The 60,948-nt window shown below is 43.8% G+C and overlaps 1 protein-coding gene across 1 annotated transcript; it reads left to right on the forward strand.

Moving 5' to 3' along the window:
• Nucleotides 1-36,900: 36,900 nt before the first annotated feature.
• Nucleotides 36,901-38,533, forward strand: POU3F2 (POU class 3 homeobox 2). The gene has a single exon (XM_034991263.1). It carries the CDS (start codon nt 36,901-36,903, stop codon nt 38,230-38,232), a length of 1,332 nt encoding a protein of 443 aa, XP_034847154.1. The 3' UTR covers nt 38,233-38,533.
• Nucleotides 38,534-60,948: the final 22,415 nt, after the last annotated feature.

A 60,948-nucleotide genomic window follows, 5' to 3' on the forward strand; every position in this document is an offset into this window, starting at 1 on the left:
GGCTTGCTATGATCCATTCCTCTAGAGGGACTGAGGTAGATATCCAAACACTCTCATTACTACCATATTGTCAAGACCCCTTATGGAGTTGCTTATACTAAACTCTTCTTTCATCATCTGCCTTTAGCTTTCATTCAAATTAATGGAAAGGAAAAAAGCTTTGTTTTTGGAAATGCTTCCTTGTATTGACGATAGGAACATTGTTGAGAACACTCTTCAGGACCTTCTCATATGCAGCTCTATGGGAGAAATTTCCTTTAGGACTACAGAGCACAGCCAGTTCACCTGTGTCCTGTTTTGTTTCTCATCTTGATACTTATTCTACTTCTGATTTTCCTTAATCCTATTTTTTTAATATTTTGTATTTTGCCTTTTTTGATAAATTAATTCAAATCCCTTGAGGAAATACAGTATAATGAATAATATTTTTTAAGCTGTTATTTTTATTTATTTGACAGAGAGAGACAGCGAGAGCAGGAACACAAGCAGGGGGAGTGGGAGAGGGAGAAGCAGGCTTCCCGCAGAGCAGGGAGCCTGATGCGGGGCTCAATCCCAGGACCCTGGGATCATGACCTGAGCTGAAGTCAGACGCTTAACGACTAAGCCACCCAGGCATCCTAATGAATAATATTTTAAAAGACATGTATGACAAACAGAAAAAGCATAATATTTGATCCTTTCATGCTGAATTTTTGAGATAGTCACAAAGGTCCACTGATATCTACCTGTTCCACTGAACTAAGAATTTAATTCAAAACCACTGCAGAGAAGACCTCACCAAAAAGAACTATCCTAAATTCAAGTAAATGTCATAAATAACTTTCTAGATGAAAAATGTCACAGGTATTCAACCTCTATGTACTTCCAAATACCAATTTATATTATCATAACTAGTACCTAATCCTATAAAATTTGTACGTCCACACCATTGCTAGTGACATTTTCATGAAAGACAATATTGTATAGAAATAAAAGCCAAATTAAAACTGGCCACACAGTGGCGATATAAATGGAAATATACGGATTGTATTTTTACCAATGAAAGGGGAGGGGGAAAGAATCAACATGATTAGGTGACTTTTTGTTAAAAAAAGAAAGAAAGAAAAAAGCTTCAAGTGCCTCAAAACCCTATATTCGTTGTTGACTCTATAGCACGGTAAGATAGAATGAATAAATAATTTCTGATTCTAGTAGAAGAAGGAGATATAGTGACAAATGGCTGTTACAGAATCTGCTTCTCCAGTGTCCTTAAATAATAGTGTGTCCACTAGTGCATCATGTTCTTCTATTTAACCGGAAACCTCCCTCGATCTCCACAAAGTGGGCCATAGGTAACCAAGTACCTAATGCTTCGAATGCTGGCACATTCAAAAATAGTCTTTAATTTCTACATTTGTATCTTTGGGGTAAATACCCAGTAGTGCAATTGCTGGGTCATATGGTAGCTCTATTTTCAACTTTTTGAAAAACCTCCGTACTGTTTTCCAGAGTGGCTGCACCAGCTTGCATTCCCACCAACAGTGTAGGAGAGAAAAAAACTGAGGGTTCTAGAGGGGAGGGGGATGGGGGGATGGGCTAGCCTGGTGATGGGTATTAAAGAGGGCATGTACTGAATGGAGCACTGGGTGTTATGCACAAACAATGAATCATGGAACACTACATCAAAAACTAATGATGTAATGTATGGTGATTAACATAACATAATAAAATTTTTAAAAAATAGTCTTTAATTCAAGAGAAAGGTCTCAGTCAAATATGCAAGTCTAATGACAAATCTTCCTCAATTTGAGCAAAACAATCATTTTTATGTTACCTTTTCCAAGCGTGGTCCTTTCTGTCTTACACACACACCCCCTCTTGTCTTCTTCCACCAGACAAACTAAGATAATTTGCTACATCCACAGATCCAGGTGACGTGTTGCCTCACAAAATCAAACAGGAATAATAAAAAATACACAGAGATTTTCTTTCAAGACAGACGAATTTTCTAAGTGATAAAAGAGACTCATAAGTTTCATATCTCTCTCTAATGAAGATGAAAATCATGTTAAACACCAAATACACTTGTCTAATTACATCAGGAAATACCGTTCTGTATTTGCTAATGAAATGTGATGCTACTGTATTCACTGAGAGCCAAAACAAAGTGAAGATATAACATTCTAATTACAAAAAGGCAATTGGTAAAATGGTTGTATGCTTTGAACTGTAATAAAAATTAATAAAATTATGTAAATACAAACACAGTTACTGAAAACATGACACTCTAATTTTAGAAAAGCCACAGAACATAATGACTTAAGAAACTTCAAACCATTTTTAACCTCATTCTCTTCACAGAGAGAAGACTAATGAGAAAATGTTTGTCTGAAAGGCTAATATTTGTTTTGATATATTTACTTCATTGCTCTAAGTATGGAAGCCACTCCATATCCTATGGCAGTAAGGATAAAATCCTAAATAAATAAATAAATATGCAAGCATGAATTTTCCATCCACAGGCATTTTGCAACCTCCAGCTAAGTCTCCATTGATGCATTCATAAATGTCTTAATGGCCTTACTACGTTAGAGTCCTGTTATAATGCAGGAGCCAGAGGACACACAGAACCCCCTCATTGTATGCTTTCCAAGTTATAAGAAAAGGGATGCACCACGCATCACTATGTACACAGAGAACACGATCTGACCTCCGTGATCAAATCCATGGTATAACCAGGTGCCTTGTAATAGGCTATTATCATAGCTGGTGCTTAGTGATTCTCCACAGTGGGCTTTGTTCTGTACTAATTTTTCATCCTGAAATCTCTTCATAGCGTTCATGTTGACTCAAGAAATGCAATGTCTTTAAAATTAACCTTAGGAGTATATGTTCTATTAATTTTTCTAATAATTTAAACATGAAACATTATTAAAATTCATATAGCCTATTCCTACATTTTAATTCTTTAAAATTAATATTTTCATTGACTATGACAGAGATCAGTGAAATGATAAGCTTTCTAACTTTCATCACTTAACAATATCTTAGTCAAGAAGTGAATATGGCTCTAAACCAAATAAGCAATTTAAAAACTCTTCAAATGCTGTGTCTCTGAATCATCTGAATAAATACCATATTCTTTACTAACAGTCTTCAATGATAAATGTGCTTATTTGCAATACACTTACTCAAGGAGTTATAAAGGGACCAGAGATAATGTAAAAGGTCCCTACTTGCTTTAGTATGCAGGGGAAAAAAATACTACTTCAAGCCTGAAAATATATGATGGACAGTATATCTTCCATTTGGTTCTGATTACTTTTTGTAATCTACTGGGAGTTGATACCAGAGCACAGATCTTCTGTGTTTCTACAGGAGTCTCCTCTAAGGTAGGTATAAGAATTATACCAGCTACAGAGGATGTGAATTTACTCTGATAAAATTGCTAAAAATACACCATCAAAATTATGTATATATGAAAATTGGGAATATTTTTATTTTCGGTCACTTTCAGGATGTGATTATGTCAACATGAAGGATTTACTTAATCCATAAAAATATATCATTTATTGTGCTTTTAACATGGCTCTTAAAAAAAAACAAAACACTTCAAGTGTAACAAAATCGGAGTAGTATTTAAAACACCCAGATTAAACATCTAAATGATAAATACTGCATGGTACTGCACATCTGTTCTTTGTAGTGTTTTTCCAGTAATGCAGCATAGTGCAGCATTTCAGCAAACCAATTCAAACATGAGAATCGCTACAGAGCAAAAGCTCTTGTCACTGTTTGTGATTGTCTAATGGTATATGGTTCAATCATAAAGGGCAGCTGACAGGCTGGTATAAGAAATGAATTTTCTTCTTCCTCCTGACACATCAGGGTAGGGCCCCCTGCTGTAATGCAGAAAATCTTTTATGCAAAAAGAATATACCATCTTTCAGCACATGATTGCTATTCAGAAGATTCTGATTAGGTTTTTTGGTGCATTTTTAAAAATATTGATACAAAATTACAAAAAGAGCAAACTAAGTCTAGGCTTATACCTTATCTCCCCACTTAGTTATTCTGTGACCTCAGGCATATTACCTTTTTTCTCAATGCCTTCATTGCCCCATCTTTGAAATGGGGATGGTAATAATAAAATACAGTTCCTGTCCTAGAATTTCTTCAATAAGATGAGTAAAATGGATGAATATTTGTTCATTAAGAGTTTCAGCCTATGTAGAAAAATACTACCCATGCAGCCTTGGCGCAAATGATGTTCTATTTTCAAACACTTAAAGAAGAGATAGTCATACTAAAATCCCTAATGAAAAATAAATCAAACATGTTGCATAAAGTATAACATTTCAGATTTGAAACTTTTTGGATATGTTGTACAAAGTATAAACATTTCACTCTTCTTGGCACAGAGAGATCAAATAGCAATCCTATTGGATAAGTCTGTAATGAAAACTAAGTCTGTGGACTGTGTGTCAAGCACTTCGATAAATACTTTACCATTTATTTTTTCCTTGAAGTGCTATTATTAAATCCATTTTATAAATGAGAAAACCGAAGCCTACAGAATTTTTTTTAATTGTCCCCTAGTTAAAATATTTAAGGACAGGATGCTTCTTAAGAACACTGGCAATCAAGCCGGAGTCAACCCCAGCTTATACTTCTAACTACTATGCTATGCTGTTTTGATTCATTTGATGAGGTGGCCAATATTATACGAAGGATGCGAGAGTGATAGGAAGGGCAGGAGACAGAGGGCCTTAGTCCTCTGGACAAAACCCAGAAGAGAGTGACTCCGACTGGAGGAGACACAGGTAAGTGGAGCAGCCGGTATGGAGGGCTCATCAGAACAGGCAGGGGGAGTCAGGGGCCTCAGCTAAATTGGTGAGAGAGTCACGGAAGAGTAAGAAAAGGACTGGGCAGGTGGGCCTCCCCTGGGAAAGTCAAGTACGATTATACCAATAATAGAGGCGAGGCAGAGCTTGGGAGGCAGGCTGGAGACGCGCTAGTCACCTGGGAAAGGGACCTCTGAAGGGAAGAGGCACTAATGAATGTGATTTATGTGAGTTCATGTTCATAAGGCTGTATAAATGCAAGTTATTATTGCTCGAGGAGTCTTACATTCACTAGAAGGAAAGTGTTACCTAAGAGAGACATCGGAATAAGATATTCCGTGCAAATTAACTAGGGCTGCTATTCTGTGGCTAAAAACATCCTACCTCTGGCTGAGTATCCCATTATCTAGTCTGAGATAGTCAGGGGATGGATTAGTGCTACTTTCAGAGGTGCGGGGAGAGATCAAAGCACACCCTGTTGGAGACTGAGGTGCTGCTGGGGTTTTTAAGAAATGCAAAGGCAAATCCTGCTCTGGGAAGAAGTCGAGTAGAGCAGATCTACTTGAAGGGAGGCTAGGCCTGGACAGGAAGTCCTCAGGGGAGGGGAGAAAGATAGGTCTGGATGGAAGGAGCACCCAAAGGAGATGTTCATGGCAGAGGCTTAAATGGGAAAAGGCCTCACCTGATGAGTCTGAGGATATCCAAGTTGACTAAAATGTCAGATTTTCTATACCAGTTTTTGGGGGGTTGGGTTTTTTTTTTTAAGATTTTATTTATTTATTTGAGAGAGAGAGAGAGCATGAAAAGTGGAGGAGAGGGAGAAGCAGGCTCCCCACCGAGAAGGACCCCAGTGTGGGGCTCACTCTCAGGACCCTGGAATCACGACCTGAGCCGAAAGCAGATGCTTAATGGACTGAGCCACCCAGCGCCCCTGTACCAGCTTTTTTAATGGAGATCTGTGGGTATATTCTAAGGAACCTAAGAGTTTTTAAATTCAAGAAACATTATCTTACACTAAAACCACTTCCGAGATTACCTAATTCTTTAAAAAGAAATGTGTGCATCTGGGAGCCCTTTTACGAAAAAGAATAAAACACTATGAACATAAATTATTTACAAAAGTATTTTTTTAATTTCTTTCTTTTAGTCATCTCTGCACCCAGCGTGGGGCTCTCACTTACAACCCCAAGATCAAGAGTCACATGTTCTTCTGACTGAACCAGCCAAGTGCCCCAAAAGTAAGTAGTTTTTAATCAAGGTAGATAGGGCCCAGGCATGTAAGGGGCTTTGAAGGTTAAGCATAGCATTTGGTCAAATTGGAACAGAAAGGGCAAAACACTCAGTAGAGGTCTGGCCTGATTCACTCCCCCTGTGGGGAACAAAATAAGAGAAATGGTTGAAGAGTTGGAAGCTTTGGTGCCCTCAGTGAATAACAATAGAGGATTCTGGTTATCAGTGTGGAAAGAGTGCCATAAAATAAAAGCCCAGGAGAAGGTTCTGGCATTAGTTAGAAACCAAAGATTTTTCTAGTTGTCCCCATGGATCTGGAACAAAAATCAGAGGACTCTGACACACAGTTACATTCACAAGAAATAATCTGCTTAGAAACTCAGTGATGATATTCCAACTCAACTTTGCTGTTTTCTTAATGAGTGCTTTTTTGTAGTCATGTGTCTTGATGTCAATGGTCAGAAGTCAATAAAGATATCTTTAAATTAGTGACCAAATGTACTAATAACCACCAGTTGATTGTTAGCTATTCATAGGCACACTACTTTCTCATTAATAGTTCATTGATTTATTATACCTTATATCATCCATTATTTTAATTCAGAGAAATCAAACAGAGATTATAGGGAAACTCCGGGACAAGTCAATGAAACACTAATACCATACATTGACCCTTAAATCTGATTTGGCGCATAGAGCTACAGCATAACCAAACAAAACTGAATGACTTAAATCGATTAAATTAATCCATTGTGTTGAAAACTATTAGAATTCTGACTCATTTCCAAGCAACTTCACTAAAACTGGGATGATGTCCCCCAGGAAGAGCCCATTACTGAGTTAAATGACTAGTTTGTTGGTTGAGGTAATTTTTTAAATATGCAGGGGAAACTTGCTTTGAATCTTTTTAAAAAGTCTCTTAAAAGCTATTGCAGAGGACCGGGAAAACAAAGGTTATAAAATATAAATTAAATCCCAAAGTAAAAAGATTGTAACATAAAAGAAACTAGGGACAAAGTCAGGTTTTGTGGGACCTTAAGCTTATATGAGTTGGAATCCTTTTTTAGAAAAATAATTTTAAATTATGAATTAAAAATGTATACAAAACTGAATGTTCTCCAATGATGTGAGTAGGGACCTGGGCAAATAAGGGTCTTGAAGATTAAGCATCATTAGCTTCCCAGTACATCCACCTCCTAGGAGGAGCTCAGAATTATGATGTTCCTTCATCTTCTGAGTTACTCAACACAGGACCTGAGATCTTTTCACTGGAATAAATTAAAGATGATCTTCCTCATAATTAGAGACAGCAATAAAGAGAGGTTAGTTGGTGTTAAAATTAATGCATCAAAATGATTCTTATAAGCAGCCAAGAACCAGGAATACAGTGATCAGGCAGGAGTTAGGGATAAATCATGGGTAATTCTGTAGTTTAAAAAAAATTATTTTAAAGAGCACCACTTGTTAGAAAATAATGTAACATAACCTTGTAAAGTTAAAAATCCACAAACTCTAAACCTGACAATTCTGCTTCTAAGTGTGTGTGTGTGTATGTGTGTGTGATATATGATATATCATATATATATGATTTGTTAGAATAAAATTGAAACTACAATAGAAAACTGACAAATTTTGTTTTGACTCTTAGAAAGGAAGAGATATGCAAAAAACACAGACAAACTATTAAAGCGTTCAAAAGTATTTTCAGTTTATTAAAGTTCTGATTCAGAGCTGATTATCAAAAGTTAGTTGATAAGGCTTGGCTCTATCCCTCCATCTTTCTTTTTTTTTTTACTCTGGCCAACGAGTTCCCCCATGAATTTCCATCGCAGGACTCTTGGTTTATTGCTCTCACTGTTATTTGGGCCACAGATTTAATCTGTCTGCTTGTGGATTAGCTGGTAGTGACTCTACACATTCCATATCCCTACCGCCATCATCATATTCCTGTTCCAGTCCTTTCTCTAATGACACTGATTAATATGGCAGATAAAAATAAATACATCTCCTCCAGAGATTGTCATGGGGCCTAAGAAAACCACAGAAAATGAAAGACAGCATAATAACAATATACACTTACAAACTTGTAAAATATCTAATGTATTTCCTGCCATATAGCAGATGATCAATAAATGGAAGGTGATTAAGTTGTTCCTGATGTTATGGCTGCCACGGTCATAGCCTAGGTCATTTATAAGTAACACCATTGCAGTGGAAGACTGGGAAAGAAATAGAACACGTGTCCTCAATCAGCTCAAAGGATGCTATAACGACCATGTCAAAGAGGGGACTGCAATTTCAGCAACCAGCAAGGTATGGCAAATATAACTTTTGGCTACTTTAAACATAACACCCTGTACAGACTACTAGCCAAATGCATAGCAAATTCAAGCTGCAAATGTCAACCAGACATTTAAACAAACTCAAACCCTGAAAGGATTTACCTTGAAAAGAGTTAGTCACCTCCTTCCTTGGCTGACTTGATCCTCAACCGCACTGGGACCTGCTCTACAACTGTCCTGAATAGGGAGTAGGGAGTAGGGGTGGGGATGGGAAGGGTGTGTGTGTGTGTGTGTGTGTCCAGTAGCCCCATAGTCAGGTACATCAAAGCTTTGGCTCCCTATTTTCTTGCTTCAAATATCTCTCCATGTGAAGGGTACTATCTTTAGACTCACCATATAGATCCTAAAGAAATATTGAGATCTTCCACTAAAGCCTAAGAGTGATTCTCAAGAATCCACAAACCCAGAGAAATTTTTCATTCTGAAAGGTACGTCTCCCTCCTCCATGACTGACAATTGACAAAAACTAAATAGGTAAAATTCTATCCTCTCAGCCCTAACAACTAATAATGTTAATCATTTGGCTGGGTTATATAAGAATTACACCCAAATAGGAACAATCAGATCTTTATACCTCAGGAATGTAACAAAAATAAAACAATTGCAGAGATGGCCAAAATCTTTAGTCATCCTCTCATCTGTTAAAAATGTCGGCTTTAGATGTTTGCCAACCAATAATATAAATTGAGATGCATGTGGCACTGTGGTAGACATTTTGGCGGAAAAGATGAAATTATTTCCGACAAGATTCTTCAGCTTTTCTGCAAATAGCCATTTGATCATTAATAAATATTAAACTCTTATTTTGTACTACTAAGCACTGTTCTAAGGCCACTGGGATATACACCAGTGAAAAAAGCAGACAAAAGTTCCAGTTCCCATAGAGCTTCTATGCTAGTGTAGAGAGACCAAAAATAAGAATAAACATAATAAATAAGTAGATTACATAGTAGGTCAAAAAATAATAACTACAATAGGATAAGATAGAGGAGAGTAGGCAGAGAGTGGAGAGGCAGGTTGAAACCAGGATGATTATGACTTCAATAAGGCAGTCAGCGTAGACTTTCTGGAGAGGTTAACATTTGAACAAAGATCTGAATGAGCTGAAGGAGGTCTCTGTGAGGATATCTGAGGGGAAAGTGTCCCAGGGAGAGCGAACAGTCAGTACAAAGCCCTAAAGAGGGAGTGTGCACCATGTTGAAAGAACATAGAGTCTGCCAGTGGTTTGGAGCAGAGGGAGTGAGCTAAGGGAAGAGCGGAATAGACAGGCAGAGAACTAATGGGGGTCCCATCATTCTGAGCATTAAGGGCCATTGTAAGGCTCTCACATTTTTACACTGCAGGAAGAGGGAATGCTGATGAAGGTAGGGTGTGGTGGTTGTGGAAGAGAAGAGGATATGATTTGATTTTAAACAGATAAAACATATTACTGAGAGGCAGGAGTGAAAGCAGGGAATCCATATAAAAGACTATCGCAGTGACTCAGGGAAGAGAAGACGGTGGTTCAAACCAGGTAATAGCAATGAAGATGATAAGAAACCAGATTCCAGGTGTAATTCAAACGTAAAGTAAACAGACTAACCACTAAGATGTGGAGTGTGAAAGAGAAGATTCAAGATGATTCCAAGGCTCTAAGCTCAAGCAACTGAAGAGGTGAACTTACTGTCAAGTGGAATGAGAATGCCTAAACATGTTTGGGGGGAACCTCAAGGCATTGGTACAACAATTCCAAATGGGGGGAAAATGGAAGGATCCTCCTCAGAAAAGAAAGAAAACTTCCTCTGTCCCTTCTTCTGACCCCAAATCAGCTGGAGAGCTAAGAATTCATCCTGCATTTATGTGGTTGTTTTGACACAACCTTGCATGCACACACTCTCTCTCTCTCTCTCCAGCCTTGAAAAGAGCATTTTAAAAGAAAGATATGCATGGAAGAGCATGCATCTACAGTTTTTAAAACTATGGTTGAAGAATCACGTTATTGAATGAGATCAGGACAAAGTTTAGTCTTTGTAATATTTGTATTTCAGACTTACATAAAGGAATGAATAATTTGTACAACCTGTCTTGAAGGTCATTTGTCTCTCTTGTCTGATATTAACATAGCCACTCCGGCTTTTGTTTGATTAGTATGGTGTCTCTTTTCCCACCCTTCTACTTGTCACCTATTTTTGTCCTTGTACTTAAAACATATTTCTTATAGACACTACATATTTGAATCTTGCTTTTTTATCCAATCTGACAATCTCTTCTTTTAAATGGGGATACTGAGACCATTTATATTTAATGCGATTAGTAATATAATTTGGTTTTGTCTACCACATCGTATTTGCTTGTTATTTGTCCCATCTGTTCTTTGTTCCCCTTTTCCTCTTTTCTGATTTCCTTGAAATTCAATGAGCATTTTTTATGATGTTGTCTTATCTCTTTTGTTGGTTTAGTAGATAAGCCTCTTCACTGTGTTATTTTAGTGGTTGCTTTAGGACTTATACTATCTTCAAATGACATTATGCCACTCTCTATATCGTATATAAGAATCTTATAATAATATACTCTCATTTCTCTCTACTGAACTTTGTTCTATTTTTCTCATCTATTTTACTTCTACTTATATCATATACCCCAAAATACATTATTATTTTTTCTTTAGACAATTATCTTTCAAAGAGACTTAAATATCTTACATTTATTCACTTGGTTACTAATCCAGTGTCTTCTTTCCTTTCTGTAGATTCAGATTTCCACCTGGTATCACTTTCCTTCTGCCTAAAGGACTTCCATGAACATTTCTTTCAGTACACTTCTGCTAGTGATAAATATTTACAGCTTTTGTACGTCTGAAAAAGTCCTTACTTCACCATTGTTTTTAGAAAATATTTTCATGATGGAGGTATTAAGGCTGTGGTTGTAATCATTTTGTATACCAAATCAACACACTATATATCTTAAATTAACATAATATGTCAATTTTATTTCAATAAAACTGGACAAATATATATCTTTTAATTTATCTTATTTATTTTATTTTTAAGTAAACTCTATGCCCAATATGGGCCCAACTCGAACTCATAACCCCAAGATCAAGAGTCACATACTCTCTTGACTGAGCCAGATAGGTGCCCCTGAACAAATATTTTTTTTAATTTTTATTTAAAATTAAATACTTTTGGGGCACCTGGGTGGCTCAGTTGGTTGGGCATCTGACTACTCTTGATTTAGGCTCAGGTCATGATCTTGGGGTTTGTGGAATCAAGCCCTGCATTGGGCTCCCCACTTGGTGGGGAGTCTGAGATTTCTCTCCCTCTCCTTCTGTCCCTTCCCCCGCTCATGAGCTCTCTCTCTAAGAATAAATAAATAAGTCTTTAAAAATAGTTAATTAATTAATTTCACTGGATATAGAATCCAGATAGACTACCAAAATCTACTTGGGGTCCCCCTTCCCTGTGCTATAGCCTTGAAACTCTCTATGGACAGGAAACTGGTGTAATCGTAGGGCTCCCTCTTTAGTTTTCCATCTCTCAGGAGTCATTGTCTAATGTCTTGTCTTAAAAACTCTTATTTCATGTATTTTTTCCAGCTTTGTAGTTCCTTAGGGTAAGAAGGTAAACCAGGTCCTCTAAATCAGGTTTTTTAAAATACAGGGGGAAAAAATGGGCAAATTCCATCCAAAATGATCAACCAGAGTTATGTTCAATTGATGGCTAGTTAAGGAATGGCCTAGGGAAAAGTAGGGAAATGCAAAGTAGGAGTCATGTTGATTCTTCAACTAAGAAAAGCCACTGCTCATCTCCTGTTTGACTAATTACCTACAGTGATCTCCAGTGGATGCTTGCCATTTTTGTTGAAAATGGAGTCAAACCCTAAGTTAAAAGGGCAGGAGGAGGAAGAGGAAGAAGAAAAGGTAGAAGGGGAGAGGAAGAAGAAGAAGAAACTTGGAAGAGTAGGAATATATTTTTTAGAGTACAGAATACTAAGGACAAAACCAACTTTCTGTCATATAGCTCCTGTTATATATTTCTCAAAAAACCACAAAATTCTTTATTTTTAGTACTCTGGGTCAATTTGCCTCCTTTAAGCCTACAAACTAATTGGATCATTCAATTTCTAAACTTTAAAGGACATGACTTATAGTATAATCTTTCTGTATCATTTAGGGTGATGAAATTTAGGAAGAATTCTGATGCAAAATTGACAGTGACTTTCAAATACTGACTAGTTAAGAGATTTAATTAACCCAGCTAAATATACTAGCACCAGTTTGACATAATGGCTTAAAGTTTGATTAAGTGTTAATACTATTTTTCCTATGAAATAAAGATTTTTTTCTTTAGGGAGTTACAATGTTTCCCAAATATTTTACATTTATTCCCAGTAAACCAGAAAGTGATCTACACCCAGATTAAAACTAGGAATAAAAGGTGGTACTCATCATTGACATGAGAAGATACCATCACATAATCACACTTAAGAATAATAAAACAATACTTGATACATTTATGTAAAGAGGGAGAAAATAGCTATTAACTGTCTTTTAAATATGGCTCTGTCTTCCCAAAAAATGTGAGTTTTTATAACAAAACTTGAATATGTGGCATCAAATGTATGATTCTGAGTTGGAAATGCAAAACTAAATTTATTAAATAACCCTTGCAGTAAATAATAATGTTTCTAAGCAGAAATGCATCCTATATCTCTGTTGTACAGAAAGGACATCAACTTCATCTCACTTAGTCTATCAATCAGCTTTGAAATGCAAATTTTGAGAGATAACAGAGAGATCGCATCACCTATGAGAAATATCTGATCGATGCTATGAAATTTTCAATAAAGGTAGGACTTGTCAATCTATAAAAACTCTTAAAGACTATCTCTTTAATTAATTATACACACACATATATTAAATTCAAGAAGAGCAGAATTGCTAGGGGTAGTGGAGAGCACAATCCAATAGTATTAATAACCATTATATTTCAAAATCCTTCTTAGAAAATTTCAGGCTCTTTCCTTGAGATACTTTCTACACACCAAATGTGGAAGGGGGCATGAAGGATGTTCATTGATATAAAATTAAGCTAAAAGATACTTTGGCCTCAATTATCTAGATATTTTGAGCAAATGCCAGATGGTTTCCTCATTTTTCACTTCCTTTGCTCCCTTTGCAGGGAACAAACAGCCTATGTCTTCTTTACAGGAAAAACTTTGCTCCCATTATATCATTGACAAATTTCAAAAGTATAAAATGACTTTGAGATGAGTCATCTCTAAGAGACCAGAGACTTGAATAGTTTCCCCCTTAAAGATAGGACTTCTTAGTGGTTTTGTGAAAATCCTGGCACTTTAACCCCAGGATAGCAGTTCGTGATCCTCCCCGAGTGGAACTTTGGTGTCTACATGAGTTTAACCCTGTGACACTTCTCTGGGCCCCTCAGCACCCTGTCTCCCCCTTGTCATCTAGCATAGCCCCAAGACTTTGCTCCTTCCTTCCACCCTCTTCAGTATGTCCAGGCTCCTCCAGGCAGGCTGATGCTCAGTTACTACGGCTGCAGTTCCTCAGTCCATCCCCACTACCCAGTTTCTTCACTGGTGGCAGAAAAAAGGAAGGATAAAAGACATTTGAGACACACACTATGGGCTATGCTATGACTGGGTTTATTTGTCACTAACCTCACAAGCTGAAGTTTGCAAAAGGTAGTCAGTGCACATTTTTTTAAAAGATTTATTTATTTGAGGAGGAGGGGGCACAAGCAGGACGAGCAGAGGAAGCAAGAGTCTCCAGCAGACTCCGCACTGAGAGCAGAGCTGGCCGCGGGGCTTGATCTCAGGCCCCTGGGAGCACAACCCTGAGATCACAACCTGAGCCGAAACCAAGAGACAGACGCATAACCAACTGCACCACTCAGGCACCCCAAGTTAGTGCACATTTATTTAGTTTGTGCTATACAAAATACTTAGTTTGACTATATTTTAATTGTGGCATTTGCTTTATTCGACTATTTTCTTAAGTGCCAAATGATCCTTTTTAGCCTCTTACTGTCAGGGGTAAAAAAAACTAAGAAAAAGAAAATTTTAATGAAAATTACAATTCCAGGCTGATATCGCCAACCTTTAAATGATCAATAACAAATAATTCCATACATGCGTCCAATCCATTCGGTCCTCTGAGGGATGTGTTCTGTACCCCAGGGAGGCCTGTCAGGATGCCAGGCTAGTAAATGCATACTGCAGCAACCTAACATTTTTCTATGGCTATGGATGTTTGATAACACCCTCTCCCCCCAAAAAATTAAAGCTAAAATAATCTCTGCTGTGCTCGTTAGGTAGTCTTAACCAAACACTGTTTCAGCTGCTTTCTGAGGAAAACCCTCAGGTCTGTCTATGACCCTCCATGTGAATTGCAGAATTTGTGTCAGGGCCAGAACCCAAAGCAAGCTCCTTAACTTTCTCAATAAATGTACTGATACCACCAGTTGGTTCCCAAAGTGGTGCCCTGTGTCCTTATTCCACAATGGGAATAACTGATAGACACCAAGCTTGACAAAATCACCTTGAAGTATTTGACATCCAGTTCCAACCAAAAACCCAGTGGACAGAAGGGACATTTAAGAATGCTTATCCGTCTGCTCCTCTGAAAGTCGACTTCTCGACTTACATCTTATTAAACATCGAAAGGTTAAATACTCAAGCAACTTCCCTTCATATGACCTGGCCCTTCGTCAAAGGACATTACAAGAATGATCCATATTGATCACATTTCTCTACGTGTGACAAAACAATTGCTAAGAATGTTTGCCCATTCTGTTACACAGGTTACATTTACAATAGTTACAAGGGTTAATTACAGGAATATGTTGCATTTGTCCTCTTAACAGCTGACTTGATTTGCTTCTTTTTTCAAAAGATTTTATCCATTTATTTGAGAGAGAGAGAGAGTGAGAGAGAGCGTGAGCAGGGAAGAGAGGGAGAAGCAGACTGCCCGAGAGCAGGAAGCAGAGAGCCCAATGTAGGGCTTGATCCCAGGGATCGTGACCTGAGCCTAAGGCAGACGCTTAACCAACTGAGCCACCCAGGCACCCCTTGATTTGCTTCTAGTAAACTGAAAATACATCCCTGTCCTCACTCCAAGCCTAGGGCCCTCTCAGCAACACATTTACATACTCAGGTGTCCAGCTTCTCTTCCATCTATGGTATATGTTCCCTCTTCTGTATTATCAACCCCCCAATTCTGTAACATTCTTTCTGCATCAAACATGCTGTGATATTCTCCATATAAAATAAAACCCACATTTGACCCCACATGCCCTATGGCTAGTGACCATTTCTCTGCTCCTCTTTGATAGCAAAACTTAAAAGAATGGTGTAATTTCACCGTCTTCAATTCCTCTCTTCCCTTTCCCTCTTGAACCTTCCCAGTTTAATTTTATCCTACCATCAATGCTGAGCCATCTTTCATCAGAGTCACCACTGACTGTATTCCTAGCCTCTGTGTTTATTTTGCCTAGACAGTGGAACAAGGTGGGTGAGATACTCATTGCAGGTGCAAATTTTGAGGAAATGCCAACAACTCATTAATTGAGATAAGTAATGTTTTAATGTAATATTTTTAAATGAAAATAAATGCAAATCAGGGAAATACAAATCAAAACCACAATGAGATACCACGACACACTGGTCAGAATGGATAAAATTTTAACAAGTCAGGAAACAACAGATGTTGGCGAGGATGCAGAGAAAGGGGAACCCTCCTACACTGTTGGTGGGAAGGCAAGCTGGTGCAGCCACTCTGGAAACAGTATGGAGGTTCCTCAAAAAGTTGAAAATAGAGCTACCAGACAACCCAGCAATTGCACTACTGGGTATTTACCCCAAAGACACAGATATAGTGATCTGAAGGGGCACCTGCACCCCAATGTTTATAGCAGCAATGTCCACAATAGCCAAACTATGGAAAAGACCAGATGTTCATCAACAGATGAATGGATAAAGATACACAATGGAATATTACTAAACCATCAAAAAAATGAAATCTTGCCATTTGCAATGACATGGATGGAACTAGAGGGTATTATGCTAAGTGAAATAAGTCAATCAGAGAGACAATTATCATATGATTTCACCCATATGCGGAATTTAAGAAACAAAACAGAGGATCATAGGGGAAGGGAGGGAAAAAATAAAACAAGAGGAAATTAGAGGGAAACAAACTATAAGAGGTTCTTAATCATCAGAAACAAACTGAGGGTTGCTGGAGTGGAGGGGGATGGGGGATGGGAAAATGGGGTGATGGACATTGAGGAGGGCACAGGATGTAATGAGCACTGGGTGTCATATAAGACTGAGGAATCACTGAACTTTACTTCTGAAATGAATAATGCATTATATGTTAATTAGTTGAATTTAAATAAATTTTTTAAAAAGTAAAGAAATGCAAAAAATTAATGAACAAAATCTCAAAATTTTAAATAAAGGCAGCATTTGACAAGGCCCAGACCAAGGTAAGGGAAAATAGTATAAGCGTAAGGCAAGATCCTATCTCTATTTAAAAGGTGATACTTTGGGGGTATCTGGGTGGTTCAGTTGGTTGAGCACCCGACTCTTAATTTCAGCTCCAGTCATGATCTCAGGGTCCTGAGATTGAGCCCCACATCAGGCTCTGTGCTGAGTGTGGAGCCTGCTTGAGATTCTCTCTCTCTCTCTTTCCCTCTGCCCCTCCTCCAGGCTCACATTTTCTCTCTCCCAAAAACAAAAAATTTAAAAAATAAAAGATGATATTTTGTTTAAATATTAACATCCAAAGTTCTTACAATAGCCTCCAACTCTGGCTCTAAAACCTTAGCTGCAACAGAATCAGAATCACCTGGAGTCTTGTTGAAACACCAAGTGCTGGGGCCCAGCCCCCAGAGTTTCGGATTTAGCATTTCTAACAAGTTTCCAGGAGATGCTGAGGCCGTTGGTCTGGGGAACACACTGTGAAAACCACTGGCCTACGATACTCTGCATGATTTTTTACTTCTCTAAACTCACTCCTCATTATTTTCCATCTTCTTTTCTCTGGCCCAGCCACTCTGGCCTTTGTGGCCTTCAAGCCAGCTCCTACTTCAGGATCTTTGTAATTTCTATTCCTTCTGTCTGAAACATTCCTCCCCTAGATAACCTCAAGGCCACTCCTTCCTTGTGGTCTCAGATCAAATACCCTTTTAATAAGGTTTTTTCTGAACGTGCCATGTAAAACACCACATTTGCTTCACCCTATCCTGCAGTGGTTTATTTTTCTCCAAGGAACTTATCACCATCTGTTCTTTATATATTTATTGTTTTTCTCTTCCCTCTAGAATGTAAGCTTCATGACAGACACGCTATACTTATTTCAGTATTAATTCCAGAATTTAAAATGGCACTTGGCATATAGGTGCTCAATAAATATTTGTAAAGAAATGAATGAGTGAGGAAATAAATGAATGAATGAATGAATGAATGAATGAATGAATGAATGAATGAGGAGAATCAGACATTCCCTCTAGACTATTTCCACATCTGTTTCCAAGCTGCACAGGTGGAGGGAATCATCAAATTTATCATGTGAATCTGAGCAAGTCACTCAACTGCAGCCTCTTCTTGCAAGGTTTTATTGTAAAATAACCTTAATTGGCTTAAGCAACCAAAAACAAAACTGACATTAATTCAGTAATACACGAAGCTTCCAATTCCCCATTCTGTTTTACCCACAGTGCTGGCCTGGTGTACATAGAAGCCCACTTAGGATGGCTAAAATTAGAGTCCTTCTACTCTGTTGCCACCTTCTTCCAATAGCTATAAATCCCTCTGTTATGAAGAATCATCTCTAAGTTCTATTTCCTTAAACTATTTTGTCCCTCTCATTCTCCTCTATCCCTCTCTTTATTGTCCCCAGAGAGTCACCTATTTTTGCCCAGCTAAGAGTCATTCCACCTTCTTCTTTATCAGAAATGGCTCCAATTTAAGTGTCCGTTCTCCTCCTATGACTCAGGGTAAATCCTCATTAGGATCCGATTGGGATGATCCTGTCTCCTTGGCTAGCAGCTGGTTTGGGCATGTGCATACCACCCAGTTCCAGCCTATGGATATGGACTGCTGGAGACTTCAGGAAAAGTTAACTTCCTCTCACTAAAGAGACACATGGAATCAAAGATCCTTCAACTATCGAGCATCGTGGTATCTGCATCTCATGCCTAGAACTGCAGGAACCACTTTGTAACCCTGAGGGAAGCCAGCTGAGAAGACTAGAGATAGCTGAGGGGAAAAAAAAAATAGAACTGGGTTCTTACTGAATCGATGAGCCAATGAACAACATGGGAGCTATGCTTTCTCAGGATTTCTTGGTATGTAGGACAACAGAACTTTCTTATTGTTAAGACAGTTGGGTTTGGGGTTAGAAGTCATTACTTGCATCCTTCCTCATAGGATGCAACATTACAGTAGCAACATTACAACAGCCCAGTTTCACAGACAATTTGTGTAGAAGGCAAGCTGCCTATCACAGGTATAACTTTGCATCCTGGAAAAGCCCTTTCCAACCTCCATCCATTGCTTCCTGAGGATCAAATGCCTATCGTGGGGCATCTCATGCTGAGTTACCCATGTTGAATTTCTTACAGGTCCCAGTCTCTTTGAGATACCAAATAAAGACAAATACCTGCTTCCTGGGTGTGGCCCAGAAAGAAGTTGGTTTGCATATATCAACCCATGAATGGAAATAAGTAGTTTTTATTATATACAATGACCGAAAGTAGTAATCATTGCTTATTATTATTACAAAATGAGATCTAGGGGAGAAAATTTACCTTGAATTTTGTAGGACATTTTCATAAAATCAGCTCAATAGAAACTCAATACAATCTCACAGATAAAAATGAAAGGGCTATATGACATTTAACAGACCCCCGATAGATATGCATAATTTGAATCATTGTGATATTTTTAAGTTTCAGATATTCTGAAATCTCTGAATCAAAAGCATTCTAATATAACTATTAAATATCTCAATGACACTCAACTGCTTATTATCTCAGAAAGTATTTGCCTCAGTGGGTTTATTTTTCTTTTTAAAGTTTATTTTTAGAAGTTGACTCTCTATCTAGACTCCCTTGTTCTCACTGGGTCACTGCTGCAGTGTAGTTAAAATTGTAAAATTCTGCTTTATTTCACATCTTTTCTGTCAGTTCCAGCCCCAGTGCTGTTTTGGCAAGGGCTAGGGGTTTCTTCCAGAGTTTGGCTAATACACCTTACTCAGGAAACCTCCAGATGGACATCACAGAGATGCTGCTTCAGTTTTTTTCTTTTCAATTTGGACATGTCATGCACAACCTCACTGATGTATAAAACATCAGTAGAAAATGTAGAAAAGTCATTTTGCTTTTTGCCTGCGTATACCCTTTTTATGATGAGCTGAGATGTTTTTCCACAGGCAAAAGTTTTCCTAAAGAAAACCTATAAAAAATAAAAACCTAAAATTGAATAACTTAAACAGAAACTTTGCATTCAGATTTTTACAGTTCCCTGCATAAAAAATAAGAAGATGCTGTGTAGTATCTAGGAAAGCAAAAACGACTAACTAGAATGACACTTGAGAAGGCCTAGGGGATGTCCGATTTACATTGTGTTGTATATTTCAAGAGTTAATCATTATGGGTCAGGTTATCATAGAGGCCTCCACCCTGAATTCCAGAATTATATTTGCTATTATCATACTCCCATGAGAATAATAAGTAAATAAACATTGCCCAATTGTGTTAGGTGTCTATTCCAAGACACACAGGAATCATGATGTAAAAATATCATATCACCTTTACAGGATTTCCTTATGGATATCTAGTTCAGAAAATATTTTGAGAACATGGAATCACCAGAGTATTTTTTATAGCTGTTATAGTTTTTCACTTGCAAACCTTTAGAAACTCATATGAATACTATATCCATATTAGAACATACAAAAACACTATGAATTCCCTTATAAAATAATGAAAATAAATAGTCCTGGCTCTCATCTTTTCCTTCTACGGGAGGTACAGTTTCCTTCTATTGGGAGTTAGTGTCGCAGTTTAGATCAGTCAGATTTGACTGATTTGGATTTATACCCTGGCTCTATCAACCCATGATTCTGGACAAATCTATTAACATGTGAGACTCTTAGATTCTTCATCCGTAAAACTGGGAAGAAGAAGGACCTTAGCTCCTCATACTCGTCTCTGTCATAAGGCTCTTCACACTGGATTATAATTGTCTGGTTACTTGTCTGTTTCTGCCATGAAATTATGGGGAACGGGACGATGTCTTTATCTCTTTGGAACCGGGGTTCTCAACCTGGGCTGCATATAAGAATCACCTGGGCAGTGTTCACACTCCCTGTGCCCAAGCTTAACCTCTTACATGATTACTCCTAAGGGTAGACCAACACCTCTTTCTTAGTTTTCTCAGGCGCCTCACCTAATGTGAACCAAGATTGAGAACCACTGCTTTAGAGGTTTAGTACAGTACATGGCATACAGGGGCATGTGAAATAGAATGAATAAGTAAATTTAGTCAGTAAATGAGTGACAGATATCACAGCCCACATTCTAATATTTACCTATCTATCTTCCGCCACTAGTCTGTGAGAAGCACAGTGGTATTTGCTAGCCTCATCTCTTAACACAGTGGCTTATTCACTTTACATCCTTTGGCATCTAGTAAGAGCTCGCTGTTTGGTTGAGAAAGGCAGCGTGAAGGAAGGCAAAAGGAATTTCCTTGGTCAATTAAAGATTTTTTAAGTAGAAAAAGATTAAGAAAAGATTAGATTTTATTCATGTCTCTCAAATAGAAAAATAGAACAGAGTTCCACTTTCATACGTACTGTGGCAGCCCCATAAACACAGAGCCAGGTACTGAATAGGCAGTGTACCACAGACAGTCTGGCCTTGACTGAGTACCCAGGGAAAACTATGAAGCACAAGGGAAAATGCATCCTTTTTGTCCTTTATCTGGACTTCCTTGGGCTCTCCTGGAAGAGCTGAACATGTCCTCCAAGGGGGACACTCTCACAGACAGTAATGTAAACAATGCACTATTTAATGGATGGCCATTTCTTATAAACTGTTTTGAGTAGCCAGTAACGCCCACTTCCAGCTTTAGTGAATGCTTGCTCTTATACTGTCCCCACAGTGTGAATTAGATGAGGTTTGCTTGCTCCCCTGCATTAATAAGACTGGAATATTCCTGAACTCTGCAAGACAAAGCCAGAGACTCTTTTTTGAGGATGAAATGTTGACTGAATTTATCCCGCAAAATTCTTTCTTCAGCATTGAAAATACTTAAAAGTATATGTGTGTAGTGTTCCATGATTCATTGTTTGCATATAACACCCAGTGCTCCATTCAATACGTACCCTCTTTAATACCCATCACCAGGCTAACCCATCCCCCCAGTCCCTTCCCCTCTAAAATAAAAAAAAAAGAATGACAAAGCAAACAAAAAAGCAAATATAATTTCTAAAAATGTTAGATGTGAAAGTAAAATGATATATTTAACAGATTGATTTAATAGCATATTAAATACAGCTGAAGAAAGAATTAGTGTAAAGTTATGAAATGCAGTAAAGACCTGGAAAAGTTTTTCAGAATGTAGCATGGGGACATGAATGTTAGATATGAGAGAAAGCCTAAGTGATACGGAGCATGAATGTCTAAAATGTGTGTAATTGATGGACTAAATAAGAAATAAAATCATTAAGCATATAGATTTTTAAAAAGTATATGTATTTGTCTTCTTCTTATTTATTGATTGATTTTTTTATATATTAGTAAATTCATACCCATTAAATGTTTGATAGGATTATCACAACATTTTATTTTATTTTTTTAAAGATTTTATTTATTTATTTATTTATTTATTTATTTATTTATTTATTTATTTGAGAGAGCACAAGCAGGGGGAGTGGCAGAGGAAGAGGGAGAAGCAGGCTCTCCACTGAGCAGGGAGCCCAACGCAGGGCTCGATCCCAGGACCCTGGGATCATGACCTGAGCCAAAGGCAGACACTTAACCAACTGAGCCACCCAGGCTCCCCTATCATAACATTTTAAAGAAAATTTTCACAGGAAGTTGTATATGTGAGTACTAATTGGCAAAAAAGCAAATTTAAAATTAAAATAAATAAAGTGGCCAAGTATTGGACACCTGTCAGTGTCACCCAAGCAAAGACACTTCACCCTGGCAGCAGTGTAAATTTTAACCTCCAATGCTTTGTGTCACTCCTAGAAGCAGCCTGGTTAGTCCTGCCCTCAGTGCCTCCTGAAGTTCGAGTCCCAACTCTTCAAGACTATTCCTTTTACTTCAGGTGCATTCGTACCAACTGAGGAGCACTCCCTCTTCGGAGCTCTGAGTCCCAGCTCCCTGAGGCTTCTCCTCCAAACTTGAAAGCTTAAATAGCCTCAGTCTTTTATATTTTTTTCTCCCAGCCCTACTCTTTGTGCAATTATTACGTCTATATTCCATTAGTCTTTGCTTTTTTGCATTTTCAGCTCTCCAACACCTGTGTAATCAACTTCTTATATTAAATTCCCTATTGAGATACCTAGTATGGTTTGTTTTTTGCCTACTGGAGCTTGACTAATACACACATGAAGGAGAACTATGTAGCAGTTGGAAGCAACAAAATAGATGTAAACATAAGCAACACAAAAAGATATTAAATACACAGTACTGAGTAAAAGAGCAAGAAGCAGAACAAGACATTCAACACAGTGTCATTTACATGAATTAAAAATAATGCCTTCAGAAAAACAGTATGTATTTTCAAGAATACATACAACATATTAGAATGGTGGCTTATTGGGGCACCTGGGTGTCTCAGTCAGTTAAGCGAATGCCTTCAGCTCAGGTCATGATCCCAGGGTCCTGGGATCAAGCCCCATGTGGGGCTCTCTGCTCAGTGGGGAGCCTCTTCTCCCTCTCTCCCCTTCTCCCTCTCTCCCCTGCTCATGCTCTATCTCTCACTCTCTCTCTCAAATAAATAAATAAAATCTTAAAAAAAAAAAAAAAAAAAAAAAACGGTGGCTATGACAGATAGGAACCAGAATGAGATATAGGGATAAAGGAGAAGGAAGGAAAGGAGATAGCTATGAAAAGGGCTTTGCATGAAGCAATAATCATAATGTGCCATGAACTGAGATGTATGATTAACTCAACCTTAAGAGCATGAGAATCAATGAATCAAGGCTGTTTAAACTTCAAGTGATAGAAACTCAAACTAACTTCAGGGATAGCGGGGTGCTGATTTCTTGGCTTAAGTAACAAAAAAACAACAACTCAGACACAGATGAATCCAGGGGCTCAATTATATCATGTTATTTCTCTCTGTATTGGTTTCTATCTAGCATATCCTCACCACAACAAAGCTCCCAGAAGATGAAGGCTTTTATCTTAGTATATAAGGTATCTGAGCTTTATTTTTTTTTCTCCTTTCTCATCATTCTGGCCAAAATTATGAGTCCAAATATTTATTGGCTCTGATCGGTCTGCTCAGGCCATGTGCACTTCCTGAACCAATCACTATGGGGACAAATACTTCTATTGGCCAATCATGGGTCATTCTCCCTAGAGAGTGGTCAGTTCCATGGAACCTATTACTGGAAGTAAATTCTTCAATACAACATCAATCCCATTAAAATGTTTCCAACACTGCTCAATTACTGGGGCACTGTTCTTCCAGTAGAAATTTCATATCTGGGTACATCACAGAGGTAGAGCAGGTCTTTAAAGAGAGGACAAAGAACATGACTCACGGCCATGTGGCTTTATTTTAGGAATGCTGTGAATGCCTCTTGCCTAAAATATCTTCCCCATCTGCTAACCACAGTCTTAAATTCCAGTTCCACTACTGAGATTCATTGTTGTGGGCCTATGACATGGACCCTCCAACTGCTTTGGAAAAAGTAAATGTCCCTTAGCATTTATCAGCTTTTAACACCTTAGCATTGATTGCCTTATCAGATTAATGATGACAGGGAAGGCAATAGTGAGGAGTCCCTCGGAGAAAAGAGTCTAAATGGATTAAAAAGTTACAAAGGGCAGACTTGGAACTGTGTGGCCAGAGTGATAGGGAAGAGTGAGGAGAAGGGTGGCAGGTGATAGAAAACACTTGAGACACAACCTGTCTGATTCACAAAACCTCTTGGTGTAACTACCCATAACAGCACTTATTTACATCTTAGAAGGGGCCTCCTCTGAGAAGATGCCCTAACAGGACAAGTCCCTAATGGGGCAAATTCCATATTTGAGACACAGCTGTAGAATAGCATCTGTCCTGCCAGTGCAGGGAGAGGGAAGATTGTTTAAATAAAAGATGGCCACCATGAAGAACCTCAGACTCTAAAAACTCTCCTGGAGTAATTTCTTGCTTCTAATAGTTAAGCAAAGATGTCCCTAGGGCCCTTGTTGATCTTTTCTGTTGACCTGAAGGTGCCAGTGTCCAACTGGCTTTTTTCCCAGCTAATGCAGTAACACAAATTGAGCAATACCCCAAAACTAGCATCCCATGTGATTTGGGACAAGATATTGTCTTTTCCTATAGTGTCCCAATTTTTAACTCCTCGTTACTAAATTTCCTATCTCACCAGGCTCCATCTTCCTAAAAGTAACTGTAACAATGTGTAACAATCCAAATCTGCTCCAAAGTTTAGTAAGTAGATAGAAAGAAAAAAAGGAGGGAGGAAGAAAAAGGAGAAAGAAAGGGAGAAAGGAAACACTATCAGTGGTTATCTATGGGAAAGGGAATGTGATGAAAGTACAGATAGTAAAAAAAGAAATAAAACTTTTTATCCTATATATTGTATTATTGCTTGACTTTTGTTTACAGTGATCATGTATTCATGAATCCTTTTAGTAATTTAGAATTTAGTAAACTTTGTACTTAATTGATTCTACTAACTAAAAGATCTTTGTTCTCACATTTAGGAATGCACTTGAGGGGGACAGGACCATCTCTGTCACCTAAATAATGACCAGATAGAGAAAAAGTGCATCCTATAAATACTGGCGCTGCCTGAAGCTTAAGAATAATGCTTAAATGATATAAAACCAAGCTGAATAAGATGCAAAATACTCCAATTCTTTGTTACATCTACTTTTCTCTTTTTTCCAAAATGAATGAACTACTGCTGTTTTTCAGAGTGTCATAAAGATACAGGTCGGTTATGCTGCTCCCCTGGATGGGTTTCAGTTGGTAATAAATGGTTTTCTGAGAGGTTTGAGTTAAAGCTCTTATGTAAATAGAGAGAGGCTTACATAATGCTCTTTAAACTAGAACTTTGAAGACAATCTGCACTAGGCATATGAAATCTGTCTGTGCTGCAAATGACATCTGAAAACTATCAGGAAACCATCCAAGAAGTGGTTTAAGAAAACAGGAAGAATAAACACCCACAGTGCGAGCTTCTGGTCAATCATTTAACCAAACCTCAACCAGGACCAAATAGTGAATACGTATTTAAGAGGTGTGTCTTGGGCTTATAGTAATGCTACTAACCAAAGTATATTTCAGCAGCGCTCAGGAGTATCATTCATTGTAAATTTCTATGTAAAATTCTCCAGAGGCTGGAGCTGTGCCTTCGGCTGTTTCCCTCCCGGTAAGGTTAGACAGTGCATCATCTCACGGAAGAAGCTAAACTAGTATTGATTTTCCAATTTCTACAAGGAGTCACCATTTCGAGCAAAGGCACGCTGGGGTGGGGGGTGGTTTGTGTAAAGGAGAAACACGTTTCAAACCGAAAGCGCTGCGGAGAGAGGAAGAGGGAGCTGTGGTGAGTGAACAGAGGCTTCTCTCTGCCCAAGGAGCGGGGCTGCGAAGTTCTGGCCACAACAGCTGCGACGTTCTAATTCTGTAGACCTGCCAGGAGAGACGTTTCTCTGCCAAAAGAGAAATTTCTGGATTTTTCGGGAAGGCGGGAAGGACCATCTTTTATTCGTTTTCACTTCCACCTCACCCACTTTACCCCCGAGCCTTACGCCCTCCCTTCCAACACCCCCCTCGGTGAGCAGCAGGTGGGCGGGGAGCAGGAGAAACGTCGCCAGACTTTCCCGAGTCCCCGAGCCCTCCCCGGACTCGGTGCAGGCGCCGCACCCGGCTTCGGAGCCCAGCCCCGCCTCTCGGCCCGCAATCCCGGGGCCCCAGGCTTGGCGCGGATCTGAGGCAGACGCGGTCGAGCCCCGGGTAACAGGTGGGCTAACTTTCAGGTCCGTTCCACCCCTGAGGTTGGCTTTCACTGGCGACTCGGAGAGCGCCAAGTAACTGCCAAGGGTGAGCGTGCGTTGGGCAGCGCGCAGCGGCGCCGTGGGGCGGGCGGCCGGAGGGCCCGGCGGGGCGGGAGCGCGGGAGACAGCCGCCCCGCCTGGGGCCTCCGGGAGCCTCTGCCCTGCAGGGGCCGGCGGGACGCGCCCGTCTCCGCGCCCGTCTCCGCGCCGCCCCCCTGGCGGCGACCGTCCCTCCGGTGCCCGACGGCTCCGCGGGAAGGGGAGCCCGCAGGCAGAGACCCCCTCCCTCCCGCATCTGCTAACTTTCCTAACACCCCCCTTTCCCCTGGCACGTAACACACTATTTACGACCGCGTAGACTAGCGCTCACGCACGCCTGCCCTTTTCGCCAGAAGCCTGAAAGTGGCTGAATGGGAACACTGACACGTGAAAACTCTATTCTGAGTGACTTAGAATCCGCCGCCTTGAGGTTTTAATCTTGCTCGGTTTGTCCTGCCCGGTGCTCGGGGCAGCTGTCCGAAAGGTCCCGGCAGTCTTTACTGTCCCTAGAGATGAGGAGGCGAGGAGGAAGGGGGAGGAGGAAACGTGAGAGGTCTGGGGCCACACGGAGTAGCCACGAGGAAACTCGGAATTCTAATCCCAGGAATTTAAGTCCTCGTGCATTGTTTCCAAACCAAATGCACATGGCAGCTTTCTTCGGAGCCCTGGGACCCCTAAATTGCGTTTTAGGAATGGAGGGAAGGGACGCGTCACCACAGACCATCTGTCCTGGGGGGTGGGGATGGGGTGGGGGTACTGCTTACCCTAATCCTGACCTTTCCCTGCCCCCGCTTAATCGGTAACAGGTTTTCAAGTCCTGGGGACACACCCACCCACACACCTGGCTCATTCTTCACCTGGGGGCCGAGGCCAGCCGTGTGTTGGCCCCAGACACGGTCAGACAGGCCATACTAGCCTCGCCAGCATGGGTGCCTGTGGCCAGCATGGGGTGAGATTTCAAAATGTCAGGGCACTGCTGGGGAGATGGCAGACAAACCTCTTATGGACCTCTTCACGAAAGAAAGGGGTACGGTTGTCTTGGCCTTTGGTTGTCCCCCACCTAAGAAAACCTTTTTTTTCTTTTCCAAACACAACATTGAGCATCACTTGCATCCTTGCACTTCTAGCTCAGACGTTTCTACTCTAAAAGGGTCCGTGGTACATTTTGACTGGACTCTCCTTTCTTCTGCGTCCCTGCCAGGGATCTTACCACCTAGTTTTCCTGGCCTAAGACACTGACAGGTGGCCCAGGCTTCTTTGGGACAGCTGCAAGAGGTCCCTCTCCAATGCTCCAGGTCTATTTGGGGACTGCCCACCAAGTCCCCTGCTCTCCAACTACCAGTGGCAGTAAGAAGTGGAGAATGAGCTTACTTCTCTGTAATGTGACCTCCAACCTGAGAGCTTTTCATGGCAAAGTCAAGGGAAGAAGAAAAGGGAAGCAGTGGAGATGGTGGCTGGAGACCCCAACTCTGACCTCAGAGAAGGAAAACCTTTAACTACTGCCTGTCCCCACCTTGTCCTGTTTTCCTGAAACCTGGAAATGAAAATGGAAATTGTTTGATATATGAGGAGACGTTATCTAATTAGGGCGTAAGAAATTTAATCTTTCCAGCATGCAGGTCATATAATTAATGTTAATTTAACGCTCAAATTCTCAGTCATTAATTTTTATTCTCTTAAATGCAGTTTGGCAGGGACCCCTGATCCATGGCAATGGATTTTACTGGATGTGAAAGCACACTTGGTCTTAGGAGTGACTCACCGCAGACCTTCCCATCCCAATAACAAGATCACATCATGTATGCATTATTAAGCCACATAATTGAACGGTCCATAGTTTGCATATCAGACTATTAAAATAATGTGTTTTGCTTTTCTCCGAACACGTATTGTTCAAGCCTCTGCGAGTATGTGGCGATTCTGATAATTATCACCAAATTACTGCAAATGTTCTCTTCATTAACATGATTTCTTTCAAGCATTTTTTAAAATGTGAATGTTATTATGAATTAAGGAACTTCTTACAAAGTTGTGTAAACTTTTTTTTTTTTAAGGGACTTGTCACTGGGAAGGAAAGGATATATTTTAAATGGAGGAGGGAGAAAAAAGCTCTTGACTATGCCTTTCAAATGGCTTCCTCTGGTCAAATAAAAGTTTCCTCTCTAGTTTTTCAGGCAGCTTCTAGGCAAGAGACAAACAGAGAGAAGAGGGACAGAAAAAGAAATGAAAGAAAGAAGGAGAGAGAAGGGAGGGAAGAGGGAGAGAGAGAATTTAAAAGTCACAGGAGAGTAAGAGAATTAATTTTTTAAACTCCCTACTATCCTGTGCCCTTCTGGTGTAGCTAATTTGTCCCCACAAATAATAGCCTAACTTTTTACCTGACCTAGAGTAAACTAGTATCTTCCATTTTAAAAATTTCTAAAGATAACATCTCACAATTAACTAAACACAGCTGTCTTCCCCTAGCTATTTTGAGCTATACTGTTGGGAAAAATTATAAGCCGTAAAGAGCCTTTATTGTAACCTTTCCTCCACACAGTTTTCAAAGTTGAATAGCAAGACATTAAAAAAAAAAAAAAAAAAAAAAACCCCACCCCAACCTCAAAAAAAAAATTTTTTTTTAAATGTGAAATTTTTCTCATCCCCCCCCCCCCCCCTTCTAGTGAAATTTCCCTTTGAGTGATTTTTAAACTTATGACAAACAGGTCTTTCTGCCTCTGCTATGGTCGCTCCTTCCCGCTACAGCGTCGTGCCGCGCGCAGGTCGCTCTCCTCCGACGGCGCTCCCAGCGCCCAAACGCGGCCATCAGCCCCGGCCGAGAGGGGCTTTCACCCACTGGGAAAGTCCCAGGAGTTTGAGGTTGTGAGGTTTTCCTAAATAAAAGACGTCACCTCGGGTGCGAGCGAGGGGGGGGGGGGAGAAGGAGTGGGAGGGGGTGGGGAGAGAGAGAGAGAGAGTTGTGGCTGGTGCATTCCGCCCGCTCCACCTGCTTGGCCGTTCCCTGCGGGGCTGGATACCCCCTCCCCTCGCTCGGTCCCCGGATCCTTCGGGCCCCTCTCCTGGAGCCTGCGGTCAGCTTTCCCGGGAAGGGGTGCCAGGCCCCGGGCGGCACTTTTATTTTGGCTGAGAGGAGAGAACGCTGCTCCCAGGCCCTCAGAAGGCGAACTGAGCCCTTCTGTTTGGATTTCCCTCCTTGCTATAGCAACCAGCAGCATCCGGACAAAAATGCGCCCTCCCTGGACAATGGCCCGGCCTCCCGCTTCTCGCCCTCGTCTTCCTCCACCGGATCGCAGCCAGAACCTGCCAGGGAGCTCAGTGGCTCAGTGGCAGGGAACGCCCCCACCCCCATCCCGCTCTGTTCCCTAGCAGTCCCTCCGAGGTCAGACCAGGGCGCGGGGACGCCGCAGCCCCTTCTCCCTACCAGGGCTGATCTCGCACGCAGGCCGAGGCCGAGACGCAGAACCTCCTGGCAGAGATCGGGAGCCCCCACAGCGGAGTTCTCTGCGGGATTCTGTGAGTGATTGGATGGTCCTGAGGAGCACAAACTCCAGCTTTTTTTCAGGGTTAAAAAACAATTATTAATATAATGCACAAAGCAAACTACTCCCTCCCTCCTCCACCCACCCGCACTCACTCACGTTCACGTAAATATAAGCATCCTAAACCAAGATCCTAGGCGTGATCTCTGACTTTCTTTCACTCTCCCAAGGTTAATTAGGTTCCCTTCCACGAACTGAGCTCTGCGTCTATTCATTATTCTCTCCCTCTGACCTGGGGCGTTAATATGATCAGGCCTGTGACTCGGCCGTGTCCTGTGTTCCTATTTTGCATTTAATGCTGGGACCCGGCTGCCCTAGATTACCATCGAAAACTCGAAGGAAAGACAAGAGGAGTGAGCTGTTCTCATTGCTCCAACCTGCCTAAAGCTTCCTCTTTCTGCGTCGTCTTCCGGATGATGCCACCCTTTACATCACCGGGACCCACATTCTGGAAAACTGCCTTTAAAAAAAATAGTCATCCCTAACTTTGTTAAGTCCAGAGGTGCCTAAAATGACAGGTTTAAAACTCAGAAACGTACGAGAAAGTCCTGGCCCACAGCTATTACCGCTGTGGTTAACTGCCCTTAAGAAAAACTTCGCTCCGGTGCATCATCCCTCCCCTGCTGGATGAGGTCCTCCGGGCACTAACAACACAATTGTCAAGTGCATTCGTACACTTTAGAAGGGATTTGCATTCCTAATCTGTGCAGCCAGAATAAAAAAACAAAAACAAAACAAAAAAACGAAGCCCAACCTCAACCAAACGCTGCCTTGTTTCTCCCAGAGATCGAAACCCAGCTCTGGCGCTTGGACACCGCACCAGTGAAATAGCAGAGGACCCCCTTCCCCTACGCCTCTGCGCAGGTGTGTGCGGGCGCTCTCGCCCCTTGCCTTCCGCTTCTCAAATTACTCCAGAGCATAAGAAAGGGAACTGACTGCGGCAAGAGCTTCATTTTCAAATACTTAGAGCTAAGGAGGTTTGTGTTGAAATCCCTTTATCAAAGAGTTGTCATTCCGTCCTGGTAGGTGCCATCCACCTGCTTTAAGGCAGGGGGGGTGGGGGGATGGGATGCTTTAAGTGGGGGGGGCACCCTCGGGCTCCATTGCTAGGAAGTCATTAGTTAGCCCTTTAAAAACAAAATTTCAGGAAGGGAACTAGGAGCCACCAATTGCCTCCTGTTCTGTTCCTGCTATTTCAATATAAACAAGCTGTATTAACTCCAAATAGAATTTATCTTGCACACTGATGAAATGTGTCCTTTATGCTTTCTCCCCTGTAAGGCCTCATATTCACCACTCAAAATTTAGCAGGCTTCCTTTGATAAATTACTCAAAGTAATCCCTGAAACAGCTAGACTGCCTGGGTGATGTGGTTTTAGAAGTCTTCAAACCGTGCCTGTCTATAAAATATTCACTTGCGGACTACAAAGGGGGGATCATTTTTAATGACAAGATTCAGAACTGGAAGTAAAGGGGGAAAGAGATTAATATCCATGAATTCAAATAATTTCATTTCAAATACTGAACTTAGAACATTACATCTCACTGGTTTACACAGTAGTGAAGATAAAATAGAATCATCTGAATGTGAGGCATGGACAGTTGCCAAGCATATGAAGAATGGAAGTTTCAACTTTCAGAAAACTTTTCTTCTTCAAGACCATTTATGACATGGAGATAGATCCACATTCATGACATAGAGATAGATCCACAATACATGTATAGACAGTAATTTGTATAAATCTGTATGAGATTTTTTTTTTAATTTGAGGAGACAGTGTGATGCTACATAATTAAAGGTATTAATTTCTGTTGTTTTTTAAGAAGTTAAATGTTTGTGTCTTTCATAAGAACTAGCAACTTGAAAATGCATTTTCCATGCTCCTTATAAATGCATCCCCAAGACTGCCGTTCTTGAAGCTTTCAGGAGGTGTTCATTAAAGCAGCCAGCTGCCTCTTTGTGTGGATTGGCTGTTTAGAGTTACAGCTCTAAAGTGGGAGCCTCAGTTTTGACGTCCTGTAGGCCCTTAGCAAAGAAGTTCCATTCAAATGTGGGGGAGCTATCCACCAAATAAAACATCATCTGGGGGCTAGCAGGAGAGTAGAAAGGGCAGGAATGAATGACCGGGACACGGGAGGAGGAAGGGGGGAGGGGAAGAGGTAGAGAAGAAGGAGGGGGGAAGAGGAGGAGTGGGAAAAGAAGGGATTAAAACAATCCTCCTCCAAGGTGGATACACTATAAAGGAAACACCAGTAGACAATTTTACCCAAGTTTAAACCAGTTGCCACCTCCTAAGAAATTTCCCTTTGTTTCCTGATTTCTATTATCATGGGACTACATAAATAAGAAATACATTAAGATCTATCAAATGAACACCATCTCATCTCTATTTTAATAACTGTGTCCTTTCAGCACAATGTATGGGAATGATTATGGTGGGTTTTCTGCCAAGTCCTGGTACATAGAAATAAATAAATGATAATTAACATATAGTGTGAGTGTGTTTAGTAGATGAATGAGTTAATAAATTATGTTCATGTTAGATGCATGGATTGATACCATTACTGTTATTCAGGTGAAGACTTTGGAGGCCATGGGTTAAGGTGCCAAGCCCTGCTCGCTCTTTAGAGGAGTGTGACAATGTGGAGATAAAATGTGGGTCTCCTCGGTTTAGTTCGGATACGTTGAGTTGTTTCCTCTCTATGCAATGCACCCGGACAGGAGGGAGTCCGCACCACTTCTTCAAACCAATGCAGGTCAGGATGCCAAAAGGGCGCAGGCTTTCCTGGGACCTAGGGGAAGGGCATGGGCTAGCGCCGTTGCATCTCTTCTTAGGGCGCCTTAAGCCTGTTCTCGCGGAAAGGGCCCAGGGGACCCTGCAGCCGCCCCCAGGCAGCGAGGCCCGCCTGAACAGCCTGCTCAGCCATTGTCCTAGCGAGTGATCTCAGGGAGCTGTACTGGAGTGAGGGAGATATCAAGACACCTTGTCAGTTCAAAGCATTTTAGGGTTGTTTGAAATCCTTTCCACGTCAACGTAAGCAGCCTCTGTATTTGAACAGCTGCTTTGAACAGTGAAAGGGAATGAGCTGAATCAAAACCTGGAGGTGTCTCCCCGAGACACCTTCAACGTGCTTTTATGCGGGTTGGAGAAAGGCTGGCAGACCTGCAGACTCTGCCCTGGCGGGGTCAGCCTCAAAGAAAGGAACCCGAGACGGTGGGAGAGGGGGGAGGAAGATGGAGAAGCCCCCATCTGGAGCTAAAACCCCCGAGAGTCTGGCTTCCCAGAGCCCCAGGGAGGAGTCGCGCCGGGGGGCAGACAGGAAGCTGAGGCTACTCAGGACCCAGCGTTCGCGCCAACCGGGCCTCCGGCGACAAGCAGGGAGGCGGGGGAAGCGCGGGGGGAGGTGGTACACAGAGCCCTAGTGCGCGCCCAGCCCTGCCCGCCCGGCGATTGGCCCGGCTCCGGGGTTGGGGGTGGGGTGCAGAGGCTGAGGCCCGGGGGTTGGGCACGGCTTTGTGTACTCCCGGGGATTTATTGGGTGTATTAATCCGATAGAACTACCAGGGTTACCCTGTTGGGAACGTTTTGGAGCCAACGCCTGCCAGCGAAATGAGGTGGGGCGGGTGGGGTGGAATAGAGACCCGGAACCTCAACGTGGGATGGATCTCAGAGTGGTAATCGCCAGTGAAGTCCCGTTGCAGACAGGAAGTTTTGATGTACACGTGCAGCATATTCTTGCCCGCACCCCCCCCCCCGCCCCCCGCCCCAGCGCCCTTTGCCCGGGGTTGGAGGGGAGGGGACAGAAGAAGAGGAAGGTGGGATACTTTTAAACTGACTCGGAGCCCAGCCGCCTAGGTTCTCTCAGAGATGCGTCTGGAAACCCTTCTCTTCCCTCGAATGTATCACCCCAAGGGCTGCAAAGGGCCTTGTCCCTTGAGAAATGTGAAATCAAATCCAGAGAAAAGCAGACACCTGCCCTGGAAGGGGGAAAGGGGGGGGGTGAGCTGCTGAGTATCCTGACACGTCTCTTCCCGGCGGCTGCTGGATTCTTCCATCTGGGGATCTCTGAGTTCTCCGAGCAGAGGGGCGGGGGTGGGGTGGGGCAGAGGGGAGCGGCAGGCCTGGACGGGACGCGGCTGGCACGCTGCCCGAGCGCTCCCAAAGCCCCAGGAGAGCCGCGCGCCCAGAGCGGGGAACTCCGGGCCGCCGTCGCGAGGAGGCGGTCCTGCCCGCCGCCCAGCCCCTCCGCTCCCAGTCGAGGAGCCTCAGGCGCCAGCCGCCGCGTCTGCGCGCTCCGAGGCTAGGACTTTTTCATTCTTCCCTAGCCGGGCAAAGTTACGAGATTCCTAGCAGCCCCCAAGCGCGCGGCCGGAGTGGCTCCGCGCTTGCGCTGGAACCGAGCGCCACTCCGTGTGTGTCCTCGCCTCGCCGCGCGGGTGCGCGCGTGGGGGGGATGCAGGTCCGTCCGGTTGGCGGCCTGTGGGCTCGCCCCTCCCCTATCCATTTCTCTCTCTCCCACACACACACACTCATAAACACAGGGCACGTGGAAATCCTCACCCAAAGCTTCTTGCCCGGGCGGGTGCTCAACGTGGTGATTTATAAACAACTCAGCCACTCCCCGAAGAGCTCGTTCCTCGTTAGTCGTGATGAATTCTCTGGCCCGCTCCACTTTGCTGTCTAGATTAAGATGCTCGGAGGCCCCAAAGTGCTCCCCTTGAGCGCTGTTTTGGCTTCCTTCACAAACACAAGACCACCGGCAGCGCCAGCGCTACAACGCGCAGGGCCAAGGGTGAGAGGTGGGGACGCGATTCACTTTCCCTGGGGTCTTTTTTCCTCTTCCCGGCAACAACTCTTGATTCTCCTCGCAGCATCCGCGCCCTTCGCTTGGCCCTTCGTGGTGGTCCCGCTGCTCCAGCCTGGGTCCGCGCCTGGGTCTCTCCTACCCGGCTCGCAGACACCTGCTCGGGGCGGCTAGGGAACTGACCGCGCGACGCGCTCGCGCTCGGTAGAGCGGCGCCGCCAGCGTACGGTTCCGCAGTCTTGCTCTGGAGTTCATGGCTGAAGGCTAAGCGGGGAGCTTCGCTTGCAAGCGCCCAAGAGCTGAGTTAGACCAGCCCCACCCGCTGGCGCCCGTAGAAGTTACTAATTAGGATGAATCCCCTAGCATCAGCCCATTTTCCTTCACACACCCTTCCTCCCTTTCGAAGCAGCTAACGGAAAAGTTGCATTGAAAAACGCCAGCCGCTCAGGGAAGCGCGCACGCAGCCCCGCGTCTCGGCTTCCCCGAGCGGCCCTCGGTGCCTCCACCGCACCCGGAGGCTGAGCACCTCTCGCCTGCACTCCTGTAGCCTTGCACAAGGCAAAGGTCCGCCCGCCCAGGCTCCTGGTTTTCTAAACCAAAAACTGTGTGCGCGCCCCAGTGTGTGAATCCGACAGAGACTTTGTGAGTTTTGTTTTGTTTTCAGTCCAGGCCGCTGCGCTGTCAGAGCAGGCAGTTCCGCGCCTTTACAGGAGTTTCTCACTAGCGGACGAGCGTAGGCTGAGCCAGCCTCTCATGGGGTCCTCGCTCAGGGGCTGGGAGACACTGGGCCTGGAACCTAAAGGGAAGAGAGCCTGCGCTAGCGGCGGTTGGAGGGGAAGAAGAGGGCCTTTATTTGGGGCAAAAGTGTCCGCACGCCTTGGAGCACGTGGACACTGAAATTCTAACCGTGGGGGGAAAGGAGACTTCAACAGGGGGACAAGTCTGGCTTCTGGCTCTAGGTTTAAGAAAGCTGGTGTGTGTATGTGTGTGTGTGTGTGTGTCCCAAGGTGAGTAAAAATGGGACTACCCCAGGCTCCGTGCGACTCAGCCTTTCTTTTTCTCTCTCCTTCACCCCCCACCCCAGCCCCAGTAGGTAGAGAAGGTAGACCGACACACACCCCTCCACCTCCCACACACACCCAAGTCTTCCAAGTGGCTGTGGTCGAAAGAGGGCTGAGGCCGCCCCACCACCAACACCCCCGCCACGCCACACACACCCCGCCACCCCCACCCCCCACCCCGACGCACAGCTTGTCTGCTAGGGAGACAGATGGGGGGCGGGGCCCATCCAAGAGGGGCGGAGGAGCCCCGGGGTTGGGGAGCTAGGGTGGTGAGAACTAAGAGAATCTGAATTGGGTGGAGAGGGGGGACTGGAGGAGGGCTGAGAGGACTCAGCGCCCGGGGTGGGGGAGAAGGAGGGGGCACCTCTACGCCAATCAGTGGCGCCGGCCTGGGAGGTTGCTAGCGGTATCCACGTAAATCAAAGGGCGCGGAGCCAATGGGAGGGGGCGGAGGGGGCGGGGCCCAGGCGCGTGCCGCTGCGAGCTGGCGCTGCCAAGAGAGCGGGAGAGAGCTGGAGAGAGCAGGGAGAGGGGGGAGCGCGGAGCTAGTCAGAGAGTGAGCGAGAGCAAGAAGGAGGGAGAGGAGGAGAAAGAGAGCGAGGGCGGGCGGGAGGCGGCGGCGGCAGCAGCAGTAATAGCAGGAGCAGCAACAGAAGGCGTCGGAGCGGGCGTCGGAGCTGCCCGCTGGGGGAGAGAGAGAGGAAAGAGAAAGAGAGCGAGCGAGCAGAGGAGCCCGAGGCGAAAAAGTAACTGTCAAATGCGCGGCTCCTTTAACCGGAGCGCTCAGTCCGGCTCCGAGAGTCATGGCGACCGCAGCGTCTAACCACTACAGCCTGCTCACCTCCAGCGCCTCCATCGTGCACGCCGAGCCGCCGGGCGGCATGCAGCAGGGCGCGGGGGGCTACCGCGAGGCTCAGAGCCTGGTGCAGGGCGACTACGGCGCGCTGCAGAGCAACGGGCACCCGCTCAGCCACGCTCACCAGTGGATCACCGCGCTGTCCCACGGCGGCGGCGGCGGGGGCGGCGGCGGCGGCGGCGGGGGCGGGGGCGGCGGCGGGGGCGGCGGCGACGGCTCCCCGTGGTCCACCAGCCCCCTGGGCCAGCCGGACATCAAGCCTTCGGTGGTGGTACAGCAGGGCGGCCGCGGCGACGAGCTGCACGGGCCAGGCGCCCTGCAGCAGCAGCACCAGCAGCAGCAACAGCAGCAGCAGCAGCAGCAGCAGCAACAACAGCAGCAGCAGCAACAGCCGCGGCCGCCGCATCTGGTGCACCACGCCGCCAACCACCACCCGGGGCCCGGGGCATGGCGGAGCGCCGCGGCTGCAGCGCACCTCCCGCCCTCCATGGGAGCGTCCAACGGCGGCTTGCTCTACTCGCAGCCCAGCTTCACGGTGAACGGCATGCTGGGCGCCGGCGGGCAGCCGGCGGGGCTGCACCACCACGGCCTGCGGGACGCGCACGACGAGCCGCACCACGCCGACCACCACCCTCACCCGCACTCGCACCCGCACCAGCAGCCGCCGCCGCCGCCGCCCCCGCAGGGCCCGCCGGGCCACCCCGGCGCGCACCACGACCCGCACTCGGACGAGGACACGCCGACCTCGGATGACCTGGAGCAGTTCGCCAAGCAGTTCAAGCAGCGCCGGATCAAACTGGGATTTACCCAAGCGGACGTGGGGCTGGCGCTGGGCACCCTGTACGGCAACGTGTTCTCGCAGACCACCATCTGCAGGTTTGAGGCCCTGCAGCTGAGCTTCAAGAACATGTGCAAGCTGAAGCCTTTGTTGAACAAGTGGTTGGAGGAGGCGGACTCGTCCTCGGGCAGCCCCACGAGCATAGACAAGATCGCAGCGCAGGGGCGCAAGAGGAAAAAGCGGACCTCCATCGAGGTGAGCGTCAAGGGGGCTCTGGAGAGCCATTTCCTCAAATGCCCCAAGCCCTCGGCCCAGGAGATCACCTCCCTCGCGGACAGCTTACAGCTGGAGAAGGAGGTGGTGAGAGTTTGGTTTTGTAACAGGAGACAGAAAGAGAAAAGGATGACCCCTCCCGGAGGGACTCTGCCGGGCGCCGAGGATGTGTACGGGGGGAGTAGGGACACGCCACCACACCACGGGGTGCAGACGCCCGTCCAGTGAACTCGAGCGGGGGGGAGGGGCAGAGCGCGGGGGCTCCCCCTCCTCTACGGTCCACGGCCCTTTCCCAGCCCCCTTGTTCCCTCTCTAACTTCTGATTGTTCTTTTATTTTAATTATTATTTCCCCGTCCCTTAAAAAGAAAAAATAATAATAATAAGGAAAGCAACTAAGGCACTGGACTATCCTTTAAACGGTAGCAGGTGTAATGATGTGTTTTGACCTTTACAGGCTAGTACCCAGGCAATGGAGTGGAGTGTCTCATAGAGAGAGTGAGGAGAGAGTGTGTAATAGAGAGAGAGAGAAAGAGAGAAAGAGAGATGGCAAGCACTGAGTTAAATACCTGGCAAAACTAAATAAATTACCAAAAAGAAAAAAAAAAAAACATCCACCAAACCGTGATAAACACAAAACAGCTTCCTGATGCTCGGAGTTGGCACATGCCTCTGTGTTGGTTTAATGTGGATCCTCATCAGGAAAGAGGGAAATATACACATGTTCTTTAATGTAGTCAAAATTTCACCACATAAATTTGCACTGCAAGAAAATTGAAGTTTACATGAACAAATTCATGAACGTATTTTTCTTTCTCCCACCGTTAATTTTGAAATTGCCGGGTTTTGTTTTGTTTTGTTTTATTCAGCAGAGAGAGTTGAAGCCAGCTCTTGGCTACTCTCCATTTCCAACGTTCTCGTGTTGCCCCTTGTTCTTCTTACTGTTTGTGAACTTTGGTTACCTTCGGTTCCCCCCACCCCAACATTGGTGTAACATCTATTTGCTTCTTTTACCAAAGCAAAAATGATTGGCTTCGTACAAAATAAATCATTCTCTGCTTTCAGGAAACGTGCATGGTCTACCCGCTTTATCCAAGGCAAGAATCCGGTTTGGAATACAAAAATGAGTCAAGCATTGGTTTTTGTTACCAGCCACAAAGTAAACTTCATTTTCAGGCAGTGTTTCTGGGGGAGGTTGTGGAGGGGAGAAAAAGAAAAATCGATAGTGAGTGACTGATTGCTTCATTTTATCAGGCGGGCCCATTGTGAAAGAGCTCAGAGGAAATGTGGAGGTTAAATATATTTCCAGAGTTGTCCAACAGAAAGTGGCACTTTGAAGAGAACTAGGGAAATATATATCTTCAGAAACCCCTGTATAGTTCTCTGCCTTCAGTATTAATAACTTGATTATGAGGAATTATTTGTGCTGACAGCAGCAGTTAAACTTTGTTCCTCTAATAGCTTTTTTTTTTAACATAAAGAAAATAATCTGGGAACTTAATGGTGTATGCATAGACTGTTTCTTACCACGCAAATACCCACATGCATACAGAGCATATCTCCACTCTAGACTGGTTTTGTCTTCACTAGCTCATTTGTTTATCAAATCGTATTTAAGGTCCCACACCCTCTTCTCTTATAATTTATTACGGAAAATACCAGTTTGACCTGGACAGCTTTTTCCCCCTCTTTCACTAAGGAAGCCAAATGAACTGGGAAAAAATGCTATTTTCTATCCTTCCTTTTCTCCCTTTGTTAATAGTTTTAAGTGCGTTTTTACCTTATCTTGATGGAAAATGGTTAACTCCCATAACAAAAGACTCTACTGGGAAGTGTAGGTGAAAAAACTTCTAACTGTATTGAAAATAAATACCATTAAACTGTGATCAGTTAAAATATTTAAAAATAATCAGCACAAAGGGCGCTCAAAGGGAAAACACTTTTTATTAATCTGAAAAGTTTGGGGCTTTTTTTCTGGTTAAGTATTAGACAAATTCTTATTTAAAAAATTAAATTCTCAATACCATAAAATTATGGTTCAGCATCAGATCAGCATTGCACTCAGTAGTTAAGGTTTTAGGAAATATACTTTATATTGTCTTTTCAAACACCTGTGATTGTTTCATTTTCAATGTTTTTGCAAGATAAATGATGACTCATAGTGGGCATATTTATTTGCCTGTATTTCATTTCCCCCAACGAATGTCACAAGGAGATGGGCACGGAGCTGCTGCTTCGGGGTGCATCACGCTGCTTGTTCCTGAGGTGTGGGGACTGGCCTTTAGTGAAGCAATCCAGAGCAGGGCAAATAGCCAATGGTAAAGGGAGGAAATGAATTTTCAGATTCTATTACCAAGTGGGTAAGGTCAGATGCTGGAGTTCAGGGGACGTGTCTATAGGTCCTCTAACTCTCATAGGTTTACTAAGATGAAAGTTACCACTGAACCTTACCACTATGTATATATGTTTAATATCTGTCTTTTGAAATGCAGAAATAGTTTAAATGTTTCTTTGTCTATTTTTCTTTTTTTTAATGCTACCCAGGGAAATATTTTCATATCATTTTTAAGTGGCCTGCCTCAATGTATATTTATTTCTTTTAAAGCAAAAAGGTTCTGGAAACTGTTTTTCTGTAGCTTTAAATGAGTAGATGAGCAAAATCTATATGGGATGTAATTTTTTTGTTCAGTCTCTTTAAGAATATTTTGTTTTGGTACATTTGGTTGTGCTTGTGGGGAAAATAAAAACGCAGAGATCCTTATATATTTATGTTAAAGTAATATTTTATTATCTACATAAAACAGAAATGCACAATACCTTCATAGTTTGTTCTAATTATTGAAATATCTTTATTTTATTTTTAAAGATAGTGCCAAGTTTTAAGGGGGGAGAAAACCCTAGACCTTATACTGACTGAGTTGAGTTGTGTGTAAAATACTTCCCTTCCTTTATACTTCATAAAGTTTTGGAATAAATTTTATGCGCATACTGCCAGGTTTCATGTTTATAACTCTCAGAGCTTTTTTTTTTTTTTTTTAAGAGAGACTACTGTTCTGATTCTAATTCACTTTTCTTTGCAAAAAACTATCAGTTCCAGACCTTTCAGTCACTACACCTATAGCATTAAACTGAAATGGTCATTGGGTTTGAGCTTCCATTTGTTTGCCATTTCATGGTCCGACAAAGAGATGTTTGTCGCCTTTAAATAAATGCAGATATCCCTACATCTTCTTTCTCGGTTACCTTTACCTTAACTGATTGTGCTTTTTTTTTTTTTTTTTTGAAGAGCATCAGTGGAACTAGGTGGACTTTAATCTTTACCCACATGTCCTCACATAATTTGGGATCTCAAAAACAAAGCTTAGTTAAGGGTGTTATTCTTTTTAATAATTAACAAATATCTTTCAACCAAGAGTAACTCTGACAATATGCAAGATGTGTGTTTACCAAGTGATTATTGGTAGGTCCCATGTATTATTCCTGTTAGGTTTACAGGGGAAAAAATGGATTTTGCAATGGTTTATACAATAGTGTCTGTTTCTCTTCAGGCAAGCAAACAGGCTCTCACACAGGGCAAGGAAAAAAAAGGAAAGAATGTATGGAAGACACTCAAGGCTGTGATGCTAATCACAGACTGTTTCAGATATTCTTAAAGGGAACATTATACTTACCAAAATCAGTGTAAGGTTAGTGCAACATCCAAGCAGTGTTGAGTTAGTTTACAAGTTTGCTAATGTATTTAAAGTCCTCCTTGGAACACTGGTTTAAGTATAAATGTCCATTTTGAAAGACGGTTTCTGGGCTTATTACATCTGATCATCTTTTCTAACTCCTAGTCAATATTACACAGGTCCCAAACAGATTCAGCCAAATGATCTTATCAATAGTCTGAACAAGAAGTGACAGAAAGAAGAAGTGTTTTGTGACCGCAGACATGCTGATGGGTAAAATGTTTAAGCTGGATATAGATTTGAGTTCTGGGTCAATATCCTCCTCCATTGTAGGCAGAAAACAAGCAGCATCTGCCCTCTGCAGGGCATTTTAGTGGACCTTGAGAAGGCGGTTTTTGTTCTTAGCCACAGGGGCTACTGACTGGAAACCATCACGTGTTAAACGGACATGCCATGGTTTTGACCCATGCTTGCCGTTCAGATTCTAAAGCTACTCGGGCAGTTTCAGTGCCGGTTTGGGGAATGTATGACACGCTAAAGTGAAAAACTCCATCACTGCCCTTGGGAGAAATTTGTAGGGAAGTCATCCCTAAGATGTTGGCCAGCCACAATAACAAACCCTTTCTTTCCCCCAAAGACAATAATGCAGAATGCGGTCATCCTGCAAAAGCTCCTGTTGTTTCCTCAAAATATGTCACTTTTAACATTTATGGTATAAGATGGGGGAGAAACGATCCTGTGGGAGAGTTACATGAAGGTCAGAGAGAGGGAATGGCCACAGATAATATTATGCTTGGCACTTGTAGACCTTCTCGGTTCCCATGAAGTTACCTCCTGTATATTTGAGACGGCAGCCACAAAAGCACTCTTCTTCACCTCCTGCTCCTACCAGTGGAAGCCACACACTGGTTGGCAAGATTTTCTGATGAAATGGCTCCAATAAAGGCACTCATCTCTCCTACCTTCTTATTTCTCCAAGAGCAACTCATAAAGAGATGCAACAGCAACAATGGGGGGAAATGGCATGTGAGAGCTTTGGTACCTGTGCATGTAGGTCCCTATGCCGCCTTCTTTGGCCTTTCACTTGCCTTCCTGTGGAAGCAGCTTGGGTAATGCTGGGTTGCTGGGGGAGAGAAATTATCATTTTGTCACTGGCTTCTGTGATTTGTCTTTGTTGATTTTTCAATCAGTTTATAGAACTGTGTTCTAGATTCTATTGAATCCCCAGACAAGTTAAAGAATGAGATAAAGAACGGAGCTTTTAACCGAAAAAGAAAGACGGATGGTGAAGGGAGGGTCAAAGGTAAAAGTGTTTCTTTGGATCTGCTTGTATATTTCAGTGAGGTAAAAGGGGCAGTGTCTATTTAAAATGAAAAATGCATCTTGGAGGTACTAGCAATGAATCTTGACAATAGGACTAAATGGGATGTTCAGCTAAATTTTATACCAACATTATCCCTATTCAGGAAAGTTTACTTTTTTCAGTGACGCATAATATCTTAACAGGGGGCAGATGGTGGTAGGAGGGGACCAGGGCTCCTGGTACCTATTCTCACCACTTGATTCAGTACAGGAAATAATGCAGAAGTGGCAGGGGTGTGCCACTTAGCTGGAAAATCAAGGAATAAACTTGCCCACCTTGGTAGAACTTGGGCCAGAGTTATTCCAACGCTTCCTTATCTAGAGGTGGGTACAGGAGTGCCAGAAAATGGCTTTTTAGTTTTCTTAAAGGCTTCGCTTGGTTATGGAGATAAACAATCAGAATATTTTCACATTGTTCGTATGTTTTGTGGGAAGCTAGGAAATTTGTTTCCTCCTTTATTTTTTAAGGAAAAAAAAAGTTAATTAACTTTACCACGTAGTACTTTCCCTTTACCTTAATAACAACTCTGCTTGGCTTAGCTGTTAGAGGTTTTAGAAACAATATCATATCCCATCAAAACAACCCTGGCCTCTTATTGTTAGAATTCTGGTTGTTGATAACACGAAGATGTATTTCTTTAAAAAAAAAAATGTCTGAAATGTTATTTAATACACCAGTAAAAGTGCATCTATATCTTAAAGTTTATTCCTTTCACGTCTTTCTGAGTTTTTATAGCTCTTTGTCTGGGATTTGGGGGGAGGGGGGCAAAAACTTCCATATGCGATTCGTCGGTGAAGAGCCTGGGCTCTGGAGTGGGCTGTATGTAGCTGGCGGCAAACAGCTCTCTGCTCTCAGAATGGGGAGCTGTCATCTAGCAAAAGAAGGAAATAAATGCCCCACAAAGACTCACTTGTCACTGATTTTAGAAAGACAGGGGAGCACTAGGACCCCATCTGAGCAATATGGAGGGGATTTTGATTGTTATAAATTGTATACGATTAACTCTCGGTGTGCAGAACGACAGCAGTACGAAACCTCGCTGTGGAGTACATTTGAATCTGCATCCTTTTTGATTTGGGGCATCTATTTTTCCTCCCACCAGTGTCTCCTCTGGGTTTGTTGTTTAAAGGGGGGGAGGGAGCCACACACACAAAAATATGGCCAGAGTTTGGCAGGAGAGTAGAAAGAAAGAAAAAGTTTCTTGCGGGGGTTTGTAACACAAATTAGCCGTTGTAAATCCCTGGGCTGTAAGGTTGAGGCAAATGCTCGTGGAAAGGGTTGGGAGTTCTTTCCCTCTTCCTGTTCCGAAATCTCTATTCTGTCCGAAGAATTTTTACGTTCCACAGCACACGATTCTGGAGACAATGATTTGACATCAATAACTTTTTGTTTGTTTGCTCCCTTAACAAGATATTCCTTCAAAGTTGTTGCAGCGCCTGGCCAAGGCTGGCGAGGGTGCTGCCGGGCAGGCTGCTACTGGGCGCTCGGACGCAGAGGAGGCTCCCCAGCCCCGCCGTGAACCCCCGCCTCGGGGAAGGCCCGGCCGCTGAAGAGAAGGCCCACCCTGCCCAGCCTGTCGGCGGAGGGAGGGAGGGGCCCGTGGGGCCGGGCTGTCCCTGTCTCCAACCCGGCCCTCGCTCCGGGACACTGAACAGCCCCACAGTGTCTGCTAGGAACCCTCTGCGGCTCTAAGCGGCTCCGACGTCCCAATCTTTACGGGGAGGGTCGCCAGCCCCGACGTCGCGGGCCAGTCCATCACTCTCACTCTCCAGGGACACCGGGGCGGGGGGCAGTCAACGATTGGTGGGTTCACCCACCCGAGGCTGAGGATAGAGGTGGTGGCTAGGGGGAGGAGGGCAGAAGCCTTGGGTACAGCTGCCGCCCCTGGGAAAGTTGGTTACAGTCGCAGCGAGTCGGCGGGCCTCTCTGGGGGCGCGTGCGGCCGGGGCAGAGACGCGCGGGGGCGCAGAGGTGACTGAGGGTCGAGGGTCCAGGGGCGAGTGACTCTCCGAGCTTTCTGCCTGCGCGGCTCTTCCGCTTGAGTCTGCCAAGTTGGGCCCAGGATTTCGCTTCCTGCGTGAGGGAGGCAAGCGTGGGAGAAGGTGCCCCGAGAGAAGAGGGCGGAGGAGCCCACTGCAGGAAGACTGGGGAGGAAAGGGGGAAGTAGAGTAATTTGGCCTTTCCTGGTGTATTTGTTTGTTTGGGGGCGACTGGGAGAGGGGCAAGGAGTGGAGCAAGGGAGCCCAGGGCTGGCAAGCGAAGTTCTGAAGCACGTTCCCTTCAGCCCACACCCCTCAAACTTCTGGCTGCTCCTGACCTCAGCTCCGGGCCTCCAGTGAGGAAGAGCCTGACCACCAAGTGCTGAAGCCGGGAAGAAAGCGAACCTCTAAACCCCTCGGAAACCGACCGCTCCCTGCTGGGCCTAAAGTCGCTCTTTTATCTACACAGGGGGAGTATCAGTTCCCCAGCGAAGGGAACCAGGGAGCCCCTCTGGGTACCTCAGCCTCCCAAGTCAGAGACGAGGGCAGCGAGCGGGGAGGGGCCGCGCCACACGACCGGAGGCCTGGGGGCCTGCAGTCTGGGTTTTCACAGCACGGTCGAACGACCCCCATCCCACTCCCCCTTAGCCCTCCAAGGCGCCTGGGAGGAGTCGCCTAGTGGGAGGAAATCACTCAATTCTTAAAAGCCCCGGAGTCGGGCCCTAGGAGTTCTAAAACGGCCTTTTGCCTCTGGAGGAGGTGAGGCCTGGCGGGGAACAGGGGCTCTAGGGGGTTGGGGACGCGGCGGGGCCACGGGGGCGGGCAGCTGTCTGAGGAGGGGTGGGAAGGCGGCCAGGGACGGTAGCAGGGGCTCTGGCCGGGCGCAGGTCCGTGTTGGCGCCTGGCCCGGCCTCTGCCCGGCGCGCGGGGCCTCCTGCTCGCTCCCGCCGCGCCAGCCCGCGGCCACTCACCGGGCCCCGCGGCCAGCCCGGGCGGGGACGCACGCAAACAAGGATGCTTCTATTTACTCGCCTCTGCCTGTGGATTTCTAAGACATTCAGCAGGCACAATCATTAAACTAATTTGTATTTGATTGTTTGGGCGGACGGAGGGTAGTTTTATTGCGCTAAGCATTCAAGCAGGCACGCATCGCTGATTACCAGTATACATTAAATAAAGTTGTTTGTACACATTGTCTTACCACATATAGGCAGAGGCTTATTATTCTAATTACTCTAATTAGTGCATTGAAATGTTTTCTACTTGATTTGAGGAGACAGTGATTAGTTCTATTACTTCTTTTAACTCGTATTTTATGGAAAACTGTTGGTGCATGTTCAAATTACTTTATTTGCCCCTGGAATATAACGCTGACCCAAACGCAGTGAACTGCACGGCCCTTGCGGGGCCCCAACTTTGATGTGGGCCTCAGCTTGGAAGACGCGTTTGTTCTTTATTATTTCCCTCCCACCCGCGCGGCCGCGTCTCCCAGGCCCGCCGCCCCCGCCCCAGCCTGAGCCCCAGATGCGCGCCCCGCACTGGCCGAGTCCCAAGCAGACGAGGATCCGAAACCCGCTTCGACGCCGCCTCGCTGGCCTCCTGCCCCGCTAGTTCCCTGGGTGCGATTACTTTTAAAAGACGCCCTTAAGCATATTTTCCGTGAATCTGTTTCTTGAGCTTTAATGTTACTATTAATTGATAAGATCAGCTCATCAAACATACTATTTCGATAGGGAATTGTAATTAAAACCTTAATCCTGTTTGAGACTTTTTTTCCTTTAAATTCCTTTTTCTTATGGAAGGGGTGCAAAGTTCACTATAAAAGTATTATAACAGGGAGATTAATTCGTTATCTAAATAACAATCTTTGCTATTGATCCAACGTACTTTCCTCCACCTTTTGTGTTGGTCGGGGAGACCCTTAAAAAGGAGACCATGACAAAGCAGAAGATTTGGACCGAGTTCCGCACACTCGGATCGACTTGGCAAAACGAGGGGGTCCGCGGCCCTCCCCACTTAACCACAGTCTGAGGAAGCTTCCGAGGTGGAGGTGGGTCTCGGCCCGCCCGGCGACACCGCGGGGAAGCGCCGCTCCAGAGCGGTGGGCCTGGGAGCCGGGCCTCCTCGGCGCTCCTCTCCCTTGGCAAAAGGAGATCTGCTCAGTTTCTAGGTAAATATTCCACCGGTTCTGCTTTTACTGTTAATATTTAAACTCGGATTATCCCGTCTCGAAATGCGCGTTCCTAACCTTTGCCGGTGGCTGGGATGTAATAAACCCAGGCGGGGCCGGGCGGTTCAGCCTCCCCGGGTCTCGGCCGCAGCCTCCCGCCCCCCGCCCCCACCCCGCCCCGGCAGCCCCCGCCCTCCGCCCCTCGCCGCCCGCCGCGAAAGCCGCGCGGGAATGAAATCAGCGCCTCCCGGCAGCTGACGGCTGAGCATCCAGGACGCTCGCAGGCTGAGGGAAGCCGCCCTTTATCCCGGCTGAAGAGTCCTCGGGGGCTGCAGGCGCAGTTGGGCAACCCCGCAGCGCCCTGGGAGGAGAGAGAGCCCCGGTTCCCGGTGGCGGCAGCCCCCAAATAGGGGTGGGGGGCGAGGAAGTTGGGCGGGGTAGCCGGTGTGTTTGTGGGGAGCAGATCCACTCCTAATCTCCCTCGTCACACGCCCCTTTAAAAGAGGTCGTGGCCCCAGTTTGAGAAGAAGCCCAAGAATTTCTGAAGCGAAGAGGAGCGTCTGCGTTTCTTATCCGTCAGCTCAGTGGTCTGAGACTGTCTTCTTTTCTAAGCGCTTTCCCCCATTCACACCCTCCTTCTTTCCTTCCAACAAAGTCTTCTTCCACCACGCACAGACTTGTTATGTAACAAAGTCTCCCCGGCGAGTTTAACTGGAGAATAAAGGACACCCCAGCCCCACCCCTCCTTTCCTTTCCCTTCCCTCCTTCCTCCCTCTTTTCTTCCCCCAGTGCATCTGTTCTCCAGGACTTCAGTCCTCGCACCTTGCACAACACGGCCGCAGGCCTTAGCCGAGTAGAACTTTGGCGCCCCACAGTGGAATCGGCTCGGAATTACTCTCGATTTTACAGCCTGATCAGCTCAAATGTTTTGTTTCAGATCCAATTGTCTTCCCCCTCCTCTTCCTCTCCCTCCTCACGCGACATTCTTTCCCTCAACTCCCAGCCAAATACTTATGAAGGTGACTTTATACATATGACTCATACAAAGGTTTCTAAACATCCGGTTCTAGGTAGTTCCTGAGTAGGGATTTGAAACGCTTCATCTGGAAAGATCATATATTTTATAACAGAAAGGTTCCCCCACAAAAGATAAGAAGAAAGAATTGCTCCCCAACCCTTGGCCCATACGTGTCTGGACTTTGGCAAGTCTTCAGTGTCTCAGAGAAGCCCTGGCCCTTTAGGGGCATCAAGACCAGAATACCAGACTAGAAGCAATGGTTAATAATAAATAGGATACTTCGTCAGGGAAAAGGGTGCTCAGTAAATGCTATTTTAATTCAGCCCAGGTTACACCTGTGACTTCTTTGTATATAGTAGGTTTCTTCAGTCTTAGGTTTCAAAAAGTGAGTTTCTAGCTGTTGCTTGAATAGAGATCTATCCATGGAAGAGCTTTCCAGAATAGGGACCCCCCCACCCCAAAGAAATACGTACCAAAAGCATCAATTCAGCATATGGAGCTGAATTTTGCTTCCTTCAGAGCCCGGTGAATTAGTCCTTCTCCCACACTAAAGGCCATTCTCACCACGAACGGTGATTTCTCCCTCTGCCTTTATCCCAAGTATCAGGATAAGAAGGGAGAAGAGAACAAGGACCCCCGACAGCTCGCAGCAGTGCTCATGGAGCTGGAAATGGGCCTGCAGTCCGAACACCTGCGTTGGTGGACCCACTCTGCACTTACGTGTGAGCAACCAAGGAGAAGTCAGTAGACACCTCCAAATCTCAGTTGTTCTCTTTTGCAGAATGTGGATAATACCGCTTCTTTCTTTCCAACAAGATTTAAGTAAGGCTCAAATGAAATAATGTACCCAAAAGCCTATAAAGTGCAAGACCAATGTGAAGTTCCGTTGTCACCAGCTCCCCTGTAGGCCTCTGCTGTGACTGTCCAGCAAAAGATGCTTTTAGCTTAAAAATAATGACGCAGCCTTGTGTCTGTCCGTGTGGAGAAAGAAAAAAAAAATGCAGGAGTAGACACCTGAAGTGCATTATCTAGGAAAGGACCCAGTGATTCTGATTAGCTTTAAATCTGGCTACGACGGCACCGGATTTTTGTTGTTGTTGTATTTAGGATGTTCAGGCTCGGGCTTGTGGTGAAAGCCATCATTAGGCCTCCAGCGCCCCACAACAGCAATCCCAGCCCTTGTAGCTCCGCTGGGATGCCAGGACCAGCCCAGTACTCCAGCAAACCACTTCCCCCGGTCCCCGCGTTTGTTTTCTTGTTTTCTTTTTCTTTAACATCTTACAACCTCTTGACATTGATAGCGTCCTTCTCTGGGTGTCATTTATAGCAGCCTGCATTAGCCAAGAAGAAAAGACTGGGACCATATACTTAAAACCGGTCACACATACACATAAAGCAGCCCAGCAACTAGAGCACCAACCACCAGCAGGTTCTCTTGAATCGATACAGGCCTCCCACCTGTGGAGAGCTCCAGTGGTCGCGGGCCACATCCAGTCACCGAACTTGGAAAATGAAGACAGTTTGGCTCCAACAGGCTCTCTGCGATACCCGGGAGTTCCCCGGAGGGGCGCTGTGGCGGAAGCCGGGTCCTGCATTCTGGGGTACCCTTCGCCACTCCGACGATCCCAGCCCACTGGAAGCGTCCTTCCACCGCCCTGAAGTTCCTTCCGCCGCCGGCCCGGGGGTCCCTCGGCCCCTTAGGCGTAGGAGTGGCCCCGGCCAGTCCCTCCCTTTGCCTGCGTCCGGAGGCCCTCTTGGGGCGCCCAGCCGGCCCGGGGTAGAGGGAGAGGTTCTGGGCGTTTCCCTGCCCGCGCGGAAGCCTCGGGCCCGGGTGTCCCTGCGGAGGACAGTCGAGGCCGAGGGGGCGCGCGGGTCCCTGAGCTGGCGACCCGAAGGCGCGGGCGCGCTCCGGGCGCCCGAAGTACCGGCGGAGCAAGGCTTTCGCCCCGGGCCGCTTCTGGGCTGCCCCCCCTTTTCTTCTTGTTGGCACCGCGGCGCAGCCGGGGCGTGCCAAGGCCAAGTTTTACACTTTGTCTCTCAGGAGTTGTAGGCAAGCAGGAGGAGGTCGCGGCCCGCGGGGCCCCACCATCGAGTCACCCCCGGGACCCGGCAAAGACACCTCGCGCAGACGAGGAGGTGGCCCGGCCGCCGGGAAAGGACCTGCGCCTCACGTCCTCCGCCCTGTGGCCGCAGCAGTGCTCCCAGGGCTCTCGCCTCGAGGGTTACCTTCTGAACGCCTGGCGGCCCCTGAGGCGTCCCCTGTCCCGGCTCACGGGGGTGGGGAGAGAGAGGCGGCGGAGGCTGCCCAAGGCCCCGGAGGGCAGCGTGCTTTGCCGGGAAGACGGGAAGTGAGGCGGCGCCAAGACGTCCCCGATCCTGCCTCTCCGGCCTGAGCCAAAGACTGAACCCTGGGTGCACCTTCACCTGGTTGTCGGAAAAGCCAAAGCACTAGCCCAGGAACAGCAGGACTTCTTCCAAATGCGTGGAGTCCCTGAGCCAAGATGTGTTTTGCACTGCTCCCTGCGACAAGGCGTTGATCATGCAGGTCCATGAAAACACACGCATTTCCAGAAGGATAGACCCATGCTCAATCCATTACGATTCTTAGAGTAATCAAAGTTGGAAGGGAAAGGTAATTCAGCAATCTTTTTTTTCTTTTCTTTTCTTTTCTTTTCTTTTTTTTTTTTTTTTTTTGAGAGAGAGGGTGCTTTGGCAGAAAGAAGAAGGAAGTGGAGTGGGCACTCTAGGTAGGAGGCGGCCGGCACAGGGCGAGGCCGGGGCAGCAGGAAAAGGCAGAGGGTGAGCGGGTTTGGTGGGCTGGGCCTGAGAACAGGAGCCCGCGCCGCCACGAGCAGGCTGCTAAAGGGGCCTGCGTACAGAGTTAATTGGTAGAGGATCTTGAAGAAGTTTTAATTAGATTCAAAAGGCAATTAAGAGCCATTGTAGAGGAGTGATCCGATGAAAATAATGCTTCAGAAAGGAAGAGAGTTGGCGCGGTGCATCAGATAGATTGGAGAGGATGAAAAGCAGAGAGGTTAGCGAGGGGGCTGCGGGGAGTAGTCCTGACTCAAAGTTGTCACGGAAGGCTGAGACCGACAGGCAGATGATGGGGCTGACATGGCTGTGGGCACTAAAAGGAGAGATAAAAAATTGCCAGCCCATGATTACACTCTTGGGGAATCGGATGGACAAGGAGAGAGAGCCGGGAACAAAGAAATCGTGTTCAGTTTGAGATGTACTACTTTCGCTAGTCTCTCTCTCTCTCTCTCTCTCTCTCTCTCTCTCTCTCTCTCTCTCTCACACACACACACACACACACAGTATCACAAAGTCATCAGGGTAGCAGGTTTTTCAGCAACACTTATCTATTTGTTGAACCTACCTCTAAGGCTAAGCTGGTTAAATCAACTCAATTTCAATAAAGGACATTTTTATTAAGCACCTATCAGATGCTAAACCCTTTCCTAAATGACGTCTCTGTAACTGAGCTGGAAAGAATAGGAAGGGAGAGAAAACAAACATATATCAGAGGTCACAAATTTTTCATACACAGAAGGTGCCAAGCATGTGGAGAAACCTTTATAGACAGGATTCTTTTAACTTCCCGGAGCAAGGCCTGTGAAAGCCATGTCGCTTCCTTTTTTTTCATGTATTTTCTATCACATATTTTCATCCAAATCTTAACTTGCTTCTAAGGGAGTTAAAGAAAGAAGTCTTGTTTTGAAAAAATTTAGATATACGTGAAATGTTCCTTATTTAACATGTCAAGCGTCTGAATCAATGAGGGGTTAGATTGGGGGATACTATCTTTGTTTATATTTAATGCTACTTCCCAATAAAAGTGCGCAAACCCTTCTCCAAGATTTCCTAGCCTTCAAAAAACTAGGAATGGTATACTGGGTCACTATGAGTTTGGAAGAAAGGAAGGCAATTTGAATAGAGGGCAGCGGAACGTGATTCTGCCAATATTCCCTTGAATGTGGTGTAATGTCACTGAGAGGGCCTGCTTTAAAAGACAGAGTGTGAACTGACTTCATATAATTTCTCTTACTCTTTCGTACACCATAGACAGTCAACCTACATTGCTTTTACTTTCCACTTCCCGTGTAAACCAAGCTCACCAGATGTCCTTGATTTTTTTCCTTGGAAGCTCCGTTTCTCAGAAAAGAACTTTTTACCTGAAAGTGTTTGTTATTAATGAATATTTGGGGGAATCCTGGGGAAAAAATGAGAAACTATTTTCTGCCATATTTGTCCGAATAAGATTTAATCCTAATTTGTTAAGGGAATTAAAGTTTCTAGAGTCCTTCCCCAAGCACTTCTTCAGACGTAAACGTTCTACTCCCAGCCCACACCACCCTCTGATACTGCAAAATGCATCCTGTAAAAATCTCTCAGGGGCAATGAAGTGGACAGGTTCTGAGTTAGAGGATGTGCGTGTCGAGTAGAAGAGCTGCCCGTGCTGCCTGCCTCTCTTCTCTGTCTGTTGTCAGCACAGCTAATTTGGAAAGAGAAAGAGCTACTTTAAAATAGTACAGCATGGGGGCTGAGTTATTAGAGTTATCTGTATAGTAAATTGGTTTTAGAAACCAATTAAACAAGTATTTCTGAAAGAGTTTCAGGTGGCGTAGATTTGAATGGCATCTTAATCAGATGATATAGAATTCTCTTCACAATTTTGCAGTATTTTATATAGAAAGATCTAAAGAAATGTATCACAAACACCCGCATACCTACCGCACTCTTTGAGAAACCGAACATTGTCAGCACGTCATTTGCTCCTCAGATCTGGCTCCCTCGTAGCCTTCCCTCTCTTCTCCACCAGAGGTAACTACTATCCTGAATTTAGTGTTTTCCACCCATTAATTTCTTTATATTTTTACGCGCATATTTTTTAATCTTTTTAAGATTTTATTTTTAAGTCATCTCTACACCTAACGTGGGGCTCAAACTCACGACCTCAAGATCAAGAGTCACGTGCTCCACCAACTGAGTCAACCACGTGCCCCAACATATATTTTTATTCTTAAGAGTTTTTCATGTTTTAAAATTTTATATAAATGATTTAAAACTTTCGAATAAACCACACTTGGTAGAAAAAATGTTAAAGATCTCAAATGCAAACGACGGGCATCTTTGGATGCACTGCTATCCTTTTCAGACTTACATAATGCAGTATATTGGCTCAAAGGCCTGTATGGCTATTCTAAACCAGTTACGCTTTCAAAAATTGAAGCTCTCTAGGACATTGTAAAAGGCAGAATGGAGAGCAATTGCAATATTTACGTTTTGCCTTTTTCAATAAGCAAAACCTATATATTTTACAAATAATCAGCTTAGTTGTGTATATAAGCCAAATACTACCATATGTGTGTACTTAGAAATACTTGCCACCTCAGAAATATTTTCTTCCCGATGGAAGCATTGTTTTTTCACTTTGAGTACTTTTATAAGTCTCAAATGGCTCAAGAAGGATTCCTCTTACATGTATCAAGAGAATTTGGATGTGAAAAGGTAGTTTCTTTCTCCAATTGTGAATAAAAACGACAGGTTGTTTCCAGAGATGGTCCCAACACTAGCCCCCATCCCGCACACCTTCTGCAATGAGGTTTTGCCATTCCCTCACCACATGGTGGAGTTAGACCCCCTACCGCAAGTCCTACCTGAGCTGGGCTGGCCCTGGCTTTGATTAAGAAAATGTGGCCATGGAATCGACTCTACATGGCTTGCAAAACTAAGATTTAAGAGTCCGTGTCCCTTCTATTTTTGAACTCTTGGCACCCCTAAGGGGACAGGAGAAATGAGGCACCTCAGCCAACAACCTGGCTGAACCCAAGCCCAGCTGATCAGCGGGCTGAATGCAGCCACGGGTGACTACAGGCAAGAACAGAAGGACTGGCCAAACAATCCAGAGCTGTGAGAAATGATAAATCACTATTGTTTCAAGTGCTACGTTTTGAGGGAACTACAATGAAGCAATAACTGAAAGAAAGAGTAATATGAGAATGTGCTTGTGCTATAGGTCTAGCATATTTGCGCTGTAAGGTGAAGTCACAAAAAATGCTCACAAAAGGGAGTCTTACCAGTTCTGCATCTTAGTGAAACTAAATATCTAAAAATTCTTAGGGTGCCGTTTCTGCCCAACTCACAGTCCTCTGAGGTGTGTCAATTGTGAGCAAAAGAGACTTTACCCTAGATGAAAATTTTCAAATAACCAGTCCAAACGGCACTGCACGTATGGCTAAGTGTGTGGGGAACCCTGAATTCCTCCGGTAGTGTCAGTAGTATTTATAATTGCCACAAGGAGTTTATAAACTGAGTACACAAATCCATACCAATTTCCAGGACGACAGAAGCATATGAATTTTATGTGTAAGCTGACTCAGAATTCTTAATTGGAGGAGAATCCAAAGCTTCTTTAAGAAGAGTAATACAAGAAAACAAGTTAGCAGAGTTTAAGATGAGGAGATGTGATCTGGCAGAAGAAGTGGGCTGATACTTTACAGAGGGAACAACCGGAAAAGGCAAAGGAAACTTGCCCTTTAGAGGAAACGGGTGGGAGGAGTAGTCGCTTGAAAGAATATTTTTTTCAGAATACTAGTATTTGGCTATTAGAACTCTTCCATTTGCAAGTCATTGAAACTAAATAAAGCGGGCTTAACAACCCCCACAAAAAAAATACACTAAAACAAAACAAAAACAAAACAAGGAATTTATTAGATCATGCAACGTAAAACTTCTGAAATGACTTGACGCAGAGGGACAAATAACATCAACAGGACTGAGTCGGGCTCTCCTCATCTCCTGGCAGGTGAACTCATTCTGGTGACCAAACCTGCTGGCTTGATGATCAAAGTTAGGTTTGTATTCTGTACTACAAAGAGCCTAATCTTGAAGAGGCCAACAATTAGTCTTATTACTCATTCTTTTAAAACAGGCAGTGTGTAATGTGCGCACTTGCGGGCGTGTATGTGCGCCCACACGTGTGCGCGCATGTGCGTGCGTGTAAAAAGAGCTGCAGTGCTCTGATTGGTTAGTCCAGAGTTCACATGCCAACTTCTAAAACTAAGGAATCAGCTCCATCTAAACCATATATCCCTAGTCTGAGAGGGGTGTTTTCCCAAAGAAAGTCAGGGTGGTGGTGCAAGAAAGGTTAAAAGGTAGCGTGAACAGGAAAAATAGGAATGAAGAAAAATAAAGTGTCTACTGTAATCAATGTACTTTTAATACAGTAATGCTTATATTTTAAACATCTCTAGGCTAAGACCTAAAAGTAAGGGTACTTGCAGAACTCTTTCTTTTCTGTCTTGACTTAGCTATTTTAAAAAATGGGTTATATCATTATTTAAGTGAGTTACAAAAGCGAATGTTATTAGTCTCTTAACCTACAGTTTCCCTATTTCTTACTGTAGAGGTAATAGATTTTTCTAGGAAACTACTCTTAGAAGATTAAAAGATTTCATCTAAAAATATGTTCTTATTTGAAATTCCACAACATTCTTAACGAAAAAATATTATCTGCATAATTACATTAAATGGCTTCTGGAATAAATTACCACTAATGATGCTAATAGAGTTAGTCCAGATGCAAACTATAAAAACATCCATTATCTTTTGTCCTTGAAGGAACTTCAAAAATTGCTTTTTTTCTTGTAGGAAGCCTACTAATGCTATACTCTAATTTCTTGTATGTTGTTTTGTAAAGTGTTCTATAGACTCTCGATATCTCACAGAAGCTTCTGAAATGATTCAGAAAATATATCCCGTAATTTTTTATTTTTTTCTGTGGTTCAATTTCATATGTAATTGATTTAAAGAATGTAGTAGCCAACATATTTAAATCTGATTTTTATTTGTCTTCTTAGTTTGTATTCAGCCTACAGATATTAGGTAGGACCGTACACAACAAAAACATTTTCTACTATTTTATAAGAAAAAAATTAAGTTACCATTATTGGTAATACATAAAGTTGAAAATAGATTTCATTGTGCACCAGTGTTAACTTATAGAATTTACAAAAAAATGTCTGCAGTGATAAAGTAACCTAAATATTCTGGGTCTTAAGTTCATAAAAAAGCAAAAGTCGTACAAAAATGATGCTTATGTAAAAATACATATTTGTGAGATAGGCAAGTGCATAGTGATAGAAAAACCTATACATTTAAAGCTCAGTGAATGACTAGATCTCTCCAATAAAGTATATATATTACAAACTGCTGCTAGCTTTAAATGATCATATGACATGGTATTTACTATGTATACAATGTTTTGAATCCAGTTAATAAAATGTCTTTATTTTCTTGTGTATAATTTGTAGGTCACAAGCTCTTTTGGCCTTGTTGGGAAATGTATTTGTCAGGGTCCTACAGAGAAATGGAACCAACAGGATATGTATATATGTATGTATATATGCATAAATATTTATACAATAGTAAAAGGAGTTGGCTTATGGAATTATTGAGGTTGGCAAATCCAAAATCTGTAGGGAATGCTGACAGGGTAGAGACCCAAGAGAACCAGTGTTCTAGTTTGAGTCCAAAGGCAGTTTGCTGTAGAACCAGGAAAAGCTAATGTTGCAGAGAAAGCCCAAAGGCAGCATGCTGGAGAAATTCTCTCTTGCTTGGGGGAGGCCAGGCTTTTTGTTCTATTCAGGCCTTCAACTGATTAGATACGGCCCACTTACATTATAGAGGGCATTTTGCTTTACTCGAAGTCCACTAATTTAAATGTTAATCTCATCCAAACACAAAGAATATACCCAGAACGTTTGATCAAATATCTGGGCACCTGGTGGTGCCAAATTGACACATAAAATTAGCCATCACACGTGTACCCCTTCTAAACTTGGCATCCATACACATGTTCTGAAACTGTACTTAATCTCCAAATAAAAAAAATAAGGTCACAATTCCACCTAACTTGATACAATTATCCTGTATTCAACCAAAAACCCACTAACCTTTTCCCCAGAAGAAAACGCATAGTCCTTAAATGATGTTTACTTTTCTTGATATCTTGTAATATAAATGCTATGAAGTAAAATTAACAATACTTAGATACTATGATATAAAGTTAATACATCTTATATTAAATGATAAGGAGATGAGAGAGAGACTAAAACAAAGTTATTCCCTATAAATATGCACACAAACATATTCATAATGAAAGAGCGAATACTCATACGGTCATGAGTACAGTCCTTACTTCTGTAACTGGCCGTGTGGTCGTAGCTGGTATTCACGACTACCTCCCTCCACTACCCATTGGTATTCCCTTAGCCTTCAGCAAGCACCTCTGCTGGTCTTGGTTATTCAGGTGGTGAGGTGACCCAAACCTTCATTCCTGACAGTGTTCTGGCACATAGGACATTTCTAGGCACCAGACCAGGCAGTAAGTAACAATTAGGGAAAACTAGGCCAGAGAGGGGAAAATGTCCAAATAAGTGGACTGCTTTAATGTGGTCTAATCATTTCTTTTTTTTTTTTAAAGATTTTACTTATTTGAGAGAGAGAGAGAGAGAGTGCACACACAAGTGGGGGGAGGGGCAGAAGGGGAGGGAGAGGGAGAGAGAATCTCTCAAGTAGACTCTGCATTGAGTGTGGAGCCCGATGCAGGGCTGGATCTCATGACCCTGGGGCCATGACCTGAGCTGAAATCAAGTTGGATGCTTAACCGACTGAGCCACCCAAGCGCCCCTGGTCTAATCTTATTTTACTAAAAATGTTATAAACATTGCAACAGCTATTTTTTTCTTCAGTTTTCAAGGTGCTTTGGACCGATTGTCTCAATAATCTCAGTTCTATCCCAGTCAGGCTTTTATCTTTATTTTTATTTATTTTATTTATTTTAAAGTAAGCTCTATGCCCAGTGTGGGGCTGGAACTCAAAACCCTGAGATCAAGAGTCACACGCTCTGTGGACTGAGCCAGCCAGGCACCCCAGTCAGGCATATTTTTATGGCATAAAAACTTCTACCAATACATATGTTGGTTTTAGAGGGCATGTATCAGAGGATGCTGAGAAATAAATTATCTCTTTAGTTTGTTTTTTAATCAAGAAGATTTCGAGTTTTCCGAGGAAAGTGTGAATGCTATTACACATTCATTTACCTATCCCATATATGTATCACATGAAGATAAGTGCTCAGTTTTATGAGAGTGTAAATCTGGGGCCTTTCACCAGCATTGAATTCATAGTTGGAGTTTCCTATTTCAATTAAGCAATTAAAACTTGCTGAAGTGAAATATCATCTTTAAATTGCCATAATTCAAAATAAAGTACCACACATAATTAAAAAATAGACTAGAAAAAGATGGAAAGAGACTTTGCAAAAGGGATGATAAATCTAAAAGTAATAAATTAAAATGACTTACAAAATAGATGGGAAATTAAGAGAAAATAAAACTGCCTTTAAAAACATTGCCTATTTTATAAAACTTGGGTCTTAATAGTCTTGCCTTAGACTGGAGCCAGGCCAACCTGTGTATAATCTCCAAAATTTGTTCAACCAATACTTAACTGAGTCCCTACTCTGTGCCAGGTATTAGTCTCATTCCCAGGAGACAGAGCAGTGAACAAAACAAGGCCCTTGTACTTAGATAAAAATTATAGAGGGGTGGATACAAATCGACACATAGTATGTCAAATAGTCATAGGTGTTCCAAACAAAAATGTAGGGTACAAGGGCTAGTGACTGGTGGGTGGGGGAGAATATGCTGCTCTATCAGATTGTCAAATAAGGGGCTCTGTGCGCAGGCAGTACGGGAGCGGAGCCCCGAGGAAAGCGAGCTCCAGAGCGGGGAAGATGCTTGGGGAAGAGCATTGCAGCAAGGAGCAGGTGCAGAGGCGAGGGCGGCAGTTGGGGAGAGAAGAGACTAGAGGATAAGGGTTTGGGTTTTTATTCTGGAGGGTTTTAAGCAGAGAAATGACATATGTGAGTATATTTTAAAAGCAGTTTGTGGGGGCGCCTGAGTGGCTCAGTCGTTAAGCATCTGCCTTCGGCTCAGGTCATGATCCCAGAGTCCTGGGATCAAGCCCCACATCCTGCTCCATGCTCCGCGGGAAGCCTGCTTCTCCCTCTCCCCCTCCCCCTGCTTGTGTTCCCTCTCTCGCCATCTCTCTCTGTCAAATAAATAAAATCTTTAAAAAAATAAAAATAAGAGTAGTTTGTGGACGTGGAGATGAGATTGTGAGGAAACAAGGGGAGAAGCAGGGAGACTGGATGTTACCATCTAACAGTAGTTTTAATTTTGTAGTATTTCAATCTGAGGCGGATCTACCCTGTGGATTTGGGAGAGTCTAATACAATCAAAGCACTTTCACTTCAAAGGAATATTAAGACATTTGGTTGCTAAAATTTACATATGAACATAATTCCATCACTTACAGAGGTCCAATATACTAAATATGGTTTTTAAAAAGAGTTAAATTCATGAAGGCAAAATACAACCACCAAATAAGGAATGTATAATTGAGAAGCATGGTATTAACTATTTTAAATTATTATAGTATATAATATCCCAGCATATGGGGGCTTATCAATATCATTATCATTATTATTATTATCAATATAATTTATAGAGTCTGTACTGCTTAGACTACTTTGGACACCTGGAGTGTTTGTTAGAAATGTGGTTTTCTGGGTTCTGTCTAGGCTTGTTATCTCCAGGGGCTTGGGGGCTGGAAATTTACATTTTAAACAAGCGCCCAGATGATTCTTACATATAATGATGTTTAAACTGGCAAATCTCAGAGTAATGGAAGAATATCAGTTTGAATATTAAGATTAAAAACAAGGAGAGTTGTCCTTTACTACTTCATCTCAAACCCTTTTTTTAATAGGGTGGGATATGAATAGAAGAAAATTAAGATTCCATTGCTCTGCCATAATTCTAGGAAAAACGAGTTAAACTATAATAAAAATTGCAGAAGGATATGATATGTTTTAGATGACAATAAAAAAGCATTAGAATGAGAGCTTTATAGTATGAATGACCTTAGGAAACTTGTGGGACAACTTTCTTATTTTACACATGAGGAAATTGAGAGGCAGAAGAGTTAAATAACAGCCACAAAGTAGCACAGTCCAGACTGTGGACTCCTGCTTTCCTTCCATTGTTTCCATGACTACACCATCAATTAGCTAGGGCCACTTCAATGAGTTTATCATATTTTTTATTTCCTACAGAATTAGGTGATAGTGGTATTTGGGGAAATCTTTTCATTTTCCAAAGGATGAAATACAAAGAATGAGAATCCTTCTAAAAATTCTGAACCTAAACCAATGTATCATACATTCCTTTTTTAAAAAATTAAGATATTATTTCCTTTTATATTATTTTGACATACTTTGGCTACTTATAGTGAGCTCAATTACTTGTGGGAAATTGTGGTACCTGGGGTATTATTGTTCAGAATTAGTTGTTCCCAATACCTTTGGCTATGACTTATCATGGCTCCCTGGAAGGAGAGTGGTCTTGTTGCCTGATCACTGGGCTTGACCACCTGCCTTGCTTTGGCCAACAGAATGTGAGCAGATGTAATGCTTAGTATATCCAGTTGGACACTATGAGATGCATTTCACATTGCTGCCAGTTCTCTTCGATCAATGCCCTTTGCCACTAGAAAGGCATATCCCAATTAGGGTCTTCTCCTTCAGTCTGGGTCCTGGCTGGAGCCGACCTGCGCCTGAACCACGTCTTGGAGGACAGCTATGGCAACCAACCCACAGTAGCTAACGTGCCAC

This window comes from Mirounga leonina, unplaced genomic scaffold (assembly GCF_011800145.1).
Source record: "Mirounga leonina isolate KUSES-001 unplaced genomic scaffold, KU_Mleo_1.0 Mir_53, whole genome shotgun sequence".
Taxonomy (NCBI): domain Eukaryota; kingdom Metazoa; phylum Chordata; class Mammalia; order Carnivora; family Phocidae; genus Mirounga; species Mirounga leonina.

Coding starts and splice junctions, on each gene's coding strand:
- POU3F2 (XM_034991263.1), top strand. CDS start 36,901: ATGGCGACCGCAGCGTCTAACCACTACAGCCTGCTCACCTCCAGCGCC.